This window comes from Triturus cristatus, chromosome 5_1 (genome assembly GCF_964204655.1).
Source record: "Triturus cristatus chromosome 5_1, aTriCri1.1, whole genome shotgun sequence".
Classification (NCBI taxonomy): domain Eukaryota; kingdom Metazoa; phylum Chordata; class Amphibia; order Caudata; family Salamandridae; genus Triturus; species Triturus cristatus.
Genome location: NC_140587.1, coordinates 96,987,355 through 97,059,443, shown reverse-complemented (window position 1 = coordinate 97,059,443; position 72,089 = coordinate 96,987,355).

Here is a 72,089-nt window from a genome sequence, read left to right as displayed (position 1 = left end):
GCTGAAGGAGACGTGGGAGCTTGCGGAGAAGATGGGGTCAAGCGTGTGGCCGGCCGAGTGGGTGGGTGTTGTGACGAGCTGTCTGAGTCTGAGGTTGTCGAGGTTGTCAATCAAGGTGGTGGAGTTGGTGTCGTTGTTGTTCTCGAGGTGGAAGTTCAGGTCCTCGAGGAGGATGTAGTCTGTGGAGGCGAGGGCGTGCGTGCTGACGAAGTCGGCGATGGCGTCGCTGAACTGTGGCCGTGGTCCGGGGGGTCTGTAGATGAGGGTTCCTCTGAGGGTGGTGTTGGGATCAGTGTGGATCTGGAAGTGCAGGTGTTCGGCGGTGCTGAGGGTGTCGTCGGTGCTGGTCGAGACTCTGAGGGTGTTCCTGTGGACGATGGCAATTCCTCCTCCTGTTCCATTGGTGCGGTCCCTGCGGGTGATCTTGTAGCCATCAGGGATGGCTATGGCGATGTCGGGTGCCGAGGAGGGGTTCAACCAGGTCTCCGTCAGGAAGGCGACGCATGGGGAGGTGGAGTCGAGTAGGTCCCAGAGTTCGATGGAGTGTTTCCTGGCAGAGCAGGTGTTGAGTAGAATGCATCTGAGGTGGTTGCGTCCTTTCACGGTGGGTGGTTTGGTGGCTCGGAGGCTGGTGAAGCTGCAGCTCCGGCAGGAGAAGGGTCCTTGGGTGCGCTTTGGGGCGGCCAGGAAGCAGGTGTGTGATTGTCCGGTGTTGAGTTTGTGGAGGGTGCTGGCATCGTAGCGGAGATGGGCGTCGTGGCGTTCGCGGGGGCCAGGGGTTCTGGCGCTGGGCGTGGTCCAGGCGCGGAGGGGCGCAGAGGAGCTTGCCTTAGGCACGCCAGCGGCGCGGCCGCACAGTGGCCGCCATAAGAAGGGGAGGTGGGAGGGAGGAGCAGCTGGGAGGTGGGTGGGAGCGGACAAATGGGCAAGCGGGGGACGGGGCCGTAGGTGACACAGCGGCGGGAAAAACGGGAGGGAGGAATGGCGAAGGAAACGGAAGGCAAAAGGGCACAGGGCACAGTAAAAGTACAAGAGTGAAAGGAAAAATGATAAAACCAAAGGAAGCAGATAAAAACAATCACAATACAATTACAGCGGGGGCGAGCGGGGGGGGGTGGGGCCGCAGGGGATGCAGCGGCGGGAAAAACAGGAGGGAGGAACGGCGAAGGAAACAGAAGGCAAAAGGGCACAGGACGCAGTAAAAGTACAAGAGGGAAAGGAAAAACGATACAACAAAAGAAAGCAGATAAAAACAATCACAGTACAATTATAGAGGGTGGGTGAGCGGGGGGGTGGGGCTGCAGGGGATGCAGCGGCGGGAAAAATGGGAGGGAGGATTGGCGAGGGAAACAGAAGGCAAAAGGGCACAGTACAAGAGGGAAAGGAAAAATGATAAAACCAAAGGAAGCAGATAAAAACAATCACAGTACAATTACAATTACAGCGGGGGGCGGGGCTGCAGGGGACGCAGCGGGGGGAAAAACGGGAGGGAGAAATGGCGAGGGAAACAGAAGGCAAAAGGGCACAGGGCACAGTAAAAGTACAAGAGGGAAAGGAAAAACGATAAAACCAAAGGAAGAAGATAAAAACCATCACATTACAATTACAATACAAAAAAAGAGCTAAACCTACGGCCTACCAGGGATGAGGCGCAGGTGGTAGGCTGCGGGTGGAGGAGGGCCTCGAACTCCGTCAGCAGTGGCAGCTGGGGCTCAGGACACGGGCACACAGGTGGTGCTGTGCGGCGTGATGAGCGACCTGCCTGTAAAGGGTCAATAGTGAGAAAATGGTGGGTGCCAGCACACAACCCTGCCTGACACCCCTCTTTATAGGAATTGTGTCTGTCAATTCTCCCCTTGGTCCCCACCTAACCTTTGCAAAGTTATGTTCGTGAAGTCTCATTATTTGAGTGAGTAGATCCTCGGGTACTCCTTGTGTTTTTAGGTCTTTCCAAAGGAGGTTTTGGGTAATCAGATCAAAGGCTGCCTTCAGATCAATAAAGGCTATATATAGATGGCCTTTCTTAAGAACTGTATATTTCCAGCCCAAACAGAGCAATCTAAAAACTTTGTCTACTGTGCTAGTCCTAACTCTGAACCCAGCCTGGTATTGAGTTAAAATGCTATTACTATCTATCTAGATAATATCAAAATGGGGTAACCCAGTATCCCTCAGAACCTGGGCGGGTAATCAAAATATTACAAACGGTTCTGTCGGGTAAACAGTATTGCTTCAAGAAAAATCATCATTTATATGCATATACGAACACACATGGAGACCATAAGTAATTTTTCAAAAAGGCTTTATGAATTGCATCATTCATAAATAACTAATGACAATGGCTGTCAAATGTAAAACACAGTTGTGACAAAGTGGCATGAAGTGACATAAAGTGCTCAGTGCTGTGGTGAAAAGTGCGTAATATATACAGTGTGATTTTTGCAGGGTACGAATAATTTGCAAAGGCCAGTCTGAACGAATGATCAAAACAAACTGCAAGTCGATTAAATCAGTCTTTTTGTGTTCGTATATGCATATAAATGATGATTTTTCTTGAAGCAATACTGTTTACCCGACAGAACCGTTTGTAATATTTTGATTACTATCTATCTAGTCATTAAGTTTGGATAGAAGCTGTCTTGCATATATCTTTTGAAGAGTATCAATAAGACTTATGGGACGATAGTTTGCTGGTTCTTGTTGCTCCACCTTTTTGTATATTGGGATGATTTCAGCACCCTTCCAAGATTCTGTCAGTGGCGCTCCAGCCGCCACGGCATTGCATAGAAGATTTACATATGGGGATAGTTTGCGTATCTTTGCGTTGTATATTTGTTGTTTCGCTAATATGCACCGCATAGTGTTTCGTAAAATGGTTCACCCAAGTGATTGGGTCCAAGTAGAGGTCCAAGCTACTTTTCCCTATTTTGTTTCCATTAGCCATAAGGCTCCAGAACCCTGTGTGGTCCTTGCTTTTGGTTGCTAGAATCAAATCAGATCATATGCTATCGTCCCACTCTCTCTTTGTTTCTCTTAGTAGATTTTTGTATTTCATCCTCTTGTCTCTCAATACTTCAATATTATTGGATTTGGCTGCCATTATCAATTTGTCTTTGCTTTTCGACATGCCGTGTTGTCCCACTGGTTGAAGTGGGTAGATGTCTCAGTTCTCCCCACATCACTGCCTCTCACTAATAGGCCTAAAATCAGCTGGGAATTATCGTCAACTGCTAAGGTATTAGGGAGCATCCCAGATGATTGTGATGACAGTTGAGAGGGCCCGACAGTTCCCCAGGTATTACAAGGGAATAGTGAGCATTGTGCGGTGGGGTTTTGGTTGTAGGGGGCGATGGCATTGAGTCAGCAGCTTCAGTATCAACCCCCAGGTTTAAAGCTAGAGGTGAATATCTGAGCACTCTACCAATATCAATGGTTCTACACATGACTCAGTTTGGTTGGGTCAGGGACATGATGGATCTGATTACTATGACCATCATGTAACCGAGGGGTATCTAAAGTACAAGAATGGTGCTCAATATTGACCGCTATGTTCCACTTTATGATGGAATTCTCTGTGAGTTTAATTGATTTTTGCAATAGAATGCAGTCATTTTCTCTTTATCCTTTTTAGACGGTTTACATTTGCTATTCAGCATTGATTCAACTTCTTCAATTAGATTATCAATTTCATCTATAGCGCAATTTTCAGCAGCACTCTTTCTGATTTTGGATGATTTCTATTTTACTTATCCCTCCGTTGCCTTACGCTTTTCCATGGTATCAATGATAGCTTGAATTAAATTAAATTAAATCAGGGCCACACTAACAAATTTTAAAGCCCACTCCTATTCATATAGCTCTATTCTTAATGTAGGTCTACTGTTGGTCCATACATAAGTTAGAGGGGAAAGAAAGGAAGCAGGCGTAATGCGCGGGTGGTCTAGCTAACACCTCAATAAAGTTGTATTATGCCGCTAAGTCACAATGCGTCCACTTGGTTTGGTATTTTTTCAGAGGACCATGCAAGAAGAAAACATAAACTGTGAGCTGTTGGTAATAACCTGGCTTTGATTGTTATTAAACATACCAGAGGGAAGAGTCCATTGCTTTAAAGTCAAACAAGGGGGTTCGATCTTCTTACCCCACACAAATTGTGCCTGCAGGCTACATATGTAAGGTGGGTGGCCCTGCCCTGTTTCTTCCTGGCGATCACGGGCTAGGACGTGCCTGCCCTTGGCCCGGGCACCACGGGGGTAGAGGCGGAGATTTATGCGCAAGGATGATTAAGTGCCTCCCCCTCGTTTGCGGCACCTGGCTGTTGGCGAGTTGCACCCTGGGACTTGTTGTTCCCACCCGGGTGATGCAGGGGCCAAAGAAACAGCGGAGAAACTGAAAAAGATTATCCCTTGGACTACGGTCCCACTAGGGTTTGGAGTTGACATCAGTTAGGGAAGATGGGCCCCTCAGCAAAGCCCAGCACGGCAACAATCGATCGTGGGAGTTTGTTCTATTAGAAAAGCTGCTTTGATGCTAAATGACCTGCCTCCAAAAGCAACATGGTTGAATCAGGGATTCGTCAAAAGCTTTTGGGAGGATGATCGTAGCATGCAAGTAGGGTTACCATGCTTAAAATTGAAGGCTATGGGTAGACTAGGATTGAACATTTTATAATAAAACAGGGTGTTTTAAAAATAATCCTCTTTATGGGCAGCTAGTACAAAGAACTAATCTTTTCAGTCACATGATAGAATTTGGGCAACTGAAAAATTGTCTTGGCTGACGCATTCTGGATATCATACAGTTTAGAGATATGTTTTGCTTTGATTCATAAGAAAAAGCCTATGAAATATATAGCAATTTGAAAATGTTTAGGAAGAGTCCATTTTTTATAATGCCAGTTAGGACATGTTTCTGTAGGGAGAGATAAGGAACCAGAAGATTTTTAAAAGTAGGAACAGGTTCAAAACAATTGCCTATCGAGCAAGCTAACAGTATTATCCTAAAAGATTGTGAGCATTACAAATCTGCAGAATTTGGGATTTTAGTGGGTTCATTTAAAATGGCTCTAAGACATCCAAGTCCAAACATTTTCTAAATCGTGTGGAAGCAAGTCTCTGGCATTGTCCTGACCGTTCCCAATATTTAAAAGGATTTGGGTATCCTAGACATACATACAAACTGACATACTCATCTCATTCAGCAGGCAAGAGAGGACGGAGACATATTTTGGTTATCACACTTTAGGTTTAAACCTATGATAACTAATAAAACTGCACCAAATGGGAACAACCCAAATCAGTATAAACATATGTGTACCAGTAAACACATTCACAGCCACAAACTAAAATGCCATTCAAAAAGAAAGGAAAGTGAGGGAGTATAAGTAATATTTCTTTCTTTCTGAAGGGGCCAACACAATGTATCTTTGTTATGCAAGTTAGCAGCAAGAAAGACTGGTCAAAGATTATTCTGCTTGAGTTTTGTAGTTTACAGATGTCACAAAAATGTTGTTTCTTCTTCCTTTTGTTACCTCTAGCTTTGTGTGCTTGGATTATAGGTGCAGTGTCTAGACCCATGTATAAGCTCTGATCTAATTATTTTAGTCACTGTACAGAATCTGGGAATATTAAAATCATATTTGATCTTTTGGCAAAGCTTAATTATTTCACTGATTGGTAAAAGGGCTGGCTCAGAAGAATTTTGGCAAATATATACTATCACATTTACCCACAGAATGGGGAAAACTCTTTGATACATTACCCTCCTTTTCTAACAAGTCAGTAGTGATAGCATATAATCTGCCATGCACCCCAGGTTTAAGCATTTAATTCATGATGTAGTGACAGGTACCTGTGAAAAGAATGCTGTCACCATACACAAATGGAATAGTGGTGAAAACATGACACAACACTTACCACATATCTACAAAATACATAGCTGCATGGTGACATGGTGTTGCTTTGTAATAAAATGTATTAGATTTGAATCATAAGCAAAAACACAGACACGTACAAAAGAATACATAGACATCCCTTCAGTCTCAATACACCAGTACCAGACAGTTATCCCGCCCCATGCCCCTGCATAAATATATATTTAAAGTATCCCTTTCATATGTCATGCACATCTTTTACAGCCACCCCTCCCATGTCACATATCTGTATTCCAGTACAATACATTCTGTCATGACATTCGTAAATATTTTGATAACCCAGTAGCGGCCAACACTGGGTAGTTATAGTTAGGTCTGTGTTTCTTTAGAAGATGCCTTTATTATTTTGCTAATAACTTTGGGGCCACTGAGACTTTCCAAATTGTTTCTCTTTTTTGCCTACTTTTTGCATGGAAAGTTGTGGGGTGATCCATCAAGCGCACCGAGAAAAAGGGGGGGGGGGGGGCCAAAATGCAAAATCTCCATGCATTTTTGATAAACTTTTTTAGGCAGCGCTACTACAAAAACTGATGGACGGAATAAGACCAAATTTGGCAGAAAGCTAGATCTTGGTCTAGAGAGCATGCTTTTTGTGATTTGGTGTAAATCTGTTCAGTAGATTTTAAAGCATTAAGCTACAAAAATGTTTGTATATCTGGATGGTTGGGTTTGCGACAGTCCCCAGAACCCAATATATATATATATTTTTTTAAATTTTATTTAGAGTGTTTTATAAAGCGTGCACATGATCCAAGGGTATCAGAGCACTGTACATGGGGTTGATTGTACAAAACGATAGGCATAGACAGGTACATCAAAAGTAAAAATAAACAATAGGCTGTTGCAACAGATTTCACAATTAATAGTCCGTCCTTCCATTAATATTCCATTAATCGGCACTGATCTAGCATCTTCATGGTAGGTATTTCGCTGCCGCTCTGAAACTATAAAAAAAAAAAACAGCCTTCTGATTGGCTTATGGGCCTTTTTTTTTACCTTTGGGCCACCTTGCTCACTTGCACGGGGGAGCAGAACTCTGATAGACTGGCCACAACATCTTAGAAAATGTTGTGGCTGCCATTACAGAACTCAGGGACTTAGTCCCCTGTCCTGAAGTGATAGTAAAAAACAAATTAAGTGGGCAGGGTAAGGATACTGTAAAGATTCAAGGACTCTCCATTTGTAGTTTGAGTATTTATTCTTTAACAGCATTTGTTAACAGCATCCCCATCTGAGCGTACGCTCACTGGTTACATCACCTTCAAATTGCCATCCTTCTATCACTAGGTCAGCAGTGACCTCATTAAATTCCATGCTCAGCATTGCATGTCCTTATACATCTTCCCTCTTATAATATTTAAACAGAATAAAACATTGTGACCAAAAATATCTACATTTATTTTGGGGAAGTAGATATACAATGATACTCATAAGTGCACTATCCTTGAATCTTATATACATCGCCCATACTCCAAGTAGCATCATTCTCCAGAACCACCACACTACGTTTGACCTCCTTCACCCTACATGGAGCAGAATACTTGCTTTCACCCTTGCAAACAAATCATTTTTGCTAACAACCACCCAATCTCCTGGTTTTACCCAACACCGCTTAACCTCTTTCTTCTCATTATAATACAGCATGTTTTTCATTTGCGACCTCTGGACATTCCTTTGAATTTCCTCTCGATCGACCTCAACATTTGTTGCAACTCCCCTCAGCCACACAGGACACTCTTTTACCCCTGGTTTCCTTCCTTTTAAGGATACAAATGGAGAAGCACCAGTCACAGAATGAGGAGTTGTCCTAAGTGCCCAAATCCTCCTCCTAAATTCCCTCTTCCATGGTGTCAGGATCGCCAAAACGCCACGTAAAATGAGACTCTCTGTGGGGCTAAGAAGGCGATTGTTGATGGTTCTTAAAAATGGCAGCCAACGAGCGACATTTATGGATGCAGGTTCGCGCTCTAGCGTGAGGCAGCAATCTGGAATGTCCAGGTGCTGAGCTCGCACTGTGGCGCACTTCACCGTTGCGAGTAGAAAGACGGACGTTGGTAATTTCTAGCAGAGAAGAATTCAAGAATATTTAAGCAAACCAGTACCTTTTGACTTCTGTCCTCGGAGAACTACAAGAGCATATTTGCAGTAAGACTGTTCCTGTTGAAGTTTGGGCAATTCACGAAGAATTTAGAGTTTCTGAAGAGAGCGTGCGCAGTAGTTAGGCCAGTGCTAGCGTCAGGCATGCGCATCTCTTGAAGTATTGTTTTCTTATCGTGAGGAGAAATAAGAGGCAGCACAAGTCGAGAACCGGATATTAAAGCACTCTACATGTGAAGAGAAAATCAGTAGCTTAATTGAAGGCGAAGTAAAAGATAAAAAGATAGTCTGTTGTATATATATATAGAAGCAGAATTAATTCCACAGAAATAAGAAAAGTAATAAGTGTAAAGAAATACTAGAATTAAATAAGGAAGTAAATAGTTTTCTGAAAAACACTTACCTGAGAATTCTTAGAAGCTGCAGCTGTGATACTTGAGGTGAGGAATCTAATAAGAAAACAAAATAAATAGGAGAAAATAAAATAAGACTAGAACAAGAGAATTGACTCGCTTATTTATTTAGTTGCAGCAATTAACAGCCAAGCATCACACATAAGAAGAGGAGCCAAGGTCACATCACTTCAGGGTAGGTTTTAGATCAGTGGGAGAGGAACGGGAAGAAGGAAGGCATGGGAAGCTAAGAGTTTATAATAATTTATTTTCACAGCAAACAAGACAATTGCCGAAGGAAGACGAGTAACAGGAGTCTGAAGATGAAGGAAGAATCAGACGAGTGTGGCCGTCTCTTCTCTGTCCCATCCCCTTTCCCCCCTGAGATTTCTAAGCACTTTGTATCAAGTATTGCGTATTGCTTGAAACCTTGGAGGGGCATTGGGAGCTAGCGACATTCTGCTCCCGTGACAGCACAGCATTCTGACACATGGGAGATGGTTAGCAAGAGACAGTTGTATATTGACAATTACCAATCTGTTTATTGTTTCAACCAACCCGTTGGCTTGAGGTCGGAAAAGAGCCACTTTCTCATGCACAATTCCCATGCCAGAGAGATAATCTGTCATCTCCCTATATAAGAATTGCACACCATTATCTGACACAATTTTCTACGGTATTCCTTCCTCCACAAAGATTTCCTCCATAAACTCGATTATACTTGAAGTCTTTACCTCTCCAACATCCTTAATTATAAACCATTTAGTGTGGTAATCTACTAGGCTTAAAATGAATTTACTGTTTGACCCTAACTTGGATACCAGTCAGGCAGGCAGGCAGGCAGGTCGCTCCCCTCACCGCTACGCAGCCCCCTGTGTGAACTGTGACCCTGTGCTGTCGCCGCCCGTGTCCAGCCCGCCTCGCCGCACCTCCACTGGTATTGTCTTGTCTCCCTCCTCTGTGCCCTTTGCTTGTTGCACCCTCTCCTCTGTGCCCCTTTTTTGATTCTGTACCCCCCTTCCTTGTGCCCTTTTTCGTCTCTGCACCCTCTCCCCTGTGCCCCTTTTTTTGATTCTGTACCCCCTTTCCTTTGTGCCCTTTTTCGCCTTTGCACCCTCTCCCCTGTGCCCCTTTTTTTGATTCTGTACCCCCCTTCCTTTGTGCCCTTTTCTCTTTTTGTACCCCCCCTCGGTGCCCTTTTGATTTTGTGCCCCTCCCTTCGTCGTCCCCTGCCTCTGTTTCCCGCCGCTGCGTCCCTGCGGCCCCGCCCCCTCACCTCCCATTGGCCACCCCGCTCCCACCTCCCAGCTGCTCCTCCCTCCCTCTGACCCTCAGGCCGCGCAGCGGTAGAGAGTGCGACCTTTGCCCATGTCACCAGGCAGGTCGCTCCCCTCACTGCCACACAGCCCCCTGTGTGAACTGTGACCCTGTGCTGCCGCCGCCCGTGTCCAGCCGCCTCGCCGCACCTCCAGTGGTATTGTCTTGTCTCCCTCCTCTGTGCCCTTTGCTTGTTGCACCCTCTCCTCTGTGCCCCTTTTTTGATTCTGTACCCCCCTTCCTTGTGCCCTTTTCGCTTTTTGTACCCCCCCTCGGTGCCCTTTCGATTTTGTGCCCCTCCCTTCGTTATCCCCTGCCTCTGTTTTCTGCCGCTGCGTCCCTGCGGCCTCGCCTCCCATTGGCCGCCCCGCTCCCACCTCCCAGCTGCTCCTCCCTCCCTCTGACCCTCATATGGAGGCCGCGCGCAGCGGGCGCGCCGCCGGCGCGCCAAAGGTGCGCCCAAGGCAAGCCCGTTTGCGCCCGGACCGCGCCCAATGCCAGAACCCCTGGCCTCAGCCGCTGCCAGGGCACCCGTCTGAGATACGATACCGCCGCCCTCAATGCACTCAACACCGGACGACCACCCGCCTGCTACCGAGCCACCCCGAAGCGCACCCACGGACCCTTCACCTGTCAAGCCTGCAAATTCACCTGCCTCCGAACCTGCCCCCGCCCGCCAGACCAAGCAACAACAACACCTCAGATGCATCCTCCTCAACACACGGTCCGTCCACAAGCACGCCGTCGAACTCTGAGACCTCCTCGACACAACAGCACCTGACGTCGCCTTCCTCACGGAAACCTGGATGAACGCTTCCTCGGCCCCCGACATCGCCATAGCCATCCCGGACGGCTACAAGATCACCCGGAAGGACGGCATCAACTAAACCGGAGGAGGAATCGCCATCATCTACAGGAACACCATCAACATCACGACCAACGCCGAAGACACATTCTCCGACGCCAAACACCTACACTTCCAGATTCACACCGACCCCAAGACCACCCTTAGAGGAACACTCATCTACAGACCCCCGGGTCCGCGCACACAATTCAGCAAAACCATCGCCGACTTCATCAGCCCGCACGCCCTAGCCTCACCAGAATACATCCTCCTAGGGGACCTGAACTTCCACCTGGAGAAAAACAACGACAACAACACCACCACCCTGCTCGACAACCTTGCCAGCCTCGGACTCAAACAGCTGGTGAACACCCTCACCCACCTCGCTGGCCACACGCTCTACCCCATCTTCTCCACCGGCAACCACGTCTCCTTCAGCCACTCCACCAGACTACACTGGACCGACCACAGATGCATTCACTTCACTTTCAAAAAGACCACATCCCACCACTGCATGCAACAAATCCCCCGCAGATGCTGGAGCAAAATCACCACTGACCAGCTCCTCTCATCACTGAGCCAGAACCAGCCAGCCGACACCGCTGACACTAACGACGCAGTCCACAACCTCACACAGTGGATCATCAACTGCGCCGACGACCTCGCCTCACTGAAGAACCCCCCAGGCAAGACCGGCAACAGGAAAACCCCTTGGTTTTACAGACGCCCTCAAAGAATCAAAGAAAACCTGCCGAACCCTTGAAAAAACCTGCCGCCACGAACGGACAACAGAAAATATGACAGCCCTCAAGAACGGCCACTCGCGAACACCACCAGCTGATCCGCACCACCAAAAGGACATCGTTCGAAGAGCGGCTAGACTACAACAACCACAACAGCAAGGAACTCTTCAGCATCGTCAAAGAGCTCTCCAACCCCAGCGCCAGCAACAACGACATCACACCGTCACAAGACCTCTGCAACTCCCTCGCTACGTTCTTCCACCGCAAGATCGCAGATATACACGACAGCTTCGGACCCCAGACTCCGCCTCCAGTCACCGAACCAACGACACCCACCATCACCCTCAGCGCCTGGACCCCCATCAGCACTGAAGACACCACCCACATCATGAACACCATCCACTCTGGCTTCCCCTCTGATCCATGCCCCCATCATATCTTCAACAAAGCCGACATCATCATCGCACCCCACCTCCGGAACGTCATTAACAACTCCTTCACGTCAGCCTCCTTCCCTGAGAGCTGGAAGCACGCAGAAATCAACGCCCTTCTGAAGAAACCCACAGTGGACCCCAAAGACCTCAAGAACTTCCGCCCCATCTCTCTTCTTCCCTTCCCAGCTAAAGTCATCGAGAAGACCGTCAATAAACAGCTGACTGCATTCCTCGAGGCAAACAACTCGCTCGACCCGTCCCAATCTGGATTTCGAGTCAACCACAGCACCGAGACCGCCCTCATCGCAGCCACCGACGACATCAGGACCCTGATGGACAACGGAGAAACAACCGCTCTCATCCTCCTAGACCTCTCGGCAGCCTTTGACACCATATGCCATCGCACCCTAACAACCCGCCTCTTCAACACTGGGATCCAAGGAAAGGCCCTGGACTGGATCACCTCGTTCCTCTCCGACAGAACCCAGAGAGTCCGCCTCCCTCCCTTCCGCTCAGCGGCCACCGAGATCATCTGCGGCGTACCCCAAGGCTCCTCACTCAGCCCAACCCTCTTCAATATCTACATGAGCCCCCTCGCCGCCATCGCATGCAAAAACAACATCAACATCATCTCCTACGCCGACGACACCCAGCTGATACTCTCCCTCACCAAAGACCCAGCCACCGCCAAAACCAACCTCCAGGAAGGAATGAAAGATGTCGCAGAATGGATGAAGCTCAGTCGCCTGAAGCTGAACTCAGACAAAACAGAGGTCCTCATCCTCGGGCAATCCCCATCCGCCTGGAACGACTCCTGGTGGCCCACAGCGCTGAGCTCCGCGCCGACACCCTCGGACCACGCACGCAACCTGGGATTCATCCTGGACTCCTCCCTCACGATGACCAAGCAAGTCAACGCCGTCTCGTCCTCTTGCTTCAACATTCTGCGCATGCTCCGAAAAATCTTCCGATGGATCCCCACCGAAACCAGAAAGACCGTCACCCAAGCCCTCGTCACCAGCCGACTGGACTACGGTAATGCCCTATAAGCAGGAACTACAGCCAAACTCCAGAAACGACTTCAGCGCATACAGAACGCCTCCGCACGACTCATCCTCGACATCCCTCGCCACAGCCACATATCCGCCCACCTGAGAAACCTGCACTGGCTCCCCGTCAGCAAGAGGATCACATTCAGACTCCTCACCCACGCACACAAAGCACTCCACGACATGGGCCCCGAATACCTCAACAGCCGCCTCTCGTTCTACACTCCCACCACCAGCTCTGCTCCGCCAGCCTCGCCCTCGCCCCCGTCCCACGGATTCGCAGAACCACTGCAGGAGGAAGATCATTCTCCTACCTGGCAGCCAAAACATGGAACTCCCTCCCCGCACACCTACGACTGACCCAGGACCATCTCGCCTTCAGGATACACCTCAAGACCTGGCTATTCGAGCAATAGCGGCACCCCCCCCCCCCGCAGCGCCTTGAGGCCCTCACGGGTGAGTAGCGCGCTCTATAAATGTATTGATTGATTGATTGAAAAAATCAATGGCTATCTTTTCCCAAGGTTTCTCTGGGAAAGTCATGATATTTAATAGAGGCTGTCTAACCCCTTACGTTTTATCACTGTTCACGCACATTGAGCAATTTCTTACCTTTTCTTCTACGTCCCGATCCATACCAGGCCACCAGTATGACTGCCTAACTTTCTTTTTCACAATCCCTCGTTCCAAGTGATCCTCATGAATGATATCAAGAATTCTGGCCCAAACCTTTGGGAGGGACAAATTGACTTCTTCTCATTAGCTTGCCATCAACTATGCAAAATTCTTCTTTGACTTTAAAATATTCACGTAACTCACCACTCATTCCATCAATTTCTCCACAACCGTGTACAACTTTCGCCTCAACTTCATCCATTCCAACATCTACTTCCCTTGCAGCCGTCCACTCATCAGCAATTATAGGCATTTCTCCATTGGCAAACATTCCAGTTCTGGCGACTTCTGTAACTTTGTCCTCAGCGTCCACATCCTGTGGCAACCTCGATAAAAAATCTGCCAACACGTTTTTACTGCCTTTCACAAACTCTACCTCAAAAATATAATCTATAACTGATAGCAACCACCTAGTGATGCGAGGCGTAACATTCCCTTCCAACCCTCTTCCACCTTTGAAAATATAGGTCAATGGCTTGTGACCCGTTCTCAATTTGAAGGGAATCTCCCACACATAAAACCTGATCCCCCAACAACAAGCTAACGCCTCTCTCTCAATCACAGAATATGTGATCTCTGCTTCTTGCAACCTTCTCGATGCAAAACCAATTTTGTTCTCAGTGCCATCTTTAACTTGAGTCAGCACTGCACCAATGCCCACCTTACTAGCATCCGTTGTGACGTATGTTTTTGCTGTAACATCAAAATGTCCTAGTGTCGGATCACGAATAATACTCTTTTTATATTTGTAAAAATGCATCTTCACATTCTCCACTCCATGCAAACTCAACTCCCTTTTTCAGCAGTTTCCTCAAAGGCTCCACAATTTCCGTAAAATTCTTCACAAATGTAGCACAATACTCTGCTAGACCTAAGAACAATTTTAATTCTTCCTTAGTGTGTGGTCTATCCGCTTTTTTGATTGCTGTCACGATGCTCCTTTTTGGACTTATACCCTTGGCACTAATTGTATGTCCTAGATAAGTCACTTCAGCCTTTCTGATTTGAAATGTTTCCCTTTTTACAGTCATGCTTTGTTTACACAATCTCACCATTACCTCCTCAAACAATTTATCATGTTCAGAAAAATTATTTCCCACGATAAGTGTGTCATCTTGGAAACATAACACATGATTCAAATCGCCAAATATGGTCTTCATTATTCTCTGTAAAACTGCAGAAGCCGAGGCTAGGCCAAATGGCATCATCTTGTAACGAAACGCACCAAGGGTGTAACAACGAATGTTAAATGCTTAGACTGTGCATGTAAGTCCACCTGGTGAAAAGCGGACGACATATCAAGGACACTGAATACAACTCCCCCACCTTCCATTGTTAACATTTCGGAGATGTTAGGCAGTGATTGTCTATCTACCCAAATACATTTGTTCAAATCACGATGATCAATACATAGACAAATCTTTCCTTCAGCCTTGGGTGCCACCACAATTGGCGCCAACCACTCGGAAGCCTCAATGGGTTTGATAATTTACTGTTCCAATAGTTTATCCAATTCTTCTTTCAAGAGATGTCTCATGACATTAGAAACATTCCTCACTTTATGTACCACAGGTTTCACTCCTTCCTTTAATATGATCTTGTGTGAGAACACCTTCAATAACCCCAACTTATCAGAAAATACATCAGGGTACTTCTCGATGAGATCATCATGACTGCCACCACTCACTTCCTTCACCTCATCGTGTTCAGCTAACATTATCGGTTCTGAGGCATTAGGATTGATGATTATGCCTAAATCTTGCTGATGAGGCCACCCCAGTAAATCTGAACCATAGTCAGTGATATATACTCAACCATACACCTCCATACCCTTGAAATCAAATGTTAACCATTTCATTCCCAGAATCTCCATTTTCCTTCCAGCATATCCTACAGCTTTTATGTCTGACTTACACTAGGAATGATCATTGGTACACTTCCAGTTGCTCTCAAATGTTTCTTCGGAAATCAAGGTGAATAAACTACTAGAGTCTACTAAGACTCGTACAGACACTCCTTCCAAGAGCACATGACAATGAGGCTTCTCCAACTTGTCAGTACTCTTAAGTTTCATGCAACATTCACCAGGATTCCGTATAACCTTTCCACCCTGCACTTCACCATCCACCGTGGAAATAATTTCAACCATTGAAATTAATTCTTGAACATCTTCACAAGAATCATCCAACTGTTGGTCAACTTGTTGAACCCGCCTGGAATCCCCAAACTCTATTCTGGTTCTACATACTTTCGCAAATTGACCCCTCTTGCCACACTTCTTACAAACTGCACTTCTGGCAGTACATCACGCACTGGATGCAATGTGCCCTGGAGCGCCACAACGAAAACATCTTACCTCTCTCCAATATCCATTTTATAGTTAAATCTGAATTTCACTTTTTGATTTTCCCTCACCAATCGTTTTCACATCACACTTCCCTTTTCCTTGCACAGCCCCCACTTCAGCAATAAGAGTTTCTTTCTTTTCACCTTCTGAATTGTCCATTTCTTTTAACCATATCGCTGTATACTCCATCCCTTTTGCAATCTTGATGGTTTCCTCCAAATTGGGATCTTTCATCAATAATCTCTCTTTAATTATTTTGTTATTAGTACATCTGACTATTTGATCCCTAATCAAGGAATCAGTCAACTGTTCAAAACAACATGACAGTGCCAAACCCCTCAACGTGGCAACATAAGATGCTATGTCTTCATCTTGCTTTTGTATTCTAGAGAAAAACTCATGCCGCTCTAATATTAAATTTGTTTTGGGAGTGAACTGAATATCAAGCATTTGTATAGATATGTTGTAAACATTACTCGGTTGCCCATCACCCATACCCAAAGACACTTCAGGTAAGTCCTCATATATTCTCCTCCCTTCAATCCCTAGATGATGAAGTAAAATTGCTTGCCACCTAAGTATCCCATCCTCGTCGCCAGTGTAAAGATTCAAGGACTTTGTAGTTTGAGTATTTATTCTTTAACAGCATTTGTTAACAGCATCCCCAGCTGAGCGTACGCTCACAGGCTACATCACCTTCAAATTGCCAACCTTCTATCACTAGGTCAGCAGTGACCTCATTAGATTCCATGCTCAGCATTGCATGTCCTTACAGATACCCTCCCCCCTTAGGCCCAGTGGTGAGGTCCCAGAGATTATTATAATAACCATTTAAAAAAAAAGAAATTAAAGGTGCGATCCAGCTGGAGTCTTGCAGGACTCCTGTGGGCTTGTGGCACCCCCCCAAAAAAATGAATTGGCGGGGCAAAATAATATATATCTTTTTTTTAAAAACCTGTGATCCAGCTGGTGTCCCGCAAGACCCCCATGGGATTGTGGCACGTAAAAAAAAAGAACAGCAGCCAGGAGCTGCCGTGATAAATTAAGGAGATGGAGGTATGCAGCCCCCCCATTCCGAGCCTTAAAAGGCTCCTGGGACCCCCAGTAGCTCATATACTGTGTCCCAGAGAGCCTACACACACACACACAGTAGTTTCCTGGCCTGCAGGAGCATGGGCAAAGTAAGTAAGTTAACTCTCACTCAGTGGGAGCATTTTAAAATCTCCTACCTGGTGGAATCTTTATTTTCCTGCCCACGCTCCTGGGGGAAGGGAAACTCAGATTGCTGCTGCCTTTTGGGAGCAAACAAAAACAGCTGCTCCAGCCAGACAGGAGCAATACTGGCTTCCAATGCACCCAGGATGGCTGCATCCAGGGAGCCAGATGGGGCTGGAGGCCCTGGGGCTCCCCTGTGGCCTTAAACATACAATTTGTTGAGTGCTTGGGTGGGCACTGGGGCACCCACCCTCAAGGAGATAAGGTCCCAGGATGGGGTCCCTCAATCAATCAATCAGGGAATTGTAAGCGTGCTACTCACCCATGAGTGTCTCAAGGCGCTGAGAGGGAGGGGGTCCGCAGATCTGTTTAGTCGAAGAGCCAGGTCTTGAGGGTCTTCCAGGCGGTGTTCGGGGGGAAGGCACGTCTGATGTCTGCCAGTAGCTCGTTCCAGGTCTTGGCTGCCATGTGAGAGAAGGATCTTCCACCTGCTCTGGCTCTGTGGATGCGCGGGGTTTCAGCTTGTGCGAGGTTGGAAGATCGGAGGTTTCTTTTGGGTACGTGGAAGTTGATTCTTTCGTTGAGGTATTTGGGTCCTTTGTTGTGTAGGCATTTGTAGGCGTGAGTGAGGATTTTGAAAGAGACTCTTTTCTCCACGGGGAGCCAGTGGAGACTTCATAGGTGTTGGCTGATGTGTTTGTGTCGTGGGATGCTGAGGACGAGTCTGGCGGCGGTGTTCTGTATTGCCTGGAGTTTGCGGAGTTGGGACTTGTTGATGCTGGCATAGAGTGTGTTTCCATCGCCCAGTCTGCTGGTGATGAGTGCATGGGTGACTGTCTTCCTTGACTCAGGGGGGATCCACTTGAAAGTCTTGTGGAGGATGCGGAGGGTTTTGAAGCAGATGGAGGTGATGGCGTTCACGGTGATTGATGAGTCGAGCACGATGCCGAGGTTCTTGGCGTGGTCTGAGGGGGTAGGTACTTCCAAGGGCGGTCGGCCACCAGGTGCTGTCCCATGCAGAAGGGTTGGTACGAAGGACGAGGACTTCTGTCTTCTCTGCGTTGAGCTTCAGGCAGCTGTTGGTCATCTAGACTGCGACGTCTTGCATTCCTTTCTGGAAGTTGAGTTTGGCAGTGGTGGGGTCTTTGGTGAGGGTGATTATGAGCTGGGTGTCGTCGGCATAGGATACGATGTTGAGGTTGTGCTGTCGGACGATAGCTTTGAGGGAGGCCATGTAGATGTTGAAGAGGGTGGGGCTCAGTGATTAACCCTGTGGGACTCCGCAGGTGATTTTCTTGGGGTCAGAGAGGAAGGGTGGGAGTCAGATCCTTTAGCTTCTTCTGGTGAGGAATGATCGGATCCAGTCCAGGGCTGTTCCTTGTTTGCCTGCGTCGTGTAGTCTTGAGACTAGTGTGCAGCGGGAGATGGTGTCGAAGGCCGCTGATAGGTCGAGTAGGATGAGGGCTCCAGGAGGGTGCGGATGTCGTCTGTGGCAGCGAGTATGGGGGTCTCTGTGCTGTGGTTGCTTCGGAATCTGGATTGGGACGGGTCGAGGACGGCGTTCTCTTCAATGAATCGTGTCAGTTTCCTGTTGACTATTTTCTCTGCAACGTTGGCTGCGAAGGGTAGGAGCGAGATGGGCCAATAGTTCTTGAGGTCGGTGGGGTCAGCTGTGGGCTTCTTGAGCAGGGGTCTGACTTCTGCACGCTTCCAGTCGTCTGGGAAGGTGCCTGTTTTAAAGGTGGTGTTGATGGTGCGTTGTAGTTCGGGTGCGATGGCGGCCGCGGCTCTGTGGTAGATGTGAGGGGGGCAGGGGTTGGTGGGATTCCCGAGTGGATGCTTTTCATGGTCGAGGCGGTGTTTTCGGCCGTGATCGGTGTCCAGTTGGAGATGGTGGACTGGCTGGTGTTTCTGTGGGGCCGTCTGTGGTGCCTGGTGGATGGTCGATGAAGTTGTCATAGAGGTTTTTGATCTTGAGGTGGAAATAGGTTCCAAGCTTGTCGCAGAGGTCTTGGGATGGGGTGATGTCTGTGGCTTCGCTGTGTGGGTTGGTGAATTCTTGAATGACACTGAAAAGTTCCTTGGAGTTGGTGGAGTTGGCCAGGATTTTGGATGAAGTTCCTCTTGGTGGCTCTGATCTGGTTGTGGTATTCCGTCATGGCATCCTTGTAGGTGGTGTGGTTTTCGCTTGTCTTGGTGTTTCTCCGGTTCTTCTCCAGACGTCTGCAGGTGTGTCTGGCTTCTTGGAGAGCGGTGGTCCCTGGGACCACTACAGGCTCATGGAGGGAGGGCTATGTGCCTTCTCCCCCCTTTATAGTAAAAGAAGACACCAGGGGATGAGGTCCATGGGCCCCTAGTCACAAGGTGAGGGGGGATGTGAGCTCCATTCCCCTTTATATTAAACAACGGCTCCGAACGGATGGGGTCCCTGGGGCCCATAGTGGCTCTAGGGGGCATGTGCCCCCTTACCTTAAAATCTGTTTTGGTCCTGCGGAGGGGGTCTTGTTGTCTATCTTGCATTCACCCCAGCCTGATACCAGAGCTGCATAGAAATAAGTAACCAAGCGCCTGCAGCCAGCTAGAGATAGGAGCAGTCATGACTTTGGTTGAGGAAGGTACCTCTGGAAAAGAAGTCCATATTCCTCTCGCTGTCCGGGTGATACATGCATGTTGTAAAAACTGTCTGGGACTAAGGCCGAATGTTTCCTTCACTTGATCATATATGAGGAGTTGCTTATTTAGATAAAGGTCTCCCACCGCATTACAGCCTCCTTCTTTCCATTTATGAACTGTCATCTTATCATTTATACCTTTAAAGAGTTTTAGGGTCTATAATGGAATATTTAGATGGAGGGAGGTTTCCTCAAAAATACTGTTATCATCCTTTCCCATAATATCGCGGCTTGCCTGATCAATTATGGGAGGGCCCCTGGTCCCACCCACCCTTTTCCCCCATTATAAAGGCTTCAATCAAATCCTATGTGGGGTGTGTTCCAGCTAGTAAGGCCTTTTCCCAATTATCATTCTAATCAAACCAAAGTGTAACATGTTATAGTTAAGTTGCTGAGTAATACCAAAAGGTTCAGGTAATCCCAGACCCCCCTCTTTGTCCAAAGTAATTTCCAGTTGAACTCAGCTGTACTTCCTAGCCCAAACCAAAGAGCCAAGCAATCTAGCCAGCTCTCTAAATATTTTAAACATTACATGGCTCATTGTGTTAATTAGAATATACACAGGCACCTGGGGAGGCACACCTTTTTCCTAGTGCTAACCTTTTTGGGCAGTGGCAAAGTATTTCAAAAGCCACCCAGTCTAAAACATTCGACATCACCCTCACCACATTTAGGTCATATTGTATATATATATAAATATATATATATATAAAATATCCAGAATCCCATCTAATGCGCACCTCTGGTAGTTGAGCAGGGGCAGCCTCTCTCAAGACCCTAAAATGGGATAGTAGTGATTTAATACTGTTCACTTTTAGCCCTGATGCATCACCAAAGCGAGTCAGCTCATGACACAGTACTGGCACCAATAGTTGCGTTGCTCTAGGATATGCCATAGTGTCATCTGTACAACACGCTATCACAGAGTTGTATCTCAAACATGTACACCCCATTTCGGCCTGAATGCGCTGAGTCTGCAGGCCAAAGGCTCCAGAGCAATCGCAATATCATTGGGGACATGAGGCACCTGTGTAGGTTTCTTCTTCTCAAAGTCCATTCCTACACCCAACCTCCTGTTCTCATCCTTGGTGCTGGCTGCACATATAGCAGGTGTACCCACGAGCATAGGTTTGGCCCAAACCCAATGGTCTTCATTACAGTCCATAGGTATTACCAGGATACTCTATGAAATGATTGTTCTTTATCAAGAACTGCTAATGCTAACAGTTAAGGTAAACCCCCCAACAGAGAACATCACGGGTCAGGCTCATAATGTTGTGCATAGCGCTCCTGCTGGGTATAACATCCAGCTTGTCATTGTGGACTTAGGTAGTCAGGACCCACAGCTTCCTGTCTGCCAGGGCCTTACTAAATATTTTCACATCAGTATTGAGCACAGACAGGGGCAATATGAGGCTGTGAGCATCAGATCTTTGTCTCCTTTTGGGATCGAAGTAATCACTGCTTGTCGCATTGATGGGGCAGGATCCCTGCCTCTTTGGCTTTGACGAAGACCTTAAGGAGCTCTTCCGTCACCCTCCCCGTGGCACCTGAAGCAGATCTGCCGCAGGTGGCCCACACCAGGCAACTCTGGTTTTCTCATCCTGTCTTTGGTTCCAGGAGTTCCTGAGCAGTGAGAGGAGCCTCCCGCTTCTCCTCTGTACCAAGGACGGAAATGGCAGACGTACATCCGTGAGACATTCCCGCATAATGTCTCTGGCCATTAGTGGCATATTCATGTAGGTCATATGTGGCATATTGTTATACCTGCTGCTCAGCCAGTGTGACTGGGGTTTGAGGAATGTTGGCGTGTGGTGATGCTGTGGAATGTTGGGTGAGTGAGAGAGGCAGTTGGAGAATGGGCTGAGCAGAAGAAAGGCTGCTCCTGGTGGGGCTCTTCATGACAACTACTTGATAAACATCTTTCCTATTCTACAATGGACTATTGAAGTTCTTTTCCAGTACAACATTTTATATTGAAGTTCTTTTCCAGTACAACACATATACATGTATATCTGATCTTTACCCTTGTTTATCCCATCCTTAGAAATAATATTCAATCCCCACCCCCTTTAGTCGTAAAATGTGGGTGAAGCATCCAGACTAGGGGGCAACCAGACTCGTCCCCATCTCTGTCGAGTCACTGCGTGTAGGTAGAGCAGGTTTACATATACAGCATGAGTCAGGTAGTCTCTGTTTAACCTCTAGGAGGCTGCGGGGCGCCCCCAGGTCTGACGCCATTTCCTTCCCAAGCCTCGCCTTCTCCACCTCTTTAACATGGAGCTCATACTCTAGTGCCATTTTAACTCCTTCCCATTCTGTACCCCTGGTTTGTGCCGTGGTTCGGTTGGCCTCTAAGAGATGTGAGGTAAAGTCTTGAACATGCAACACAAATGGTGGGTTGGACAGTCTCAAGTTTCAGTGTCCACAAAGGGATCTTGGAAGTTGCCCACACTTGTTTCATCGTTGGCATCCCTGGTGAGTGGTCAGAAAGGAACCTGTTGAAATATGCAGCAGTACCAGTACCCCTCAGACAAGTCTGCATTATAATTAAGGCTCCCTGTTTTCCGTTTTTACTGATTTTTACAGATAAATACAGACAGAAAAACATTTATTTTCCTGTCTGCATTTATTTTTAAATGTGGATAAAAACGGAAATTGGCTTGTGTTTGAGTGATTCTAACAGCTGTCAATCATGACTGCCAGGCCAATAGCTGAGCGGATTGACAGGCAAGGGGATTAAAAATATATAGGGATTTTAGTGAAGAGCCTTAAAAGAGTGTGTATATATCATTGAAACCTGTCAGGCGTTCAGGCATGAGTGCACATTAACTTGTTAAATAAATGTATAAATATACCCATTTCAGCTTCATTTTTTCACAAAACCTAAAATAAATATGGATAAATTCAGGTAAAATTAGCAAAAAATAAATATGGATAAATACAGGCGGAAATGACAAAAATATAAATACCAAAAAACCGGGAGCCCTAGTACAATATAGTCAGTTCTAATGTATGTATCATGGGTGGGTGAGTTACATAAGTATTGTTTATCAGCTCGGTTCAAATTTGCTTCAGTACAGCAACCATTCCAGGCTTCGTTCGCTCCTTACAGGGGTGTCCATGGGGGTGTCTATGCAACTGTCCGTCAAGTGTGCGATTTAAAGTAGCCTGGCCAAATAAATTGTGTGTGTATATGTGGGGCTGCCACATGAATAATGTATATAAATAATGTTCTGTTGTCATTGTTAGTTGCATAGACATTTACAACACAGGTATCCATACCATCTACTATGCCTCCCACCACTACGTAGCTACGCTGCGGGTCTGTGATCGTTACTTCACTCCAAAATGGGACCCCCCGCCGCAAACCAAGGACGAGTCACAGGCTGTGGTAATGTGTCTCCCCATTCCTTTAGCAATTTATTAATATCATGTTTTCAGCAAATGCGTCTCCTATAACAACAAAACCTGAGCCCTATGCATTTTGAAGTATGCTATCGCATCCCAAGAAAGTAATTTCTTACTGTCCATTTCTGATGTGCAAGCAATCATTCTTGAGGTGGTTTAGTTGTTGCTAGCTGTAGCCAGAAACACATGGATGGTGTTGGCTTACACGGTATGGAATGCTCCATGATTGCAGAAACAAGCACCATACCTACTGCTGGGCAGATGCCTGAACCAGAAATAAACTACGCGTCCATATAATGATTGTGTGTGATGTAGTGAGGTTAATAGGGCCTGTGCACAAACACTCCTATTTCCTACATGTTTAGGTTTAAAGATGATAACCTTTAGCACATTTTGCTTGTTAGCTTGAATGTGAGCGACTTAGAAAGAGTTTTGCTTAAAGATAAGATGTCTTCATAGGCACATTATCCTACCATCGTGCATATTGGCCAAGGACCAAGTCCACTGTCAAAACTAACCTCACATATAGTTGTCTGTTCAGAAACAGCTCTGATTGGTAGAATAAACACTGCCAGCAGGATATGAACACAGCATAGTGCAAATGGGTCCAGTTTTTAATATATAAACTTCCCAAACCATTGTTCAGCAGAGGAACATTTCTATGGATTGTCGAGGTCTCCCCATGCTTGAATTCCATCCCAGCTGAGCCTCAGCACTATCCTGAGAAGGACTTGGCCTGCTCTACACCAGACTGGATTCCAGATAAAAAGTGCACACAGGTAAATGGGGGGGGAGTAGGGAGGGGTGGGGGGGGTAGAACACGCCAAGGTATCTGGCAGAACTGCATTCACCCTATGCTCTTTAGGATAGGCAGTTCTAGGTAGGAGTATAATTATATGTATCCATATAATCAATGCAACAATTATAATCGTTGAACTATTCATCTTTTTCACAATTCTTGTAATGCTGGTTACAATGTTGTTTCTTTCCACCTATCATTGCAGCGCACGTATTTTACACAAGAATCCAATTGCTCCAGTAAGTGTTTGAATTGGCAATTTGTGTACTTCTTGTGTCTCCCTTTGGGCAAGCCTGAGATAACAGCAAAAGTGTAGATCTGTTACCATGATTTCCTTGGGGGGATTAAGGTTGTCATGTTCTGAGGCTGCAGACACCATTCGGTGCCCTGTGAGGTTTAGGGGTCCAGGTGGCGCACAGTGAGATAGCCTGGAATCGGGCAGACATAATCTGATGATGTGAGTGGGGACAGTCCCCATAGTTTTGAAGCTTATTTTGCCTACACGTACTGAACTAGTAGGAACCGTATGACATGGGGCCACCAACGTTATAGGTCAGGTACTTATTTAATGGGTCTCCTGAGTAGTTTTCTTGAATATGCCCAAAGCCTCTAGTTACAACCTTAAGCAGAGACATTCGTAAGTGTTAGGGAAAAATCCTCCTCAGCAAAATAGGGAACCCCTATTTGTGTATGTAGTTTGTTCAAGCTTGAACCTTTCAAAAGGATCATGCCACTATAGTTTACCTTCTCTGAATTCTGTTAATTACAATGGCTAATCCAGTACCAGTGGTTATTCCACTGAACTGTAGCTTCCTCTTACTAGAGGAGATGTCACCTTCAGGGTAGAGGCCCACAAAGCGTATAAAACAGGGGTATTCTATTCATGGGCACCCTTTCTGGCAGCAGATGCCAACAATGGAAATTTTCACACATACACTGAAGCAGCCATACCGAACAATTACAGAGCAAATGAAGATGTATAAGTAGAACTAACATTTCAGGAACACACAAATTGGTTCCAAGACCCCGTAACACATGCATTAGAAAATGTACATCTGGGATCTTTCAGCAGTGAAGGTGCAACATAGCCAGTCCTAGCTGGATATACAACAGATCTACGAACAGGAGTTCTCACAGCAGCAGAACTTCGTACACTTAACCGTCTGTGTAGTCTAACTATACCTGTGTAAACACAGTACGTTTTGCAAACAATCACAGCAACCCCAGCGAGGGCTGTCCAAGCTGCATAACCGTATCTGGAAACGTCAGCAATCGGTCCAGTCACTATTAACACAATTATGGGTAAGGATCCCACCAGACAGGAGGAGATTCCATTCTGGATTGCACAATAAACAAAACAGCTTGAAGCAGTGTTTCCCCAAACGGGACCCCAAGATAAACACAGAATTCTCACAATATGCCTACCTTTGGGGGATGGTTACCCCAGTAGAAGAATGTGCTCCATGGGGCACAATGTTTGTTGCAATCTATACTTTGTTTTTGGTACACCATCTATAGCTGTTGTGCCTGATGTGGTTGAACAGATTGAAAATTAATACGGGGCAGATCCTGCCCAAGACCTGTGGATTGAACTGATATTCAGCTATGCCACAGTAGCCTCAATAATTTTAAGTAACATTAAATGCAAATCAGCAGCTTTGGCAGTACGACAAAACCTTGCAAAGGTCACTCTGGAAGGCCAGGCCCGCAAACTACCTAAAATTATTACTGAAACCTACACTTCTATAGGTCGAGATAATTTGGGGGCTAGCCCTAATAAATCTTAAATTAAGGGTAATTCTGAAAAGGACACCCAAAGACTGGCACCAGAGTCTTCTAAAAAGCTTTGGGATAATAACAAAAATAAATAAAAAGTAAAATCACGGGGTGGAGCTCCTCCACTGGAATCCCCTGAAAAGCGCAACAACTTGCGTAACCGTGAAACTATAAAACAGCCTGATAGGTATCAGTATACTGATACACTTCCTCCCAGTTCCTTGCAGGAATCATCCAAAAAACACTCTTATAGAGAAGGACGATCAGAGCACAGGTCGGAGGAGTACGTGAAACTGAAGAAGGACTCACAACGCTCTTCTGACATCACTATAACCAGGCATTGGCATAGCCAATAGGTCTTGCCTTTGGGATCTTATAGGTGTTTAGCACAAGCTATTGGTTTTGCCATTGTCTTTTAGCTGTGCTGTAGAGCATTGTGGCTGTTGTGCAGCATGCTGAAAAGTTATAATAAAAATGTGTTATAAGCATTTTTGTTACCTTATATATAACCAAGAAGACATTATGTACAACTGAATGACCCTATTAAAAAAGAACAAAACAATAATAAAAAATATCTTCTCGTTTTTTTGTCCTTGGGGAGTGTGGGGGCACCAACCACGAGAGAGTAGAGGTTAGGAAATAGTACCTGAATTACAACACTAGCAGCGGACAGAGACTAGGGGAGAATCAACAGATGCCAGATTCTGAAGGGAGACTGAGGTGGTGATGTGCTGGTGCGGAGGTGATGATGAGTGATACTGAGGAGGTGCTAAGTTATGCTGTGGTGCTGAGTCAAGCTGAGGTGGTGCTCGGTGGTGCTTAGTGATACCGAGGTTGTGGTGCATTGATGCTGAAGTGGTGCTGCATTGGTGCTGAACTGCTGTTGAGGTGGGGCTGCAGTTGCTGAGGTATGGCTGCAGTTGTGATGGTGCTCTAATGCAGAGGTGGTGCTGTATTGATGCCAAGATGGGGCTGTGCTGATGCTTAGGTGGTGCTGGGCTGCTGCTCAGATGGTGCTATGTTGAAGTGGTGCTGTGTTGCGCTGAGTTGCTGATGTGTAGTGCTGGTTCTCAGGTGCTGGTGCGCTGGTGCTCAGGTGGTGCTGAGCTGGTGCTCAAGTGGTGCTGATGCTGAAGTGGTGCTGCGTTGTGTTGATGAGGTGGAGCTGTGCTGGTGCTGAGGTGGGGCTGCGCTTGTAGTGGTGTGCTGATGCGGAGGTGGTTCTGTGCTCATGCTGAGATGGTGTTGTGCTGATGTGGAGGTGGTGCTGAGTTGGTGCTGCGTTGGTGCTGAGAGGGTGCTACGCTGGTGCTGCACTAGTGCTGCACTGGAGCTGAGGTGGTGCTGTGCTGATGCTAAGATGGTGCTGAGTGATTCTGAGGTGTGCTGAGTGATGCTGAGGTGATGTGCTGATGCAGAGGTGGTGCTGCACTGATGATGAAGTGGTGCTGTGTTTGTGGTGAGGTGGGGCTACGCTGGTGGCGGTGCTGTGCTGCTGCTGAGATGGTGGTGTGCTGATGTTGAGATTGTGCTGTGCTGGTGCTGAGGTGGTGCTGCACTGGTGGTGGTGCACTGATGAGGGAGTGGTGCTGTGCTGATGCCGAGATGGTGCTATGCTGATGCTGAGATGGTGCTGTGCTGATGCTGAGATGGTGTTTTGCTCATGTTGAGGTTGTGCTGCGGTGGTGGTGAGATGGGGCTACACTGATGCTGCTCTAGTGCTGCACAGGTGCTGAGGTAGTACTGCACTGGTGCTGAGGTGGTGCACTGATGAGGAGGCGGTGCTGTGGTGGTGCTGCACTGGTGCTGTGGTGGTGCTGCACTGATATTGAAGTGGTGCTGCATTACTGCTAAATTGCTGCTGCAGTGGGGCTGTGCTGGTGCTGAGGTTGGGCTGTGCTTGTGGTGGTGCACTGATGTGAAGGTGGTGCTATGCTGATGGCAGGTGGTGCTGTACTGATGCTGAGATGGTGCTGTGGTGGAGCTGGGGTGGTGCTGCGCTGGTGCTGAGTTGGTGGTGCACCGATGAGGATGTGGTGCACTTATGGTGATATGGTGCTGTGCTGAGTGATACTGAGTTGGTGGTGTGCTTGTACGTAGGAACTGCTCAGGTGGTGGTGAGTGATACTGAGGTGGTCGAGAGGTAGGCTGAGGTGGTGCTGAGTGATGCTTTGGTGGTGCTCAGGTGGTGCTGTGCTGGTGCTTAGGTGGTGCTGAGTAATGTTAAATTGGTGCTGCGCTGGTGCTGCGCTGGTGCTGCACTAATGCTAATTGGTGCTGAGTTGGTGCTGCGCTGGTGGTGGTGCATTGATGAGGTGGTAATGTGCTGATGTTGATATGGTGCTGTGCTGATGCTAAGGTGGTGCTGAGTGATGCTGTTGTGGTGCTGCACTGGTGCTCAGGTGGTGCTGAGTTGGTGCTGTGGTGATGCGCTGATGCCGAAGGGGTGTTGCACTGGTGGTGGTGCACTGATGCGGGGGTGGTGCCTTTCAGTCTTTCTGTTCCTCCCTATTTCCGTTTTGTGTGTTTTTCCCTCTGTCGCTCTCAGGAAAAGTCTGATGAGGAGAATTTAGTATCGGTGCACGCCACTGGCTCAAATTAACCACTGGTAGCATGTAGTAGTGGTTAGTGCTTGAAGCTGCACCGGTGGATAGTGTAAGAGGCATCTACTAGTGACCAGCGCTAAGAGCTGTACTAGTGGACAGTGCAAGAAAATGGCATTTTTGAGCAGTGTGAAATGTAAACAATGTGAGGAATTGACACTAGTTGACAAATTACTTGGTACTGGGGGGCAAGCTTGAAGCAAACATATCCAGGGTTCTAAATAAGGCACTCGTAGGCGTATTAGGTATACCCCTAATCCTTCATAGCACCTAGCAGCAATTTTGCAGGGATTCTGTTACCGTGGGCGCTACAGAAGGACACTAGATTATTCACAGGGGTCCGGCCAGGCATCATCTAGCCCCTCGAGAAGCATGGATTACTGCTGGGCACCAGGGGCTTGGCTGTCAGGAGAGGTTGGAGAGCTAGGAAAACGAATGGGGAGCTTCTCAGCTTCTGTTTATAGAACACGGAGGAGAGCGGGTGAGCCATGGGCAGGCCCCAGAGATGAGTTACAGCTGCGACCCCTGCATGCCCCATACCCCAAGCCCCTCTCCGCAGGCAGGCACAAGCGCTGTAAACACCTTGCAGGGACGGCTTCTCCAGATGAAGCACCCTGGGCGTGGGGGTAAGAGGGCACCCCTTGCTTTCTATGCCTCCTCAGAGAACCCACAATCGGAAAAATCATTCGAAGTGAGAAGAATTCTTTAAGCTGAACTACATTTTTTAGAATGTATGTCGTTACAACGAATTCCGTTGCAACACATGCCTTTACCAGGCATGCGTTACAACTGAATGATTTTTCCTCGCATAATCTTTACCACTAATATTCCTTTACCACGCATACTTGCATGGTAATGGAATACTCTTGGTAAAGGTTATACCCCTCCCCTGTACCCTTACGTGATCCCCCTTCCCCCAATACTTTGTATAACTACCCCTGCCCGTTACCCTCAATTTATATATATATATTTCAAATTTGTGTTTCCCTTACCTCTTCACGTTGTCTCTTCGTTCTTCCTTCGTAACTGACGTTATACGTCTTAAATTTGAAGTGTCATTTCCTTTCACATAAAACAACGTCGATTTCCTCTACTTGCCCACGTTATTTCATTTTTTGGGGGGGGGGAGGGGTAGGGGGAACCCCTCCTCCCCCTCCTTTTTTTCTAATTTTTGCCTTTAACTCACGTCTTCGCCGACACTAAAAAAGGACTAAATGGGACGAGGAAGAAGACGTTCCAGCTTGCGTGGTAAAGACGTTCGTGGAAGAAATACGCGTTGTATAGACGTTTACGTGGTAAGTGTATTATTGTAAACGTAACGCGTGGAAATGCCTTTGTAGTAAAGGATGTTTCCCCATTTTTTATGTTCCAATCCTCCGTGTTCTCTTCCACTCCAGGAGGAAATTAGAAGAACAGGCAGAGGATGTGGCGCAATGGCCAGCACCGCTGACTCGGAATCTGGGGAACCAGGCTCGAGTCTTGGCAGGGATGTTCAACATCCGGTAACTCTGGGCAAATCACTCAATCTCCTCGTGCCTACCAAACATTAATGTGTTTTCCTGTGATGTAACTGGTGCTCATGTAAAGCGCCTCAACACCTTTGGGTAGAATCCTCGCTACATAAAAGTGGATCAAAAACAACAACAAAAAACTTCTTGGCCATTTTAAGGACATTTGAGGTGTTAATGCGGGAACTTCTCAATGCGGTTCTTCTGGGGACCAAAGCATTTCCTGCCAGGGGACACCATTTGTTTGGGTTGTCTTGCAGGCTGTAGCCCTCCTCCCATTGCCATTGGTGCATCCCCAGCCTCCCCTCTCACCAACACACGTGCGCATTCAGTACTGCCACTGGTTTGAATCTGTGGGATTGTGTATAAAGGAAGGGCTGGAGGAAAGAGTGGCTTGGACCCCAAAGGTGCGCCTTCCACAGTTTTCCCATGGAAAGAAACGTGGTCTTGGTCTCTACGGTACATCGCATTGGACCCTAAACCCACGCCTCAGCGCGTGCCTGAACCCATTTGCTGCAGAGGGCACACCCACAACCCTGAGGACAGGCTCAAGAGGTCATCGACACTTGAAGGGCACTCAATGCTCTGCCCCTCCCCAGAAGCATGTTTGCTGTACGCAATTAACGTTATTTCATTCTATATTCAAACACTAAATCAGTTTACCGTGCCTCTGCAATTGCAAGCTGTATTTCTATTTGACAATTACGAGGAAAAATATGTTCCATTTTAACAGACACATTACAGTTTTGAGGAAGTAATCGCGTTCTGACCCAGCTTCATTTGTTGGCCCGTGCCCCTCAAGTAAAAGCAGCTTCCTAACCTAAGAAATCAGAAATATTGTTACGGAAATGATGTTGTTACTGACACCAAGTCAGGTAGTTTAAGGATTATGTGATTATTCAGTTTATTTCGAAATTATGTTTCCTGTTTAGGTCTCGCCTGGCGAAAGCAGCGCATGCGCTGCTCTCGCCATGGAGAGAACCTTTAGCAATCTATTCTCCCAAAGCCTTACATGCACGCGTAGGGATGGACAAAGATGGCTGCTCTCGACGTTTGTCCAAACCTAACAGTAAGCGGGTGCATGTAAGGACAGTAGACAGTCGGCCGCCATCTTGAACGTGCTTTCACTTTGAACACGGCGTGCTTTCACTTTAAACGCAGTTTCAAGTGAAAGCACGCCGCCATGCGCGTGCGCGTGCTCTGCGCGCCAGCCTGGCCAACCTCCCTTGTTTTTATCCTGCCAACAACAACTTCTGGCCCTCCTTTCTCCGGGCAGAAATCTTGCTTTCATATTTTGGCTGCTGCTACCCTCTCTGCAGACACACAATGCTTCTAGGAGATGAAGAAAAAGTCCCGTAGAAAGTTTGACCGGGGAGAGAGAGGGGTTGGGGAGAGAGAGAGGGGCTGGTCTTCTGGCTTCTTCGTGAGCCGTAGTCACTTCTCGCACAGGAAGTCGGCTACAGAAGTGAGAAAAGCCCTGAACGCTGCACGCACACAAAACACTGCCCCTTGCAAGACGCATTCTGTCCTCTGTGAGGGAGGCGCGAGCCCCTTTGCCTGAGAGGTCCCGGGGTGTCCTGTTGTGGAAGCTTGTCCGCGAGGCTCGCCATTCACTGGATTGTACGAGTTCCTGGAAGGGGGACCGGATGGGCTGGGAATTCCTCCAGGAGTGTTCTTTCCGCTGAAAGAAGGCTGGTCTGATCCTCCCGGTAGCACTCCGTGGTAGCGCGGCGAGCGGCAGCAATGGACTCGCCCAGCGAGGCAGAAGAGGGGAGCTGCAGGTAAGGCTTTGTTTACCCCCCCCCTCCTTTTCCCGGGTCTTGGTGATGCGCACAGCTGGCGACAGCACGTCCCACCTCTGAACTGCCTGATTTTGGGAAGGTACAGAAAAGCCGCGCTGCTGTGGAGTTCACCATCAAAGAAAGAACTCAAAGCCAAGCTGCATAGATCTGACTTCACTGTAAACAGCTGAACCGCTCTTTGTCTACCTGTGATAGAAGGGCGGTTGCTCGGAGGGTGGGACCTCTACAAACTTATGTATGCAAGCAACTTTATGAACTCGGGGTGTGACTCCTAATACAGATGCTCGCGCCACCCAGAGGCGCAGGCTGTATTTAGACATGAAGTCATCTAATGGCCAGTTACCTGGCGGAAGATAATTACTTCCCCTATATGTACACATTGACTAGTGAGTAGCTTCTCTCTTGGTGCTTCGTGTGTCTTGTCTATATTCGTAGTATGTGCATTTGATACCAGCCTGGCAAGACAGCGCCTGTTTGAGTTCTGCTCCCTTTCTGTCCAACACGCTTAGCATATTGTATATTTTTATTTGAGTTATTACAGGTGTAGCCAGTCTCTTCCTTGCCAAAACTTTACAGCGCAATTCTAAGCCAAGAAGCTCATGGTAACTCACAGGCCCTCCTACCTTCCTCCCGCCGGTGACACCTGGGCAGTGAGAGCACTTCCTTATTCCTGTCCCCTCCCTCTCTCACCACACCCCCCCCAGCCTTCCTACCCTCCGGCCCCAGTCCTCCTGTCACCTCCCTCTCTCACCACACACACCCCAGCCCTCCTACCCTCTGGCCCCAGCCCTCCAGTCACCCCCTCCCTCATCACACACACCCCAGCCCTCCCCACCCTCTAGCCTCAGTCCACCTGTCTCTCCTCCCCTCTCCCCACCCTCAACCCTCGGTCCCTCCTCTGCTCTCTGTTTCTGTAGTTTTCATTGGGAGTTAGGGGGATGATGCGCCCATGAAGCATCCCTTGCCGCTGCCAGGATTAACTCTCTTTTGTCACTATAACCCCGTTGCATTCTGGGTCTTGTAGTTTCTGTCCGTGAGACACGCGGACCGGACGCGCCCGCCCTGACAGAGAGTTAACTAAAGCCAGGGCCTGCTGAGGGGGCGAGTTGGTGACGTGGGACCACCTCGGCATATGCCCCTCTTCTGTCCCAATACCCTTGGACTTTAACCCCTGGTGCCCCTACATACATCACCCATGGCCCTAGCCTTACTTCAAACCATGGCTGTAAACGAGACATAGTTAAGTAAGTTGCCAAAGAGATGCACCATTTTCCCCTTGAAGAAGAGAGCCAGGGTGAATCCGCCTTTCATCCGTGTGGAGGAGAGTCAGGATGATGACTGACTGCACCTTTTATTTGTTTACAGGAGAGTCTGGGTGACTGTACTTTTTATCCATGTGGAGGAGTCAGTTTGAGTGTGCTCCTGCACACAACACACGCCCGCACCCCTGGCATGTCATTACGGGGAGTTTAAACCCTACAATGGCCCTCTCCTTGGGAACTGAACATAGCTTGAAAATAGAGCAGGTGAAAAAAAAACACACAACATCTCCTCTCCCGTCAGATCCGGTGCGTAAAAGCGAAGCGCAGGCACCATCTCCCCTCTTCAGACAATACGCTGCATTGGCCATGTCTGCAAAGATAAGGCCACTGTCTTTTCCCTTGACGAGGTCATGTGTGATCTTCTGTCAAAAAGGCAACCTGTGGTAATCTCATTACATACTAGAATATTTTTAATGGATTTTCGTTTTTTGGCTCTTGTGCATCAGTCCTAATTATAATTTATCATCATGGGTTAATCTCATTTAAAAGAAGCATTGGCATAGGCAATAGGTCTCGCCTTTGGGACCTTATAAGTGTTTAGTTATCCAGCACAATATCCTTGGTGCAACAACATCAACTGTTGCATGGATAAACACTTATAAGGTCCCAAAGGCAAGACCTATTGGCTATGCCAATGCTTGTTTTAACTGGTGCCACTTCCTGTCCATGACTGTAGCTTTTAAATCAAGCTAGTTTGCATTAATCTGAATAAACTCTTTCATCCGTTGACATTGTTCAACTGAAAATAAGAGGCAGCCATGGGCGGGGACGGGATGGCACAGGTTATTGACAACGGGCTCCGAAGTAGGTAAAATACCAGGCAGTGACGGGCAGAGCTGCTCAGGCAAATTTCTGAAAAGAAAGATTTACAGGCGTGTTTTCAAGCCAGTTTGCACTCAGTCAGTTAGTTTTTCTATTGCAATCTGAGACGAAACATGAAGCATGTGCCACATGAGGGTGCCATGCAGCCAGATACATGACCGGAGTCAAACCATAACAAGCATTTGCAATGCCCTAGGTCTCGCATTTGCGAGAGTTAGAGCTATGGGCATGGTAAATGAGCATGACTTTTACCGATGTGTTTTGGTTTGGAGTGTAGTGGATGTATGTGGTCTGTAGTGGATGTATGTGGTCTCTAGTGGATGTATGTGGTCTGTAGTGGATTTATGTGGGTTGTATTGGAGTTGTTCGTTGTGGAATTGTGTGCGGTGGAATTTTGTGGTGTGGAGTGGATTTGTGTTGTGGAATTATGTAGCATGGTGAGTATATTGGGGTGAGAGTTGCACAGAAGAGATAGAAAGGATGATAGAGAAGGGTAGGCCGTATGTGCAAGAGGCGGTGAATGAACTCCAGGCCGAGGTGCAGAAAACGTGTGTGAGAAAAAGAGAAAGAAGGGGCGAGCAGGCTACAGACGCATAACGAGAGAGGACCTGTGTACACAGAAGACACCCTAAGGAGAGAAGGAGAGTGTGGGTTTGAGAGACGGAAACCTTGAAAAGGCACGTGAAAGAAACTGAGCTTAGTGTGTGTGAGCCGGCAGCTCCAATCCCCGCGGATATATTACCCAGATGCAACTGCCACCCGCCCCCCAACGCCCCCCAACGCCTTAATAGGAAGTGGGTGTTTGTAAGTATCCAATTCAAGTTTTGCCCTGCAGTGAATCGGGCTTAGGCGGTCTTTGATACATTCGCACCAGTGTCTTCCTTGCAGTGTAAAGGGGAAGCCTCCACTGGGCGGTATAGGGGGGCAGATTACAGTTTTGTGGGGATACAGTCACTTCCTGCATTCCATCCTCTTAGTAAGGACACGTGGCCCTTAAAGAGGGCCCGTCTTTACAAGGGGTTCACTGAACTGTGTGTTCAACCTAGGTGTGGCACTAAGGGTAGCAAGTTTAATTCACTTAGTGACTTCAAAGCCTAGTTAAGCAGGTAATAAAACTTCAAAACAAATAAGTCATTTTCTCCATAAAAAAACAGGCAGGAGTGAAGCTAAAAATAAGTCATGGACTATGGCAAACGGTATTCTGACGCGCAGCAAATTAAAGGGGTTTTAATTTCTTTTATTTCCAAATACAGCATTATGCATTGTAAATGGCAACGGCATGTTTAAACTCCTATTGAAAACATTGAACGATTACTCTGCTTTTTAGCAGGATAAAAGGCCGACTTTATTTTTAGGTATGTTTATAAGGTGTAAAATGTGTTTCATTGGCATTGGAAAGGTTTGGCAGCCTTGTATGTAATATATTTATTTACTACTCAAAGGGGTTTTAGGATTGAAACGGACCACAGAACAACCCCGAATAAGAGACAGGAAGTCTTGAGCGGTGTGAAAGAGTTAAAAAGTCTGTAAATGTGTTAAGCTGGGAGACAGCTATTCTTGAACAAAAAGAGACTGTCCGTAGTCCTAGAGATGTGTATCTTTGCTGTGACCAGCATCTGTGAGTGTTCTTTCCTCAGAGATAGGGAGTGATGTGGCCGAAATGTAGGGCTGCTGCGCCTCACACAGAGGCACCGCGCTCCTCACAGAGGCACCGCACAGAGGCACCGCGCTCCTCACAGAGGCACCGCGCTCCTCGCAGAGGCACCGCACAGAGGCACCGCGCTCCTCGCAGAGGCACCGCACAGAGGCACCGCGCTCCTTACAGAGGCACCGCGCTCCTCACAGAGGCACCACGCTCCTCACAAAGGCACCACGCGCCTCACACAGAGGCACCACGCTCCTCCCAGAGGTACCACGCTCCTCACAGAGGCACCACGCTCCTCCCAAGCTTTCAAGCTGGCGTTTGCTTCTACCTCGCCACTTATGCAGGGCTTTTTGCACATGTTTTTGGATGTTAAGTTTGAAAAATGGAAAAAGACACACACATATTTATACTATTTAAATAGCTGGTATAGCGGACATGAAACTATATATTACAGAAACACCCATGCACTGTTAACAAAAACAAATATTTCACGTTGTGGCCTTCAAGTCCGCCCATTGTAAATGTAAATTGATACTTGTATAGCGCACTACTCACCCGCAAGGGTCTCAAGGCGCTTGTACGAATACCGCTGTGGAACCCATCCTGGCTTTCCCTGTGAGGCGTCCACTCCTGGGCTGGGCCAGGCATCCTTAGCGTTGTGGGGGCCGTTGTGGAGATTAAGCAAGCTATTTCCCAGAGTTGCAGAGTGGGACTCCATGATTGGAATGGCACCGAGGCGAGAATTATCAGGTCTGTGGAAATTTTGAGCCGAAAACCTGGGAATTGAACCCTGGTCCCAGGCTAGATCTCTGAATCAGGGTCTGCCGCTCTAATCATTGAGCCACACTTCTCCACATATTGCGCTGCAGGGTGGTAAGTTAACTGGCTGCCAAAATGAATGGTGGCTCCATACATAAACCTATGGCTTTAAGGACGGATGAAATGATTCATGGATGGATCGCCGGACACGTAACAATAGAGGGGTGAACGGACTGTTGAATGGGTGGGTGGGAGGGCGGGCAGGAGGTTGAACAGGTTAAAGGGCAGGTAGGCACACGTTTTTTGCCCTGTTCATGGAGTTGTGATATGCTCAGTAAGAATTGTTCCCATACATGCGAGATGGACCGGAGCTCACGCTGTGTAATGTGACATACGGATCACTGACATGATATTTGTGCATGGGAGCACAACTTTAATGACACAGGCAAGAGTGAAGCTCAACACAAGCCACGGGTGAGAAACACGACATATTAAATGGATTATAAATCCTTTTATTTCCCAAAAAAGCATTTGCTTTTTAAACGTTGACATCGCGTTTGTGTGTTTCGAATTCTTTTCTTTTTTAAAACATTGAATGATTTATCTGCCTTATAGTGGGATGAAAGTGCGACTTTATTTTTAGGTATGTTTATACGGTGTTAAATGTGTTTCATTTGCATTGGAAATGTTGTGTGGCTTTGCATTTAATGTATTTATTTACGGCACAATGTGTTTTTTTTAGGTTTGGAACGGATTGTGCCATAAATAAATATATTAAATAGAAAGCCACACAGCCTTCCCTATGCCAATGAAAGACATTTAACACCAAAAAACATACCTAAAAATTCAATCTACCATTCAACCTCCTACAAAGCAGATACATGTTTCAAGTTTTTAAAATAGCAACAAAGTTAGAAACACACAAACGCGACATCAACGTTTAAAAATTAAGCACATTATTACAATATAAAACGTAAATCTAGATACGTAAACAATATACAAACACAATGCGTTCCGTGCCCAAAAAAACACTTCCATCCGTACACAAAATAAATTTCACAAAACAACGTGCAACCTTCCTGTCAGTTAATACCTTTACACAGCATATAAACCCACAAGCCATTACAGCAGCTTCAACAAACAAGGAGGCGCTGCAAAAAACATGCTGTGCACATACAACAAACAAGGAGGCGCTGCAAAAAACATGCTGTGCACATACAACAAACAAGGAGGCGCTGCAAAAAACATGCTGTGCACATACAACAAACAAGGAGGCGCTGCAAAAAACATGCTGTGCACATACAACAAACAAACGCAACGTTAACAAAAGAAATTACAATAAGGGAACATATAACCTTTGCGAGTACATTACAGCAGCATTAACATCGTGCACACAGCAAACAACAAGAAAAAATATAAAGCTTTAACAAAAAAAGCCAGAGCTGAGAGGGCATGTGTATAGAGAGCAGAGTGGAGAGCAGAGTGCATGTGTAGGGTGGAGGGCGCGGAGTGCATGTGTAGGGTAGGGTGGAGAGGGCATAGTAAGGACGGAGAGTAGAGGATGCATGCGTAGAGGGAAGATCTCACCTGTGGAGGGTGACGGAGAGTGTGGTGGGGAGACAAGCACATTCTCGTAGGGACATTGGACGAGGCTGTGGCGCTGCAGGGTCAGGGGTAGAGAGGGAAGCATAGGTATGGGGTGAGAAGCATATCGGCGCAGGGTGCAAAGGTGAGAGGGCTGTATAATGTGTTGTGAGGGAGGGTGTGACGTCGCAGCCAGAGCGGGAGACTTCGGAGCGTCAGATCCAGGTCTCCGCATTGGCTCAGCCGCCTGTGATTCTTGGCACATAACTTATTTTGACTGTGACTGAAAATTAATGTGCCTTTGTGTATTGTGATGTTCTACCCTCTGACCTCTGTCTGGGAAGGGTAGGGCCCTGGGTCAGCACCTCGTGTTCTGGGGAGCCCCGGGGAGGCCTAGCGTGGGAGCCGCGCAATAATCACACCACACACACTGTTGCTAGGTTGGGCGCGAACTGCCTGGCTCGCACGCCCGTTTATTATTTATACGCGCGCTCACGTCCCCGACGTGAGCGCAACCTACGCGCGTTCTGCAGCGCTCTAACGGAAACGCCAGAGCGCTAACTGTAACATCCATTCTCAACTCAGTCCTTGACAACAGTTCATTTCTTACTTCGCCGCAGCACTTACTTGGCACGCAAAGTCTCTCAGCCGACTGCTGGGCCTGGGGTTCTCCCTCAGCTCATACCTGGCGGCCCTTCGTGCGCCTGGGGCCGAGGTTTCCGGTGGCACCTCTTGCTTTGGCCCACTACCTGTGCCGTCAGCGCCGTCTGGCTCAGAGTCTGTGTTGCTCCGTGGGTCGGAGCGGGAGGTGTCCCCCGAGCCATCCCCCAAGTCGTGGTCCACGTCAGGATCTGCCATCTCTGGGTCGTCCGCGGGTCTCCTCACCACCTTGAACCACGATATGTTCCGGGTGACCAGGTCTCTTCCCCGACGCGCCGTTACCATGGTCCCTCGGCGGTCGACCACTCTCCAGTACCCTCTTTCATATCGAGTCTTAAACTTTCCTCCTGGCCGGCGCTCTTTGAGGACCACCGTGTCTCCGGCTTGAACTTCTCGGGTCACGGCCCGCCGGGCCTCACTGACTCTGTTGTTTCGCCTTTGGCGCCTTCGGAAAGCTTCTTCCTCACTGAAAGGTGGCGCTACCCAGCCGGGGCTGCTGGCAGCCCATCCCTGCGAGCTCCTTGGAACATCAATGCCCAGGGGGCTTGTCGGGTGGAGCAGTGGGGAGTGCTGCGGTATTCCCCTAGGAATCGCTGTAGTTCTTGCTCCGGGTCTAGTTGTTCGGACACGGCGATGCGCAGTATCTTATTGATGGTGCGCATAAACCGCTCCACCTCCCCGTTGGCTTGAGGCCATTGCGGGGTGATGCGCCTGTGTCTGATGCCGTGTGCCTGCAGGAGCTCTTTGAACTCGTGCCCTTGGAATGGGGGTCCGTTGTCGCTCCGCAGTTCCTCGGGGTACCCGAACATCCCAAAAATCTTCTCCAGGGCGGGCTTCACATGTACGAAGGCGGTGGATGGCAGGGCCTCTGCAATGGGGTACTTCGAGTAACTGTCCACGATGACTAGGGTGACTCGCCCATCGGGCAGGATCCCAAAGTCCACACTGATCTTCTCCCAGGGTGTATGCCCATGCTCTTCAGTTATGATGGGCGCCGGTGGTTGGGCTTCCCCTGTTAGCTGGCATGACTGGCAGCTGCGGACGGTGTCGGTGACATAGTCGTCCATACCCGGGAACCAAACCTTCTCTCTCATCCGGGCTTTCATCTTCTCTGTACCTTGGTGTCCCTTGTGTGCTAACTGTGTCGCTCTTGTCCGGAGTGCCCCTGGGACGACGATTCGGGAACCTCTTAGAAGGAGTCCCCCTCTGGTCACGCTCAGCTCGTGTCGTGCCCTCCACATGTGTTGAAGATCCTCTCGGTCTCCACTGGCCCACGAGTTCGCCGTTTGCAGAAACAACTGCCAGGTTCCCTCGAGGATGGTGTTCTTGACCTTGCTCATCACGGGGTCTTGGTCGGCTACATCTCGGAGCTCCTCGAGCGTGATGGCCCGGGGACACGTCAGTGCTGCCACCATGTCAAGGTGCTCCTCGGCTTCATCCTCAGCGTCCCTGTGCTCGGGTTCACTGTCGTGTTCTGGGTGGCGGGACAGGAAATCTGCCGGGTTTTTGGCCCCTGGCTGGTATACTACACTCAGGTGGTACTGTTGCAGACCGATGGCCCACCGCTCTATGCGTGGGGGCGGGTGTGGTGCTGTTCCTCGGAATAGCGGCACCAGCGGCTGATGGTCGGTCACTACTGTGAATGGGTGTCCACACACGTACAGATGGAAATGGCGGCAGCCCCACCGGATTGCCAGTGCCTTCCGCTCGATTTGGGAGTATCGCTTTTCCGTGTCGGTGAGGGCCTTGCTAGCGTACGCCAGAGTTGCCCATTGCCCGGGTTCCTGTTCTTGCGTTAGGACTGCCCCTAACCCTACGGGGCTGGCATCCACTAGGATCTCGGTCTTCTTGGTCGGGTCAAAGTAGACCTGTGTTGTCTGGTCTAGAAGCGCTTCTTTGATCGCCTCGAAAGCCTGTTCTTCGGCGTCAGTCCACTGCCAAGCCACGTCGGTCTTGGTGAGACGTCTCAGGGGCTCAGCCAGGGTGGCCAGATTTGTGACGAACCTTCCGCAGTATGTGGCCATCCCTAGGAAGCTGCGCACTTCCGCCACTGACGCGGGGGCCGCGGCCGTTTTTATGGCATGCGACTTTCGAGGGTCTACTTGGATGCCTTCCTTGGTGAAGATGTAGCCGAAGAACTCAATCTTCTGTTGGAATAGTTGGCACTTCTCCCGGTGTAGGGTGACTCCATGCTCTTGGAGGCGCGCGAGGGTGGCCCTGACGTGTCTGTAGTGCTCCTCGACTGTCTTGGAGTAGATGAGGATATCATCACTCACGTTCAGGACGCCAGGCAGTCCGACCAGGATGTCTCTAATCGTGTTCTGAAAGATTTCGGCCGCCGATGAGATCCCGAAATTCAGGCGTTTGTATCGCCGTAGCCCCAAGTGCGTGCTGAAGGTGGTAATGTATCGGCTCTCCTTGGCTAGGGTGAGTTGGTGGTACCCCGCATTTAAGTCCAGTTTCGAGAACCATCGGGCGCCGTTCAGATCGGAGACAATGTCGTCCATGGTCGGTGTGATGTGCCTCTCCCTTGTGATGGCCTTGTTTGGGAGGCGCATGTCGATGCATAGCCGGATCTTCCCAGGTTGTCGTGGCTTCTCGGCTATCACCATTGGTGACACCCACGGTGTGGGTCCTGTGGCCTTCTCTATGACGCCCTGTTCCTCCAGTCATCGGAGCTCTTCCTCTACTAACGGGCGTAAGTGAAACGGGATGCGCCTGTGCCGGAGGGCTGTCGGTTGCACAGCGGGGTCTATGTGAAGTCGTACGGGCGGCCTTTTGATCTTCCCTAGTCCTGAGAACAGGCCTTGAAATGCTTCCAGCAGGTCGTCGACCTGTCGGTCTTGGACCACTCTGAGGAATGTGATCAGTCCTAGATCCTCGGCCGCATGGCCGCTGAGAAGTGTGTCTACTTCCTGGTTGATGACGTGAACGTCGATGACGATTTCCGCCTTCTCTGACTGTACTGCTACCGTCATCTTGCCCTTCAGCGGAAGCGGCGTGTCACTTCCATAAGCGAAGATCTTGGCCTTCAACGGTCGGAGCTCCGGCCTTGGTCTGAGGCGGTTGTACTGTTGCACCCCCATTACTGTCACCGACGCACCGGTGTCTATCACAGCGTTCACCTCCGATCCAGCTATCAAAATGTCGCAGCGCGGCTGAGGTCGCCGGGTGCTTTTGAGGGCTTTGGTAAACGACACAAGGTACGTTTCTTCCTCATCGTCGGACTCAGTGTCTGATTCTGGGTACTCCCTGGCTTGTTCTCTCCTGGGCCGTGGCTGCGACGATAATGACGTGTGTGACAGTTGCCGTACCAGCTTCCTCATCGGCTTGTCTCACTTGTGGCTGCTCCGTTGCATCTTCCTGCGACAGACTGACGCGAAGTGGTTGTCGATGCCACAGTTGGTGCATGTTTTCCCTCGGGCTGGGCACGCCTTGAGGGGGTGTTCGTCGTATCCGCAGTACCCACATTGCTTGGCTTGATCGGGGGCCCGCCGGTCGCGGGGCTTAGGCGGCCGTTCTTTCCTCCGGACTGCGTCCGCTTTCTCCACTTTTACTTCCACGGTGCTGGCAGCTCCTTTCACTAGGGCCAAGTCCATTTCCTCTGCACGTGCCGCTGACAGGTCGTGAGTCCTGGCCAGGACGAGGATGTCGTTCATCGCGATGTTAGGTTTGCGAAGTATCATGCCTCGTAGCGTTTTACTCCTGATTCCTAAGATCAGCTGCGCCCTGATTTCCTCTTTAGCTCGGTCGCCGACCAGGTGCGTGTCCGCGAGGACCCTCAGCCTCGCGTGTAACGCGTCAACCGACTCTCCTTCGCGCTGTTTCGCTTGGCGAAGTTTGAAGTGCTCGTAATCAGGGTTGACCTGGGGGTCAAAATGTGCGTTTAAGGCTGCAACCGCTGCTGCATAGTCCGTCGGGGGACCTGTGTCGGGCAGGTGCTTGAACAGGAGGTAAATCTCCTCCCCAGCGTAGTGGAGTAGTAGAGAACGTTTCACTGCTCCATCCGTCTCTCTGGACCCAACGAAATAGTTCTCCAGCCTCCCCAGCCATGTCTGCCACCGTGGAGCAGCGGTCGTGGGGTCTGCGGCTTCGCTAAAAGGAGGCAGCACTCCAGACGCGGGGTGATGGGGCAGTGCCCCTGCAGGGCCGGGCGTCTCATCATCACCCATCGTGGTGTCGAAATCACCGACGTGGGAGCAGGGGTCGTCGTGCACTCACTTGGTGGGTTGGTCGCCGCACGTGGGCAGGTGCAGCGCGCTGCGCCGTCAGGCGAGACCTCCTTGGCTGTGCAGCCGGTAGCAGGAGTTCCTGGGGTTCAGTGGTCACCCCTCGTCGCCAGTGTGATGTTCTACCCTCTGACCTCTGTCTGGGAAGGGTAGGGCCCTGGGTCAGCACCTCATGGTCTGGGGAGCCCCGGGGAGGCCTAGCGTGGGAGCCGCGCAATAATCACACCACACACACTGTTGCTAGGTTGGGCGCGAACTGCCTGGCTCGCCCGCCCGTTTATTATTTATACGCGCGCTCACGTCCCCGACGTGAGCGCAACCTACGCGCGTTCTGCAGCGCTCTAGCGGAAACGCTAGAGCGCTAACTGTAACATGTATGTAATGTGACCGGTGCTCGGGTAAAGTGCTTCAACGCCTTTGGGGCGAGCTGGCGCTACATACTAGTGACACACACCACAATGAGCAGAGCAGGGTGTGAAAGAAGTTTATTCAAGGACTGGGACAGGAGGCACCTCGGTTTTGATGAACAAGAAGAAGAGTTTTCACCTTTGGGGGGGGTCACTTCCAGTACATCCCACAGCACTCGAGTGAAAGCAGCCCCTGCTGCCCCGGGAGTTGCCTGTGATCCCATGCAACACCCATCCCCGGCCCCCACAGACCAGTGCTGGGGGCCCCGCCTGTGACCCCACCCATGGAATTCGAACATGCATTTTGCACCCTGTAGTTTTCATATAAAGCCAGAGGAGAGAGGCGTCCATTAGGCGCGCCTGTTCTTTCTTGCCAAATTATATGCTTCTGTTTCTAGATTCATATTTTCCTCAGCTGCCGGGCGTGTATGCTTTCCGTCCAGTAATGGATTAGGGATCTTTCATCTGCTGCATCAACAGCCCAATTGGTGCCCAGTGGTGGTTGTCAGAGTGAAGCGCCGATGTCTGACGAGCCTCATAAATCATCGTGGCCTTGATGAGCTGAAAAACAAAGACGGGAGGGGGAGGAGGAGAAGTGCATCAAACATGTGCCCTCCCTTGCAACAAGAATAACACAAGTTAGGGAAATGGCTCAATAAACAGAGCTGCCTCTTGGACCAGGGGACCTGGTTCGATCCTCTCCGCCGGGTGGTATTAAATAAATATAATTAAACAATGGTTGAACCTAGACAGTTACAGGATTGCAAACGGAAGGAGAAGGGCATGGGCAGGAAAGGAATGGTGTGTGTTAGCTGGGAAGCAAATAAAGAAAATATTACTCACAGCATGTAATTAAAGCACACTGAGTAACAGCACAGTAGTTGGTCCAATCCTCATGGGAGGATGCAAATGCAGACAAGGCGGCACTAAGGAGGGATTAGTAAGCCTATTCAGCCTATCCACGAATCAAAAGCAACCAGTTAGAAAGGACAGTAACAGGAGCCAATTGAAAAGATGGGTGGGAAATGGGCAGGGCTTCTATTCCATACCTCAATACCGCATCTCTTGAAGAGACAGCGCGAGTGCTGCCTAGGCGAGACTTAAAAATCAGAAGAGACTTCCAATGAAGCGTCTTGAAAGGATCAGAACCAAGATGCAGCACATTGTAGCGTGGATATTGCTGACTCATGTTTGTTGGCAGAGGGTAGCAGTGGGCTCCTCCATTAAAAGACCCTGCTTCTTTATCTGGCCTCTGACCAGATGTCATGAAGGCGACTCTCTGCCAGTTCTGTACCTTCAGTCAGCTGCACTGTCGTTCTGAGACTTACCCGACTAGACATATAATGGAGAAAAACAAATATACAGGACCAATGAAAAAATGTGAATATGTGCTAAAAAATGCCAGTCGAATAAAAAAGTTTTCACTTTAAGGCCAGTAGGGTTGGTATTATTGTGGAAAATCTTCACAAAATAGAAGCAGCAAAAAATAGGAAGCTTTAGATAAAAACGTGCACGTTATATATCATTTGTATGCGCCGAGAGAGCCTTTTTCTTTAGGTGGGTGGAGTTTTATGTAGCCCGAACATGACCCGCAGGCATTCGAGCGCTTTACACAATAGTAAATACATCATAATACAGATGTATGTACAGAAATACAGTTGTAGGTTAGGGTTGAGGTAAGATTAGTTAAGACCTTTGCTTTTGGATGTGTTGTTCCTTAAAAGCATTTTTAATCATTTGAGCAAGAGAATGAGCGGATTTCCATCAGAACAGACGTCCAATATAGCGCCTTGAAAAGATCAGAACCCAGATGCAGCACATTGTGTCTTAGATGTGATTCTTGGCACATAACTTATTTTGACTGTGACTGAAAATTAATGTGCCTTTGTGTATTGTGATGTTCTACCCTCTGACCTCTGTCTGGGAAGGGTAGGGCCCTGGGTCAGCACCTCGTGTTCTGGGGAGCCCCGGGGAGGCCTAGCGTGGGAGCCGCGCAATAATCACACCACACACACTGTTGCTAGGTTGGGCGCGAACTGCCTGGCTCGCACGCCCGTTTATTATTTATACGCGCGCTCACGTCCCCGACGTGAGCGCAACCTACGCGCGTTCTGCAGCGCTCTAACGGAAACGCCAGAGCGCTAACTGTAACATCCATTCTCAACTCAGTCCTTGACAACAGTTCATTTCTTACTTCGCCGCAGCACTTACTTGGCACGCAAAGTCTCTCAGCCGACTGCTGGGCCTGGGGTTCTCCCTCAGCTCATACCTGGCGGCCCTTCGTGCGCCTGGGGCCGAGGTTTCCGGTGGCACCTCTTGCTTTGGCCCACTACCTGTGCCGTCAGCGCCGTCTGGCTCAGAGTCTGTGTTGCTCCGTGGGTCGGAGCGGGAGGTGTCCCCCGAGCCATCCCCCAAGTCGTGGTCCACGTCAGGATCTGCCATCTCTGGGTCGTCCGCGGGTCTCCTCACCACCTTGAACCACGATATGTTCCGGGTGACCAGGTCTCTTCCCCGACGCGCCGTTACCATGGTCCCTCGGCGGTCGACCACTCTCCAGTACCCTCTTTCATATCGAGTCTTAAACTTTCCTCCTGGCCGGCGCTCTTTGAGGACCACCGTGTCTCCGGCTTGAACTTCTCGGGTCACGGCCCGCCGGGCCTCACTGACTCTGTTGTTTCGCCTTTGGCGCCTTCGGAAAGCTTCTTCCTCACTGAAAGGTGGCGCTACCCAGCCGGGGCTGCTGGCAGCCCATCCCTGCGAGCTCCTTGGAACATCAATGCCCAGGGGGCTTGTCGGGTGGAGCAGTGGGGAGTGCTGCGGTATTCCCCTAGGAATCGCTGTAGTTCTTGCTCCGGGTCTAGTTGTTCGGACACGGCGATGCGCAGTATCTTATTGATGGTGCGCATAAACCGCTCCACCTCCCCGTTGGCTTGAGGCCATTGCGGGGTGATGCGCCTGTGTCTGATGCCGTGTGCCTGCAGGAGCTCTTTGAACTCGTGCCCTTGGAATGGGGGTCCGTTGTCGCTCCGCAGTTCCTCGGGGTACCCGAACATCCCAAAAATCTTCTCCAGGGCGGGCTTCACATGTACGAAGGCGGTGGATGGCAGGGCCTCTGCAATGGGGTACTTCGAGTAACTGTCCACGATGACTAGGGTGACTCGCCCATCGGGCAGGATCCCAAAGTCCACACTGATCTTCTCCCAGGGTGTATGCCCATGCTCTTCAGTTATGATGGGCGCCGGTGGTTGGGCTTCCCCTGTTAGCTGGCATGACTGGCAGCTGCGGACGGTGTCGGTGACATAGTCGTCCATACCCGGGAACCAAACCTTCTCTCTCATCCGGGCTTTCATCTTCTCTGTACCTTGGTGTCCCTTGTGTGCTAACTGTGTCGCTCTTGTCCGGAGTGCCCCTGGGACGACGATTCGGGAACCTCTTAGAAGGAGTCCCCCTCTGGTCACGCTCAGCTCGTGTCGTGCCCTCCACATGTGTTGAAGATCCTCTCGGTCTCCACTGGCCCACGAGTTCGCCGTTTGCAGAAACAACTGCCAGGTTCCCTCGAGGATGGTGTTCTTGACCTTGCTCATCACGGGGTCTTGGTCGGCTACATCTCGGAGCTCCTCGAGCGTGATGGCCCGGGGACACGTCAGTGCTGCCACCATGTCAAGGTGCTCCTCGGCTTCATCCTCAGCGTCCCTGTGCTCGGGTTCACTGTCGTGTTCTGGGTGGCGGGACAGGAAATCTGCCGGGTTTTTGGCCCCTGGCTGGTATACTACACTCAGGTGGTACTGTTGCAGACCGATGGCCCACCGCTCTATGCGTGGGGGCGGGTGTGGTGCTGTTCCTCGGAATAGCGGCACCAGCGGCTGATGGTCGGTCACTACTGTGAATGGGTGTCCACACACGTACAGATGGAAATGGCGGCAGCCCCACCGGATTGCCAGTGCCTTCCGCTCGATTTGGGAGTATCGCTTTTCCGTGTCGGTGAGGGCCTTGCTAGCGTACGCCAGAGTTGCCCATTGCCCGGGTTCCTGTTCTTGCGTTAGGACTGCCCCTAACCCTACGGGGCTGGCATCCACTAGGATCTCGGTCTTCTTGGTCGGGTCAAAGTAGACCTGTGTTGTCTGGTCTAGAAGCGCTTCTTTGATCGCCTCGAAAGCCTGTTCTTCGGCGTCAGTCCACTGCCAAGCCACGTCGGTCTTGGTGAGACGTCTCAGGGGCTCAGCCAGGGTGGCCAGATTTGTGACGAACCTTCCGCAGTATGTGGCCATCCCTAGGAAGCTGCGCACTTCCGCCACTGACGCGGGGGCCGCGGCCGTTTTTATGGCATGCGACTTTCGAGGGTCTACTTGGATGCCTTCCTTGGTGAAGATGTAGCCGAAGAACTCAATCTTCTGTTGGAATAGTTGGCACTTCTCCCGGTGTAGGGTGACTCCATGCTCTTGGAGGCGCGCGAGGGTGGCCCTGACGTGTCTGTAGTGCTCCTCGACTGTCTTGGAGTAGATGAGGATATCATCACTCACGTTCAGGACGCCAGGCAGTCCGACCAGGATGTCTCTAATCGTGTTCTGAAAGATTTCGGCCGCCGATGAGATCCCGAAATTCAGGCGTTTGTATCGCCGTAGCCCCAAGTGCGTGCTGAAGGTGGTAATGTATCGGCTCTCCTTGGCTAGGGTGAGTTGGTGGTACCCCGCATTTAAGTCCAGTTTCGAGAACCATCGGGCGCCGTTCAGATCGGAGACAATGTCGTCCATGGTCGGTGTGATGTGCCTCTCCCTTGTGATGGCCTTGTTTGGGAGGCGCATGTCGATGCATAGCCGGATCTTCCCAGGTTGTCGTGGCTTCTCGGCTATCACCATTGGTGACACCCACGGTGTGGGTCCTGTGGCCTTCTCTATGACGCCCTGTTCCTCCAGTCATCGGAGCTCTTCCTCTACTAACGGGCGTAAGTGAAACGGGATGCGCCTGTGCCGGAGGGCTGTCGGTTGCACAGCGGGGTCTATGTGAAGTCGTACGGGCGGCCTTTTGATCTTCCCTAGTCCTGAGAACAGGCCTTGAAATGCTTCCAGCAGGTCGTCGACCTGTCGGTCTTGGACCACTCTGAGGAATGTGATCAGTCCTAGATCCTCGGCCGCATGGCCGCTGAGAAGTGTGTCTACTTCCTGGTTGATGACGTGAACGTCGATGACGATTTCCGCCTTCTCTGACTGTACTGCTACCGTCATCTTGCCCTTCAGCGGAAGCGGCGTGTCACTTCCATAAGCGAAGATCTTGGCCTTCAACGGTCGGAGCTCCGGCCTTGGTCTGAGGCGGTTGTACTGTTGCACCCCCATTACTGTCACCGACGCACCGGTGTCTATCACAGCGTTCACCTCCGATCCAGCTATCAAAATGTCGCAGCGCGGCTGAGGTCGCCGGGTGCTTTTGAGGGCTTTGGTAAACGACACAAGGTACGTTTCTTCCTCATCGTCGGACTCAGTGTCTGATTCTGGGTACTCCCTGGCTTGTTCTCTCCTGGGCCGTGGCTGCGACGATAATGACGTGTGTGACAGTTGCCGTACCAGCTTCCTCATCGGCTTGTCTCACTTGTGGCTGCTCCGTTGCATCTTCCTGCGACAGACTGACGCGAAGTGGTTGTCGATGCCACAGTTGGTGCATGTTTTCCCTCGGGCTGGGCACGCCTTGAGGGGGTGTTCGTCGTATCCGCAGTACCCACATTGCTTGGCTTGATCGGGGGCCCGCCGGTCGCGGGGCTTAGGCGGCCGTTCTTTCCTCCGGACTGCGTCCGCTTTCTCCACTTTTACTTCCACGGTGCTGGCAGCTCCTTTCACTAGGGCCAAGTCCATTTCCTCTGCACGTGCCGCTGACAGGTCGTGAGTCCTGGCCAGGACGAGGATGTCGTTCATCGCGATGTTAGGTTTGCGAAGTATCATGCCTCGTAGCGTTTTACTCCTGATTCCTAAGATCAGCTGCGCCCTGATTTCCTCTTTAGCTCGGTCGCCGACCAGGTGCGTGTCCGCGAGGACCCTCAGCCTCGCGTGTAACGCGTCAACCGACTCTCCTTCGCGCTGTTTCGCTTGGCGAAGTTTGAAGTGCTCGTAATCAGGGTTGACCTGGGGGTCAAAATGTGCGTTTAAGGCTGCAACCGCTGCTGCATAGTCCGTCGGGGGACCTGTGTCGGGCAGGTGCTTGAACAGGAGGTAAATCTCCTCCCCAGCGTAGTGGAGTAGTAGAGAACGTTTCACTGCTCCATCCGTCTCTCTGGACCCAACGAAATAGTTCTCCAGCCTCCCCAGCCATGTCTGCCACCGTGGAGCAGCGGTCGTGGGGTCTGCGGCTTCGCTAAAAGGAGGCAGCACTCCAGACGCGGGGTGATGGGGCAGTGCCCCTGCAGGGCCGGGCGTCTCATCATCACCCATCGTGGTGTCGAAATCACCGACGTGGGAGCAGGGGTCGTCGTGCACTCACTTGGTGGGTTGGTCGCCGCACGTGGGCAGGTGCAGCGCGCTGCGCCGTCAGGCGAGACCTCCTTGGCTGTGCAGCCGGTAGCAGGAGTTCCTGGGGTTCAGTGGTCACCCCTCGTCGCCAGTGTGATGTTCTACCCTCTGACCTCTGTCTGGGAAGGGTAGGGCCCTGGGTCAGCACCTCATGGTCTGGGGAGCCCCGGGGAGGCCTAGCGTGGGAGCCGCGCAATAATCACACCACACACACTGTTGCTAGGTTGGGCGCGAACTGCCTGGCTCGCCCGCCCGTTTATTATTTATACGCGCGCTCACGTCCCCGACGTGAGCGCAACCTACGCGCGTTCTGCAGCGCTCTAGCGGAAACGCTAGAGCGCTAACTGTAACATGTATGTAATGTGACCGGTGCTCGGGTAAAGTGCTTCAACGCCTTTGGGGCGAGCTGGCGCTACATACTAGTGACACACACCACAATGAGCAGAGCAGGGTGTGAAAGAAGTTTATTCAAGGACTGGGACAGGAGGCACCTCGGTTTTGATGAACAAGAAGAAGAGTTTTCACCTTTGGGGGGGGTCACTTCCAGTACATCCCACAGCACTCGAGTGAAAGCAGCCCCTGCTGCCCCGGGAGTTGCCTGTGATCCCATGCAACACCCATCCCCGGCCCCCACAGACCAGTGCTGGGGGCCCCGCCTGTGACCCCACCCATGGAATTCGAACATGCATTTTGCACCCTGTAGTTTTCATATAAAGCCAGAGGAGAGAGGCGTCCATTAGGCGCGCCTGTTCTTTCTTGCCAAATTATATGCTTCTGTTTCTAGATTCATATTTTCCTCAGCTGCCGGGCGTGTATGCTTTCCGTCCAGTAATGGATTAGGGATCTTTCATCTGCTGCATCAACAGCCCAATTGGTGCCCAGTGGTGGTTGTCAGAGTGAAGCGCCGATGTCTGACGAGCCTCATAAATCATCGTGGCCTTGATGAGCTGAAAAACAAAGACGGGAGGGGGAGGAGGAGAAGTGCATCAAACATGTGCCCTCCCTTGCAACAAGAATAACACAAGTTAGGGAAATGGCTCAATAAACAGAGCTGCCTCTTGGACCAGGGGACCTGGTTCGATCCTCTCCGCCGGGTGGTATTAAATAAATATAATTAAACAATGGTTGAACCTAGACAGTTACAGGATTGCAAACGGAAGGAGAAGGGCATGGGCAGGAAAGGAATGGTGTGTGTTAGCTGGGAAGCAAATAAAGAAAATATTACTCACAGCATGTAATTAAAGCACACTGAGTAACAGCACAGTAGTTGGTCCAATCCTCATGGGAGGATGCAAATGCAGACAAGGCGGCACTAAGGAGGGATTAGTAAGCCTATTCAGCCTATCCACGAATCAAAAGCAACCAGTTAGAAAGGACAGTAACAGGAGCCAATTGAAAAGATGGGTGGGAAATGGGCAGGGCTTCTATTCCATACCTCAATACCGCATCTCTTGAAGAGACAGCGCGAGTGCTGCCTAGGCGAGACTTAAAAATCAGAAGAGACTTCCAATGAAGCGTCTTGAAAGGATCAGAACCAAGATGCAGCACATTGTAGCGTGGATATTGCTGACTCATGTTTGTTGGCAGAGGGTAGCAGTGGGCTCCTCCATTAAAAGACCCTGCTTCTTTATCTGGCCTCTGACCAGATGTCATGAAGGCGACTCTCTGCCAGTTCTGTACCTTCAGTCAGCTGCACTGTCGTTCTGAGACTTACCCGACTAGACATATAATGGAGAAAAACAAATATACAGGACCAATGAAAAAATGTGAATATGTGCTAAAAAATGCCAGTCGAATAAAAAAGTTTTCACTTTAAGGCCAGTAGGGTTGGTATTATTGTGGAAAATCTTCACAAAATAGAAGCAGCAAAAAATAGGAAGCTTTAGATAAAAACGTGCACGTTATATATCATTTGTATGCGCCGAGAGAGCCTTTTTCTTTAGGTGGGTGGAGTTTTATGTAGCCCGAACATGACCCGCAGGCATTCGAGCGCTTTACACAATAGTAAATACATCATAATACAGATGTATGTACAGAAATACAGTTGTAGGTTAGGGTTGAGGTAAGATTAGTTAAGACCTTTGCTTTTGGATGTGTTGTTCCTTAAAAGCATTTTTAATCATTTGAGCAAGAGAATGAGCGGATTTCCATCAGAACAGACGTCCAATATAGCGCCTTGAAAAGATCAGAACCCAGATGCAGCACATTGTGTCTTAGATGTTGCTGACTCATGTTTGTTGGCAGAGGGTAGCAGTGGGCTCCTCCATTAAAAGACCCTGCTTCTTTATCTGGCCTCTGGCCAGATGTCATGCGGTTGACTCTGCCAGTTCTGGTTCTTCGGTCCGACCTATAATGGAGAAATAAAACTACAGGACCAATGAAACAAGGGGGAAAGAGTTAACGACCTGCACCTACCACCGCTGGAGGTAAGAGAGGCAAGCAGTGGGGGTAGTGCTTGGGTTGGGGGGGGTCGCAGTGCAAGGTCTCTTAGCCCTGAGAAACCCACAGCTGTGTGTGTGCTTGGAGGGTGGGGGGAGGGCTGCGAGCGTGACGAGGGAGGGGAAAAGCCACAAACAAACAGGCAGCAACGGAAGGGAAAGGGAGGGCTGCCCTAATAGCAATGTGTCCAAAACTTAAAGCGAGGCAGGCATCTGTGAAGCCGAGCTGATAGACGAGCGAAGGGAAAGGAAAAATAAATGAATTGCTTGAGGGGATGTTTCCCACAAGAAAACAAATCATGGTTGTTTCCCACTTTTGCTGACCAGAAGCACCATCTAGCATCATATTATTTAATTTTAAAACAAGTATTGTTCTAGTGTACCACATTTAATAAAATATATACCAGCCGAGGAAGTGAGTGAGAGGTATCTCCTTACCGAGCTTACAAACTGAAGCAATTGTAATATAAACAATAGATACTGTGTGTTTTGATGGTGCATTTCGACCCTGGGTAGGTGTGAAGTCACCGCAAAATTGAATTGCAAATGTTTGTTTACAATAGGTCTCGCATTTACGTGAGTTTAAGCTATTGGCATTGTAAATGACAATGCATTTTATTATGTTTAAAAAACCAAAACATAAATAAAAGGCATTTTGCCATTTACAATGCCAATAGCTCAAACTCACGTAAATGTGAGACCTATTGCATTGCAAATGCTTGTTTGCATGTGCTACACTGAACTGATGAGGACCGCGCTGTAAATTAATTAAATAAAGCAGTGTGGCCGCTAAAGTGAAAGCGGATCGCGCAGGTATAGGGAAAGACCATTAAAGAAAGTAGTGCCCATCCACTAAATAACGGAGACTGTGTAACGATCCAAGAAAAAAAGATCCAGTCGTTATGGGCGTTAACAAATGCAGACAAGGCGGTACCAAGGCGGGACTAACAAGCCTGTGTACGAATCAGAAGCCAGTATTTTCGAAGGACAAAGACACAAGCCAATGATAAATATGGGCGGAGACTGGGCTGGGCTTCCAGTGCATACCCTGATACAGCATGCCTCGCAGAGCGAGCATTGAGTGCGCGCTGCCGCTAGGCTCCACCTAAAAATAAGATAAATACATTGCTGTTGATGGCTATGTGCCGAGTGGGAGAAGAGGAGCTGTGGGAGGGAGAAAGGGGTGCAAGGAAACAGAGAGTAGGGGCAGCAGCGGAAGTCGTGAGGACATTATAAAAAAAGAAATACATTATAAAATACCCGATCGCTGACGTTTTTTGACTGCTGTCACCTGTGCGGCGCTGTATTCTGTGTGTGCTAATATCGGGAGAAACCTTCAGGTGGTGGTTGGGAGGCGGGGCTTGCAGAATACCCAACAGAGTTTGTCGAGCTGTGCAGACTAAAATAAAGGCACGGCTCGCCAAACTTTTTTTTTTTCAATGTTGTATGCTTTTAGTAAGCAGCGCAGCATGCCGCCTGTGCCGCGCTGCTTATTATTAGCAAAAAATATTGAAGAAATAGAGTTTGGCGAGCCACACCTTTCATTGGAGTGGGGCGGGGCTTGCAGAATGCCCAACCGTGTTGGCGAGCGGCTGAAGAAGGGGAAATATATCCCCACCTGGTGTGGTCTGACGCAGCTCAATCACAGTTTGTCTCAGAATAATGAACATGAGTGTGAGACAAAGACCTTGCATTGGAGTGGCACTTTATTCACTAAGTCATTAACACAGCAAAAGAAATATATTCATCTATTCATTAGTTTAGAGAGAATATTAAGATCATAGTGCAATTAGTCAGAAATAACAACACAAAATACTTATCAATAAACATCAGGTGCCCTAATACTTAGCTATAAACGTGCAGGTGCCTGGAAGGCAATCCTGAAATGAGAAAACTAACCATCGAAGAATTACAATTTAAAGGTACATTAAATGCAATGCATTGGGTGAGGATGAAAAACCTAGCATAAGAGAAGAGGCTAAAAAAGAGAAAAAATGTTATCTAGATTGGGCTCTACCACCTGAGAGAAGGCTTTCCAAGCCCAATGCAGATAAACGGCCGGCCGGGAACCCACAGCGAACAAGGCACTGCAAAAGAGTGCTGCGCACCCACTGGGGTTTTGGCGTTTTATACCTGTTTGAGACAGAACTATGAAACCACATTTGACGTAGGTTCTTGACCGCACGCCTACAGTTATGTTGCTAAAACTCAGAGAACACAGAAGTGGTTTCACAGTAGGCAGGTGTTTGATCGGATGGCCAGCCATGCTTGACCGCAATTTATAAACAAATCATATTTTTATCATACATTTCTTGGAACGAGTACATGAAAGCGGAACTTGAAACAGGTGCTGTTGGGGCAAGGTGCTGTCTGTGGTTACATTTTGAGCCAGCTCTGAAAGTTTCATAATATATCAAAATGAAGCAAACAATACTTGTGAAACCGAAGATGTACCAGCTGGTCACGTCTATGTGTGACATAGGTTATTCTTGCAACTGTGTAAAGTTTTTGTGGTTGGCCAAGCTGCCTTGCAGCGTTGGGCACAAGAGAAATTCATATTTGAGATGAGTGAGGCCTAGTAGATTTTTATTATTGAGGAGGATGAGAACTAAGGGGCCTAGGTAGATGTGTCAAGGGAGGTGGGAGCTACTATGGCACTAGTGACTGTGTGATATAAAAATGGTCAAGTTAGCACATTTCCAGGTTATAGTTAGTGGGGCCTATATAGGGACCTTCATGCTGCAAGGGTCGATATTTATTCATTTATATGGTAGCCCGTGATCCTCCATCACGGCCCTGAATAAAAGAAAGGTGTGGCTCCTCAAAATCTATTTTTCCAATATTTTATGCTTTTAGTAAGCAGCGCTGCAAGTCACCTGTGCCGTGCTGCTTATTAAAGAATCAAAGAAGGAGTAGTGCCTACCAGACCATCGATCAAATGACACTTAAAGGGAAGAAAGCAAAATATTGTTCCTTCTATTGTCTTTAATTTGACCAGTTATTTTTACGATCTTTTACCCAGGGTCTACACTCTGTTTTGTCACGCCTGTGTGTATGTTTTTTAGAATAGAATAAATCATTGATCCTTTTTTTTGATTCATAGCATTTTTTCTTTGCATTTTTTTTATAAAGTGTTTTTTCAGAAGAACATGATATACATTTGCAGACATGATAACAAGAGACAAAACTTATAAACAACAAAACTTATATGACAAAACTTCTTGCATACATATAAAGGGTTAATCCAAAAGAAAATTTATATACCACAAAAATGTCACCACGTATTAAAGACAATTAAGGGATTGGTTTACAAAAGTACAACAAAACATATAAAGTTTCCTGTCTGGTGTCCTGTGGAGTATTGTCTTTGAGACCTTTACTAGTCTTCTTGTATGTCGTGCTAAACGCTACTACTAGACCCTGTTGTGATTAGGGTCAGAGCATAAGTTAGTACCAGGATGGGATCCTGGATTCCATCTCTCATGGTGCACTACTGTTGTGCACAGGATACACCAGTTTATGGTCGCTCTTGGCCCTGTTTGTGTTTACGCCCACGCGTTTCGACTTTCAAAGTTGGACCTGTGGTGTGTTTCGGGGAAGGTCTTCTTCACAGCTGTTGACTTTGTGGACACGTTGGGCTGGCTGCTTTGTGAATGCCTTGTTTGGTGCGTCTAGCCGATTTCTTATTCCATGCTCCTTTTTGGTCATGGGGTCCTGCGTGAAAGTCAGACCTTGAACTTTATAGGGCTTGGACCATCCGTCAGTTGTGATTCGGAAACCTGCTTTGTGTGGGTCTACGGCAGTCTCCTCGGTGGGTGTGTTCCCGCAGGGATGGTTTTATGGCAGCAGTACTATTCGACTTTGATCTGCTGGCGTCTCTCTTGTCCTTCAATGAATTCCACAGGAAAAGCCATTAAACGCATAAAATATTATAAAAATAGAGATGCTTACGAAGGCGAAAGGCACGCTTTTTCTGACAAAAGCAAATGGCCGCCACAGTCTGGGCTGAGCATGTTATCCTGCCTGCCGTAGGAAAAAAGAAAATAGTGCTTACAGACTAATAAACACATACCGTGTAACAACAGAAGTAAAGGGGCCAGCAGACATGGGAGGTTACAAATTAGGAACAGGTGGTACTAAGGAGGGACTAACACACCTATTACTGAATCAGAAACCTGCAATGACGAAGGACAAAGACAGAAGCCAATGACAAATATGGGGAGAGAGTGGGCGGGGCTTCATTTTCATACTCCACTACAGCAGCTCCCCAGAGCAGCACATTCAAGCTACTCAGCCTCGACCTAAACAGGAAGAAAAACTTCCACAGCAAAAGCCTCAATTTAAAAAGAATCACGCTTAAATATGCCACACATATTGAGTTCTATTGTATTTACCCACCAAAGGTTTGGATCATACCAATGCATAAACTTTCTTTCCTGGCTCCATTCCTTTGTCCACCTGCCCCATCCGCTCTTTTTGTCACAATGGAACCTTCCTTACCACTGTGAGTACTATTAACATTCAATTCTGACAAGTGCTTGGACTGAAGAGCTGATGGTGTATAAATAAACCCAATTAAACTACTTGGTTGGCTTTAGTCTTAATAACAGACTCTGCTTCTGAACAAGGAGTGCCTGTGACTCTGCTGGAGAGTACAGCAGAAGTCACAATAGTTCACCAGATTTTTCAAGAGTGTCTGGTGGCGAGAGCAACTAATGAAAATACCAGATCAGAGAGTTAGTTCTCCAGGCGGTTGTATTATTTGCGACTCCAAATTAAGGGTGATATACCCCGTAGAATTAAAGTTCTCTTTAGGGAGAACCTAACATTTGGCTATAATATTCACTGAAAAAGATTGGCCACCTGAGTTTGTATGAAAAGTCCCAGCAGAGGAAAATGTGATATTACCATCCTTCTCCTTCCTTGTTCCTGAAGAAGTTAAACATGCGTAAGCCAAGGAGTGGGCCCTTGCACAAACCCCGGCATTATATCGCAACCATGTGGGCTAGGATAAAGATCCATCTTATCATAAAATACCCATAAAGTCTAGCACGCAAGTGCAACCACAATACCCCATTAAACATGAAGATAAACGACCAGTTAAAGAAAATCTAACACAACTTGAATATCACCAATGAACAATCCTTTGTTTCCAATTGCGAAACCAGATCATTCTTACAGTTTGGTCTTAGATTACAGAGAAATTAAACAGTCACACTTTCACATTTGCAGTACAAACTTCACACCCCACATCACTAATGAGCAATACTGTGCAAAAAAAATATTTAAAACTTTAAACATTTCTAATAGCTTTTTCTGCCAAAACCTTGCACGTGGATCCTGTATTTGATAGCATTTACCATGCTCGGATCGCAAAAACAATTCTGTTGATTGCCTCAAGGATAAAATAAGAGCCAAGTTTGGACTATGTTGATGACATAGATCTTATGGATAATGACTTAGAAACACACCTGGCCAGAGTAGATTACATTGTAGTGGGATTTGCTCAAATAGGCAATAAATTAAATTTTCAGAAATCAAAAATTGCCTTTCTCACTGTCCTGTTCTTGGGATATGAACAATCAGATGAAGGCAAAAGCTTAGTGCCACATTTCCTAGAGAAATGTGCTTTCTTACAACTCCAGAACACAATCAAAAGGCTACAATCACTTTAAGGCATTCTATATTTCAGCAGAACATACATACCAGATTTTGTACAATGGGTAAAACAGTTTTATGACTTAATACATATAGACTTTAAAGCTCACATTGGACAACAGAACATGCACACATTTTGTGTTCAGTACAAACTGACATGCTAGCTTCAAAACATTTACTCACCTATTAACACTACAAATTTGGTGATCTGTGTAATTGCAGGAAGCACAGACTACACGTCAGTCTCAATGAGGGTGACACTACCGATTGCATATAAATTTAGTTTATATTCCAATGCAGAGATGCGTTTTACACCTGTTGAAAATATACTGACTGCGGTTCAGACAACTGTTGTTAAGGAAAGATCATTGACTCAGGGTAAACGCATAGTTGTTGTGACTCCCATCCCAGCCTTAGAGGCTATTACAAAAGCCAGCATCCCCAATGCGAAAGTCTTATACCCTAGATAGATACAGTGGGCCACTTCACTAACAGCAACTGACGTAGACTATGTCTATACAAGCAGACTAATCAGTTTGTACTTAACTGTGACATTTGCCAACAAATACAAGTTTCCACTGTGAGTTCACAGACTTCGACAACACAGGCTAACAAACAAAGTTGTTTATCATGATCCACCTTTGAAGTTAACTGCTAGTTCTACAATACCATCTGATTTCCCTGTTTTTGCAAAGACTGCCTTTAGCTATTATGCCGACATTGATGACTTTTCCTCGGAATCATCAGACCAACCATTGCATGGAATTTGTGTATTACTTATATGACTCAATTAAGACATACTTTATTCCACCTTGGATTTCCAGTTCATTGCTTGTCCTTTTCATCTGGATTGGTTTTGTGACAGCATTCTTTTTGCTTCTTAATTAATCTCCCAGAACGCTCTGCTGTTGAACTGGTAACCGAGGTATTGAAGCCTCATACTTCATCACATAAAGTGCGAAGAGACCTGTCACGCTTGAAACTTTCTGCAGTTCCCATTCCAGCCGCTGTCTATGGTGCTATTTCAGTGTGCCTTTGATATATGCCTTGGAATGCAATCAGTACAATCTATGGATGTGCAACTGCTGGTGGGTCCATTGAGAATCCATTTTCAGAGATGTCCTATGCGATCGCCGTCGGTGCACAATGCATAATGAGTCTTCTGTGGATGCTTTGGCTCCAAGATGTTTGGATCCTGGCTCGTCCTCTGCGAGGCACTGCTGGTTGTCCTCACACTTTCTCCGGATTCTGATTGGGCTGGACATGACCATGCTTGTTCTTAGGAACTGGTGATTGGGGCTACAAAGATAACATTGTCTGCGAAATTCAGGAACACCATGGTTCCTAAAGACTCTCAGAACATTTAAACATTCATGGAGCTTAGAGGATTTGAATTCAGTATTTTGTACTGTAATTTTATTTTACTATGCAGATATTTCCTGCGTTTTTTTAAAGTGGTTTTTAATGCAATTTGACTTTCTTTATGTGTTGTTATTAAATTCATCTATATTTTAGATATTTAGGTTACAATATATTTTAATTTTTCGATCTTAAGTCTTTAAATTTAGTTCGTTTTTTAGTCCCCTCACAAACAAGGAGTGGGTGTAGTGAGGTTAATTGGCTCTGTGCACAAACGCTCCCATTTCTTACATGTTCACGTTTAAAGCTGACATATTTTTAGGCAATGATTTTCAGGACATTTTGCTCGTTAGCTTGAATGTGATATTGTACTTAGAATGTGTTTTGCTTACAGATAAATTTCTTTGTAGGCACATTATCATCCCATCGTACAGTTGGTCCAAGGACCAAGTACACTGCACAAAACTGCCCATGCATATTGTTGTCTGTTCGCAGAGAGCTCCAAATTGCTAGAATAATCAATGGAAGCAGAATCTGAACTCAGGCATTGTGCGAATGGGTCCCGTTTTCATTATATAAACTGCCTGAGCCTTTGTTCGGCAGAGGATTGTCCAGGTTGCCCAGTGCCTGAAGTTTAGCCCAGCAGAATCTAATTACTATTCTGAGAGGGGCAGGGGCCTGTTCTACACCAGACTGGCTTCCAGATGAAAGACACGCACAAGTAAATGGAGAGGTAGAACACTCCAAGGTATCTGGCAGAACTGCATTCACCCTATGTTCTCTAGGATAAGAAGTACTAAGTAGGAGTATAATTATCTGTAGCCATATAATCAATACAGCAGTTATAATGCTTGGATTATTAATCTTTTTCAATATTCATGTAATGCTGGTTACAATGCTCCGTTTTCTTCTACTAACGATTGCAGTGTACGCATTTTACATAAGAATCCAATTGCTTCAATAGATGTTTGAAATGCCAATTTGTGTACTTCTTGTGTCTTCCGCTGGGCATGACTGAGAAAAAGGGTAGATCTGTTGCCACAATTTACTTGGGGGAATTAGAGCTATCATATTCTGAGGCTGCAGACAGCAACCGGTGCCGTGTGAGGTTTAGGAATCCAGATGGCACACTGCAAAGTAGCCAGGAATCAGGCCGACATAATCTGATGGTGTGAGTGCACTCAGTCCCCATAGCTTTGATCCTTATGTTGCCCAAATGCAATCTTACTGAAGAAGTAGGAACCAAACAACTGTGAAGCCTCATAACAAGGCAGATCTTAGTACACTCCATTCTATTTAAAGATAATCCAAAATTAAGTTCAAAACAAAATGAGAAGCAGAAGGGCAATGGGCAGCACAACATCACCTAGTTCCTAGGTGTGCTGTGCCAGTCAGGAACCCCCAGCAGGACTATTTAAATGGAGTAGTTCACACCATGTTCTCTACTTCTGTGTCAAAGATATTTGTATCTCCTTCCCCACAACTGTAATCTACCCTGTCTTTATACATTTCTTTTAATACTGCACACAACAGAAAATTGTATAGCAGCATTCTCAGTGTAAGGATTGCTCCGCCCAGGTCTAGATTTAAGCGGTATCATTCCAGTTAGGGTTCAAGACTAAGACGATTTCCTTTCGCTCACCTCGCAGGCAGTTTTTTACTATCCTCCAGGGGCTCTCATTGAAGTTGTGTGGACCACCTTGTGTGTGTTGAGCAGCGGAATTCCAAGATGGTGGTTTGCCGAGCGAAGACCCGAAGATTAGCTCTCTAGTGTTTTCTTTTTAGGCTGAACTGAAGTGTGCTGCTAACGCGCTCGCACGTTTAAAGTTCAGCGCACTTCAACCGTCACAGCTGATGAAGAAGCAGTGTCTCAGCTTGACGCAGCAACTCCTGACAGGAATTCACAGCGTTATTCAGTGTTTCCATAGAGACTTGGTCAGCAGTTCAGTCTGCTCTATTTTCGAAAGTCCTTTCTTCTATCTCTCGGTGAATTTTCCTGGTTCTTCAGGTATTGTGAACCAGTATCTCGTTGCACCGCTTTTCGGAGAAAGGCATTCACTAGCTGAAGGGGTGGTATTTTTGAAGACCTTTTCAAGTAAGTGAATGAACTCATTAATTCCCAAACAGATTTCGAGTTTCATCTCAGAAGAATTCTCAGAGACATTCTATTGAAGGAATCACCTTGTATTGAGCTAAAGTAGTATTCAGTCTGTAGCTTTAGTTTTTTTTAAGTGATTACACTTCTGGAAGCATTCTCAGACATATAACACAAAAGAAATCCTGAGGTCTAATGGTAAAGAGAAATAGGTGGTATGTAGGGTGAGGAGGGAATGACTAATGTACGTAGTGAAACTAGAGGAAGCTCCAAAACCAAGGTCAAGTAATCACCGTGGGTAACTAACCCCATCACATGGGATTTTCATCCCAAAGAAAATCTCATGATCTCTAGGGGCAGGCAGCGCCCTTATGTGAGATATGAGTCCTTAGTGTTATGATTGATAAGTACTAGACGATGGAATAAATCCACAAATGAGCCTAAGGTGAGTGGGGATTGCAGTGCTGGTGGTAGTGAAAAAAGTGAGTGTTTAAAACAAGTGACGGGACGGCCGGAAGACTTCTGTTGGACAATGCCGTCCCGATGTTGGATTAAAAAGCAAGGGGGGGCAACACTAATCTGGTCTGATCAATGAAGCAACGTGAAAGAATGTGGTCGACATGTTTCAGCCATATCGCCTGACTAGGCTAGGCTTTCATCAGGACCTAGAAGCTACTGCAGGGAAGAAAACAACGTAACAAAGGATATGAAGAGCACCCTCAACTTGATTGTAGAGTGCAAGTCTCTTCAGCGAAACATACAGCACCTATATAACGAGATAATTTTGGGAGTGAAACCAAAAACGCTCAGTCATAATTATAAGAACAAATAAATAAATGTAGACTTGAAGCAAGGTCCAACTCACCCGTACAAACTAGGTGATGAGATGACCTCCACCTGGCAACCGCTCAGGAAGGAACACCGCTCTGAAAAGGAAATGCAAGGCTACTGACAGCGTCTTACAAATCGTGAGCAAGTGTGAAAAGGTGGGAAAAACAACTGAAAACTAGGGAGAACTGCCAAGGGCAGAGTCTGCACACACAATGATCTGGTAAGATCAGTGCAACAATTAAAACATGGCTGTATGCTGGACACAAAGTCAGTGTGATAACAAATAATACAGCTCCGTATAATAGGGTACAGGCTAAGAGATATAATGTTAGAAGATCAGCGCCTTTGAATGAACGCTAAAAAAGGCAGCGAAGGAGCCTACCTGTCCGTCGGGGAACCGGGCTGGAATGAGCCTGCAGCCGGAGGTCCCGTGTAATTGGACGGAGGCAAAAAGAAATGAAAAAAATGAAAAAACTGCCGGTGGAATGGGCCAATAACGCGGCAGGTAAGATAAACATGCTGGAGTGGAAGCCAATACAAATTGCTGTCGCAAGCACCTGGTTGTAGATGGAAATGACAGGGCAGAAAAAGCGCTGTCAAAATATCGCTGACTCGATGCACCTGGAGAGTCAGAGAGATGACGCGGTGCGCTTGAGGAATGCGGAAAGCCGCCGTCAGGTAGGAATGGCGGCAATCAAGGCACATGTTGCACTGAAAAGCGCGAGTCATCTAAGAAAATACGGAAGGTGGTAAAATACACCAAATGATGCATTGCTAATGTGCAAAGATCACGGGAGGCCACGGGCTGTGAGGCAGACAGTTATTAAGCAATATCACGGCCAAAACTGTATAAGCCAATGGATGCAAAGGGAAGGAAACAATGATGTGGTGCGGGCTGGATCGCGGTTGTCCTACTTTGAAAACAGTGTCAAAAAAAAGGAGAACAAGCTGAGTGTTATAGCGATAGCCAAGGGATATCGTCATTAAGTCCCCGAACATGTGTTTGTAGTTTATACACCCACCTTTGCTCACGTTTAAAAAGAAAAGCGGAGCTGTCAGTAAGGTGTGGTGGTATTTGGGGTTTATCAATGACAGTCCAGTGTAAATCATCAGGGGCATGTTTCACCTCCAGAAAGTGGTTTGTAAGTTTGGTGGAGGTGCGGCCACACCGTATCGTGCTCTTGTGTTCTAAAATACGGGTTTTGATACGGCGGGTGGTCATGCCGATATAACGCAACTCGCACGGGCAGGTGATCAAATAGATCAGATGGGAGCTGTTGCAGTTCGTATGGCTTTTCAAAATCCAGGGTCGGCCTGTGCCGATGTCAATTTCCTTGGTCACAGAGGTCAAGCAGCATGCAGCACAAGAACCGCATGGGTAATGTCCCACAACTGGAGGGAGACCCCACAGGGTAGATTGGGTGCATCTCTGATTGATGCGTGGGCGGGTATGTACCAATTGGTCCCTGATGTTGCTGCTGCGTTTAAACGCAAAGAGGGGTTTGGGTAGCTCAGCCTCACCTATATTAAGAATCTTCCAGTTGGTAAGAATGATTTTCTTAAGTTTGTTGGAAAACTGACAATAGGTGTGGACACACGTGAGTCTGTTTTCGGATGTTTTAGGAGTCTTGGGTTCTAACAGAGCCTCACGATTGTTGTTGGCAGCCCGCTTAGAAGCCCTCCGAATGAGATGTTTAGGATAGTCTCTCGCCTGCAATTGCTTGGAGAGATTGTCGGCATGTTCCTTATATTTGTCACTAGAGGAACAATTTCGTTTCAGGCGCAGGAATTGGCCGAAGGGCAGATTGTCACGCAGAGCTCGTGGGTGAAAGCTATCATACTTGAGGAGAGCATTCACCGCCATGGGTTTTCTGTATAGCTCAGTGCCCAAACGCCCTTCTGATGGGGTGATGAGAATGTCGAGAAAAGGTAAATGAGTCTTAGAGTACTCGCAAGTGAATTTCAAAAAGGGGTCACAGTTATTAAGCCAGTCTTTGAAAGCCAAGAGGGAGGACAGGGATCCTTGCCACAGCACAAAAACATCATCTATGTACCTCTTCCATATCGTGATGTGATCCTTATATGGGTTGGTGGTATTGAGGACATGTTGTTCTTCGAAAACATGAACGTACAGGTTCGCCAGGCTGGGAGCAAAAATGCTCCCCATTGAAGTGCCTGATATTTGCAAGAATAGCTGGTCCTCAAATTGAAAGAAATTCTCTTTCATTGCAAGTCTGGCACATGACATAATGAAAGGAACAGGAGTAATGGAGTCAGGAGGATCTGCCAACAAGAGGGTTTCAATGACAGATAAAGTTTCATCCTGCGGGATACACGTATATAGCGACTCCACATCGAATGAAACAAGAAAGTCAGTAGTGTGATCAAAGGACAAATCCGTAAGGAGGTTGAGAATATCCTTAGTGTCCTTGAGGTAGGTAGGCATCTTCGACACTAAGGGACGAAGGAAGTGGTCAGTAAATGCCGACAGGGGTTCCAGTAAGGACCCCAACCCTGAGATGATAGGGCGACCAGGTGGAGGGTGCACCTTCTTATGTACCTTGGGTAGGATGTAAAAGTATGGTATGGTAGCAGAGGAATTAACCAGATATTGTGCTTCATTAGAAGTGATCCAGGCGTTGGCACTGGCTTCATTAACTAAGATCCGGATAGTCTGAAGTAGACGTATAGTAGGATCTTCAGCAAGGGGTTGGTAATAATTGGTGTTGCTCAACTGTCTCAAACATTCAGAACGATAAGCAGTAGTATCCATCAAGACAGTAGCGCCGCCCTTGTCTGCCGGTTTGATAATTATGGAATCATCAGAAGTGAGGGAATTTAATGCCAGGCGTTCTGACTTGGTAAGGTTCTGATATTGGCGGTTAGTAGAGCCGCTGAAGGAAGATACTTGAGAGGTCACTGCTTTCTCGAAAGTGAGAACCTGTGGAGGAATTTGGCTTGGCAAAGGATTGAAAGAGGATTTGATGCGTAATCCCGTGTTCAGGTCATGATCGCTAGGCGAGCTGAGGGACTCTGCTCTGAAGAAAAAATTCAACCGAATTTTCCTAAAGAATTGGGCAAGTTCCTGGTGGATGGAGAACATGTCTCCTTTAAAGGAAGGAACAAAGCCAAGACCTTTGTTAAGAAGAGAGTTCTCGTCAGCTGTGAGGATTCTGCTAGATAAATTAATAACTAGGTCGCACTCGTGCTCGGGGCGGCTGGAGTATTCCTCGAGTTCAATGGTGGATTCCCTTGTTGTTGGTCTTGCCATTGGACTTGGTTCCGTCTCCTTCCCCTGGATCGTCCTCGGCCAAACCCTAAAAAAGGCTGGTTGGAGTACATTTGTGGAGGCGGGGGATAGGGACAAGGTGGTCCAAAGGGAGGGGGTTGTCCAAATGGTGGAAACGGGGGGTAGTTGTAACCAGCATGCGGCCACCATTGGGAAGGGTGCATGTGGTGAGGTGTACCCCTCTGGTTTCTCCTGTTGGCACCGCCTCTCCTTTTATTACCTCTTTGTGAGGATTCTTCGCCTGAGGCAGAGTCTGATCCACTGGACCAATCATCACTTCCCGATGTGGAGTAGTTAGACCCATATTTGCGGCCCTGTCGGTTGGATTGAGGTGGAGCGTAATCCGCACTTGTGTATGGGTATATTCTCTCCATTGAAAAACGGGCCAGGTCTTTTTTAAATTTGGTAATCTTGGTCATCAAGACAGTATCTTTAAATTCTTTATTATGCTTACTGGACTCCTCTTGTTGTTTCTTAAATAGTGCACCAGTGAGTGTCACTTTTATTTGGGATTCCAAAGCCTGTATCTCAATCAATACAGCGTCAGCAACACGTTTAGCCGTGTTTATAATGAGGATGAGCCAGTCTCTGGTACATTTCCACGCTATAAGGGACCAATCATTGAGGAAGATCTTATCGTCCAAGAACAATCTAGGAGCGTTTGTCACAATTAGTCCAGTAGGGGCACAGTTGGCTCTCAAATATTCGGTCATGATGGCCCCATGAATGTAAATGCGAGAGTGTGATTTCTTAAGGGTGAGGACCTTAGTCCAATCCACCTCTGCACTGATTGGGGGACTTTGGAAGGTGTCCATGATACTAGGTGTATCAAGAATAGCTTGAGCTATTGTGTCATCGAACGTTAAACCAAGGCGTTCTGCCATGATTATGAGGATGACTATATGAAGAGCAGACAAAAGTCAAGGCAGTCTCAACCGGGGAGTCAGAAGAAAAGACCCACGGCAGGTTAAGAGAAAAGTGTGTGCAAACTGTGCACATCGGGGAAAAAATCACCCAGCAAAAATCAAAATTGTTTTTGCAGACAACCAGCTTAATACTTGCTTAAAGACATTACAAGAGCAGTTTGTATACAAGGCAATTCTGTGGTGAAGAGCCAGCTGTACAGAATTCTACTCAATCTTCAAGGAAGCATACAAGGTCTACAAGTATATATATATATTCACTGAAAAAACCATAGGTTTCAGGGACGTTATAGTTAGAAATTAGCATTTAAAAAACCTTAGAAATTCACTGAAAAAAAACATAGGTTTCAGGGGTGTTATAGTTAGTTGGATATTTTATTCATTCAAAAACAGTGAAACTCCCCCGTTATAGTTAGTTCAGCTAACTATAACTCGCGCGCCCGCAATGCACTGCTGATGACGTCACATATTACATCACTCATGACATGGTCAGTGACATCCCTCATGACATCACTGATGACATCTAAAATGTCAAACGCACTCCCAGGCACGCTCTTGGATGAGGAATGAAGTCCCCTTCACTGCTGGGGGTCCTTTAGGGGCCAACTTGCCTACCTTTTACCTCCAGTAAGCCCCACACAGTGGGATTAATGAGGTAGACAAAGGCCATGCCCCCTTTCTCCACCACTCTGCAAACGCGCCCCCTGGGGTCCAACTAGCCCACCAGGTACCTCCAGTAAGCGCCACAGAGCTGCGTTGCAGAGGTGTAAAATGGGGCATGGCCTGGACCACCTCTCTGCAATGCAGGCCTGTGGCACTCACTGGAGGTACCTGGTGGGCTAGTTGGCCCCAGGGGCCCTCAGGATTGAAGGGGAATTAATTCTTCAGGATAATGGGCCGATAGCTTACCTTAGCGGCTTGCACTGCAGCGCGGGGACACACTGGCTGAGTGTAACCAGGCGCTTTATAAGTGTGCTAATAATAATAATAATTCTCCAACCTAAAACGCGCCACAGGGTGTGTTTGCACACATGTCACCTCAGGCCCCGCCCCCTCCCTTCACCACTGTGAAAACGTGACCCGTGGCGTGTTTTAAATTGGGGGATTAAGTCCCTTTGAATCCTGAGGGTCCCTGGGGTCCAACTAGCCCACCACGTACCTACAGTTAGCGCCACAGAGCTGCAATGGAGAGAGGAGTAAAAAGGGGCGTGGCCTGGACCACCTCTCTGCAACGCAGGCCTCTGGCACTTACTGGAGGTACCTGGTGGGCTAATTGGCCCCCAGGGGCCCTCAGGATTGAAGGGGAATTAATTACCCAACATAAAACATGCCACAGGGCTTGTTTGCACATGTCACCTCAGGCCCCACCCCCTCCCTTCACCACTGTGCAAACGAGCCCCGTGGCACGTTTTAAGTTGGGAGATTAAGTGCCCTTGAATCCTGAGGGTCCCTGGGGTCCAACTAGCCCATCAGGTACCTCCAAGAAGAGCCAGAGGTCTGCGTTGCAGACACGTGGTCCAGGCCATGCCCCTTTTTATACCTCTCTGCAATGCAGCTCTGTGGTGCTTACTGGAGGTACCTGGTGGGCTAGTTGGCCCTGTCATTGCAAACAACAGTGTCCCGGGGTGGCACCCCGGGACACTGCAGGAGCCGGCCCTGGGGGGTGGCGGTTCCCAGGGTTATCAAGGGCTCCAGGAGGGGTCCACACAGCCCCCCTCCCAACTTCTGCACAGCCCCGGGCAGGTGGTGGTCCCCTGGGCTCGGGGGTCCGTTACTGACCCCCAAATTTGAATATTAGTGCCCCGGGGAGGTGGCGGTCCCTGGGGTGTGTAGGGGGAGCTCGAACCCCCCACACAGATGTATGATTTTTTTTGTCAAAAAGCCCCGGGGGTGGCGGTCCCCGTGTGCCCCCGCAAAATAGTTACTAAAAGCCCTGGGGGGTGGCAGTCCCCTGGGCTGTGGGTGGCCGTGAGCCCCCCACAAATATTTTATGAAAGCCCCGGGAGGTGGCGGTCCCCGGGGCCTGCCTGGGCCCCCAGCAATTTAAATTTTACATGTCCCAGAGTGTTGCTGTGAGGGAACGGGGCCTCCGGCATGATCGCAGGGTTTTGTATTATTCTTTTTTTGAAGGGGGGCTGTGTGGCCCCCTTCTTTTTACTTTTTTTGGGCCCTGGCGACCTCATCCCCCAGGGCCTTACCCACATTTAAAAAACCATATTTAAAAAATTGAACGGGAAGGGGGCCGCGTGGGCCCCCCTCCCGCGGCCAATTCCAGCCCCGGGGACCCCATCCTCAGGGGCATGGCCACATAAATATATAATTTTTTTATGGAGGGGAGCTGCGTGACCCCCCTCCTGAGGCCTCTATTGGCCCCGGGGACCCCATCCCCCGAAGCCGGCCTTTATTTTTATTTTTTATTTTTGTGGGAGGGGGGCCGCGTGGCCCTCCTCCCGGGCCACTTCTATCCCCTGTCCGTTGGGGACCGTGGGGGGAGCTCCAATGCCCCCACGGTCCTGCCGGCTCCCCGCGTCCTGCAGGAGCCGGCATTGCTTTACCACACGGGGAGCTGCTGACATGCAGCTCCCCGTGTGGAAAAGCAATCTGCTTTGCTTCATTGAAGCAACAGCAGGTTTCCCTGCTCTCGCTTCAATGAAGCAAAGCAGAGTTTGCAATGACAGGGCGGGAGCCGCACGGCTCCCGCCCTGTCATTGCAAGCAGCAGTGTCCCGGGGGTGGGCACCCCGGGACAATGCAGGAGCCGGCCCTGGGGGGGGGGGGTGGCGGTCCCCAGGGCCATCAAGGGCTCCCAACGTCTGCACAGCCCCGGGGCGGTGGTGGTCCACGGGGCTCAGTGGTCCGTTACGGACCCCCAAATTTGAATATTAGTGCCCCGGGGAGGCGGCGGTCCCTGGGGTGTGTGGAGGGGCTCAAGCACCCGGGGCAGCTGGGTGGCCGTGTGCCCCGGCAAAATAATTACAAAAAGTCCCAGGGGTGGTGTTCCCTGGGGCTGCGGGCGGCCGTGAGTTCCCCCGCAGATATTTATGGTGGGTGGCGGTCCCCGGGGCGGCGGGGGCCTGCCTGGGCCCACCTCAATTTCAATTTTACATGGCCCCGGGACTCGGCCCACCCGGGGGCTAAATAATAACGAAGCTCGGGAGTCCGCGCTTCGTTTTTAAAAAATTTTTGGACAGAATTCATTCTGGGTGTGCGAATCTCGCCGATTTTTAAAATAAAAATGCTTTTTTTGGCCCTAGGGGTCCTTGTGAGCAGGACTAGGGGGTCAGGGTGTTTCTACCCTGCCCCCTTTTCTTGTTTTTCGCATTTGTTTTTCTTTTTTCTTGTGCCTCTGTTACCGAGGCACAAGATGGCTGCCAACACTTCCTGATTTGGAGTGTTGACAGCCAATTACAATAAAGCTCGTGGTCGGGAGGGTGCGCGGATCCTCCATGCCTCTATATATCGAAACTTTAATTTTTGATTTTCTCAGCAACTACTGAACAGATTTACACCATTTAAGAAAAAGAGTTCTTTCTGAAACAAGGGCTAACTTTATGCTGAATTTGGTGTAATTCCGTTCAGCAGTTCGAGCTGTAGCCGTGTCTAAATTTTCCAATGGGAAATGCATTTTTCGACCTCTTTTGTTTTGAATTTCTCAGGAACTACTGAACGGATTTACATCATTTAAGAAAAAGAGTTCTTTCTGATACAAGGGCTACCTTTTTGCCAAATTTGGTGTAATTCCGTTCAGCAGTTCGGGCTGTAGCCCCTGTCCAATGTTTGCTTCGGGAATTAACATGGAGAAAACACGTTTTGGGACCGCCCTTTTTTCTCGACCCCCACTTGCCGAATCACCCTAAAACTTTCAAGATAGGAGCTGACCCGTTCGCTCCACGAGTTTTGAACATTTCGCAAAGATTCGTCAACAGGGGCCAAAGTTATTGGGAAAACAAAAAACGCTTTTACTATGGAAACTAGGTCCTAACTATAACTACCTACTGGCGACCGCCAGTAGGTAATATATATATATATATATATATATATATCAATGGATGTTCTTCAAGAGGTCCTCGCCAGATGATCCCCGCTCGCTCGTATATTGCGGGGCTGGAACAGTTTTTGGATGTATATATATATATATATATATATATATACACATATATACATACATATATACATATTATCTACTGGCGGTCACAGTAGATAGTTATAGTTAGGACCGAGTTTCCATAGGAAATCTGAAAATTCTATTTTGAATAACTTTGGCGCCGGTTGACGAATCCTCGCGAAATTTTCAAAACTAATGGGGCGCTCCGCTCAGCTCCTACCCTGAAAGTCTCGGGGTTATTCGTCAAGCGGGGGCTGAGAAAGAAGGGGGGGTCCCAAAACACGTTTTCCCCATGAATTTTCCCATAGGACCTTTAGTCGAAGGTACAGCCAGAACGGCTGAACAGAATTACTTGAAATTTGGCAAAGAGGTAGTCCTCAGGTCAGGGATGTGCCTTTTGCATATATGGTGTCAATCTGTTCAGTAGTTCCTGAGAAAATTGCAGTTAAAAGCACATAAATATCTATAAGCGCGCACCATGCGCGCACCGTGCGCGCACGGTGCCGTGCGCGAGCGTAATTCTGATTGGTGGATTCATGTCAGTCAATATTCGAATCGGTCGAAATCAGGAAGTGTCGGCCGTCATTTTGTGTGTTTTGTGTGTGACAGTGAAAAAGAAAGGTGGAGAACGTGAAAAGGGGGCAGGGTAGAGAGTTCCTGACCCCCTAGCCTTTGTCAGGGGGTCCATGAAGGACCCCGAAGTTTAAAAAAAACATTGTATTTTTTTTTCAAAAAATCGCGGGGTGCGCGCACGGTGGCAAAAAATTCATTAAAAAATAGAATTAAAAATCAAGTTTAAGTGTTTAGATGTTGGTTGGCTCTAAAAAGAGCTGTTGTGTTCATTGAGTGTTTTTTGGTACCTACAAGTTCAAGAGGAAGACTCTGTTCCCTTCATCTGTGAAATGTACACCATCTCCTCTATAAATGCCACTCAGAAGCATTGGTTCATAGTAGTTTCTGTTGCAGAATCTTCAAACACCACACCCACTCCCCTCACTATTTCTTCTTATTTGCTAGGACAAGGAGCTGAACAGGTTTTCCAGTACTTGAAAATGGCAGAACAGCAGTCTACTTCAGGGAGTGAGGAGGAGACCTGGATGCACTCACAAGTCTGTGAAATATACAACATCTCCTCTATAAATGCCACTCGGAAGCATTGGTTCATAGTAGTTTCTGTTCCAGAATCTTCAAACACCACACCCACTCCCATCACTATTTCTTCTTATTTCCTGGGACAAGGAGGTGAACAACTATCAATTTTACTTGAAAATGGCAGAACAGCAGTCTTCTTCAGGGAGTGAGGAGGAGACCTGGATGCACTCTGAAGGTGTCTTTCAGTAGAATGACAATATGAAAAGAAAGGTAGTTGTAAAATGGAGGCTTATATACTTTTTTTTTAATAAAAAGAACTCATTGGCTGTTTCAGACCATTCAACACTAAAACCTAGGCTGTATGTTTACATTTTTAAAAGCATGTTTTGTATTGGTTCAGAAAAATGTGTTCACACAGAACATTACTTTGGATTTGCTGTTAGGTTTGAAAAGTCAAGCAATCTTGCTGTTTGGATTAGAAACATTGTGCGCTGAACTTCTGACCTCTCTGCTCACAGCAGTGTTCCATGATGTGTTGCTATGCTAGCAGGCAGAAGTCATGTTGGGGGTAGGAATCATTTGGAAAGGGTTGAAATTTGCAACCAATAGAAATGTGTGTTTCCATTTAAAAAGAAAGGGGGAGAACGTGAAAAGGGGGCAGGGTAGAGAGTTCCTGACCCCCTAGCCTTTGTCAGGGGGTCTCTGAAGGATCCCGAAAAGTGAATTTTTTTTTTTTTTTTCAAAAAATCTCGGGGTGCGCGC